The 72089-nt window shown below is 36.5% G+C and overlaps 1 long non-coding RNA gene and 2 pseudogenes across 1 annotated transcript; 1 reads left to right on the plus strand and 2 right to left on the minus strand.

The window, feature by feature from the left end:
• Nucleotides 1-22837: 22837 nt before the first annotated feature.
• On the minus strand, nucleotides 22838-42833 carry LOC108174778 (uncharacterized; annotated as a pseudogene).
• Nucleotides 29324-31072, plus strand: LOC103449876 (uncharacterized). Its single transcript, XR_531441.4, has 3 exons — nucleotides 29324-29636; nucleotides 30021-30094; nucleotides 30817-31072. It is a non-coding gene; the product is annotated as an uncharacterized lncRNA (long non-coding RNA).
• Nucleotides 42834-70532: 27699 nt separating the features above from the next.
• The window catches only part of LOC103449891 (U3 small nucleolar RNA-associated protein 5-like), a 3762-nt pseudogene continuing 2205 nt past the window's right edge, over nucleotides 70533-72089 (minus strand).

Genomic DNA, 72089 nt, shown 5'->3' on the forward strand with positions numbered 1-72089 from the left:
GACTGATCAGTATCACGCAATATAATAGGTTATGTTCCCAACTTTTCCTGTAACACATCATTCATACAATCTCTTCAAATCTGCACTTCACTCCCCCTCTTCCCCTGAAGTAGAGAGTCGAAAGAGGGCTTCACAAAATACGAAACTTCCTCGTGGAAGGTGACATCCATGGTAATATAAGTTTTTTGAGTCGGATGATGATAACACTTATAGCCTTTTTTATTGTTAACATACCCAATAAAGGCACATCAAAGAGCACATGCATCAAGTTTACTCCGCTGATGAGAGTAGACATGCACATACGCAATACACCTAAACAATTTAAGAGGAAGCTTTGATACAAAAACAAGAGAAACATGCTTTTGTAGCACATCAAGCGATGTCTGGAAATCAAGAACCCTACTTGGAACACGATTGATCAAATACACAGCAGCCAAAACAGCATGACCCCACAAATGATTAGGAACACATTTATCCAACATTAAGGAGTAAGCAACCTCCATTATTTGACTATTCTTCCGTTCCGACACACCATTTTGTTGGGGTGTAAACGGAGTAGTCGTCTGGTGAATAATACCATGATCACAAAAAAAGCATGCCAAAGTGTGATTCACATATTCTCCTTCATTATCAGACCTGAAGACCTTAACTTTGGTCTGAAACTGAGTAGACACCATTATACAAAATTCTTGAAGAAATAACGAAACATCACTCTTATTCTTCATCAAGAACACCCAAGTTAACCGAGTACAATCATCAATAAAAGTAACAAACCAATAGAATTCATTAAAAGTAACTTTTGCCGGACCCCACACATCAGAATGTATCAAATCAAATGGCAAAGTAACTTTAGAATCACTTATGGGAAAGGATGCACGATGACTCTTAACCATGACACATGTTTCACACTAGAACTCTGAATCACTACAAGTGCGAAACAAAGAAGGAAATAGATGCTTCATATAACTGAATGATGGATGTCCCAATCGTCGATGCCATAACCAAATTTGATGTCTGTCATCCACTTTAGCACATAAAACTTGATGATTATTTGAACCAAAAACAAGAGTATCCTCCATAGTCAAGATGTATAAACCCCCTATTCTTTTACCACGACCAATTATCTTCTGAGTTTGAATGTCTTGAAAATAATAATACATAGGGTAGAAGTGAGCATAACAATATAAGGTATCAAGAAGTTTTCCTACCGACAAAAGATTGCACTTAACATCAGGAACAAGTAAAGCACGGACCAGTGATAAGGTCGGAGTCAGAGAGAGTGCATTCACCCTTCACAGGGGAAGGTACTCCATTTGCACTAGTAATATACGGATCACGACCATAGTCACATAACTCATCAAACACTCTAATGTCACTAGTCACATGATCAGTGGCCCCAATATCAATTATCCATTTATTTATTCCACCAAGATGCATAACAACACTATAATTATATCGAGCCATTGAACTAAATCACGAACAATAAAGGCACAAAAGATATGCAGCGGAATGAAAACAATTTACTAGAACACTGTAGCAATCACTGTTCACGGCACTGTAGCAGACTATTCGCGATACTGTAGCAATCACTGTTTACGTCACTGTAGAGGATCACTGTTCACAAAGCACACCACTGTTCACGCACTGTAGCAAAGTGATGTACTGTAGTGCGACACTATTCACTTTTGTTTTTTTCTTTTCTTTTCTTTTCAACGAAGGAAATCACGAAAAAAGTGGGCACAAAATTAAAGCACATAGGTCACCAAGAGCGAACTGCTTTGATACCATATTAAACTAAACATGGTAAATACTAGGCCTGGAAAACAGGTCGTGTCTATCGTGTTCGTCTCGTTTTCGTGTAACACATGTTATCTTAACAGGCCGACCCGTTATGACCCGTTAAGAAATTTTTTTTTTTTCTTAAATTTGCACATACCACATATTGCCACATAAATATTACTTCAAAACATTAAAACACATTTGTTGCTTAAGTACTACATCTACACTCGAAAATAAGTGCCTAATAAAAAAATATACATACACTACTAATCTATTACAAATATTAAATGTGCAAGGATATGCAAAATGAAAAACTTTTTGTTTTCAAGGTTGTGAAGTCTTTCTCAAAAGTTTAAACCTCAATTTACAAAATCCTCGATTTACATCGATCATCATGAAATTGTATTGGAACTTTGGCTTGATCTCAGCAAATTCAATGGTCATCAAATTTTCAAATTTAATTTAATATATATAATTATATTATATAATTATTATAGTTTTTAGGGGTATAAAGTTGTTAAATTAATATATATAATTAATATAGTTTATTCATACTTTTATTAAGTATAACATAAGATTTTGTGATATCCACTAGTGTAAATATTTTAAATTGAAGATCGAATTCATTCTTCATATTCATATAGGGTCAAGGAGTGTAGTTGCAAAAAATCATCAAAATAGGAGTTAAAATAATCGTTAAATCGTGATTTTTCGTTTTATAACCGTCGAAAAGTTTTGTCCCGTTACTTGATCTCTGAATGTTTTTTTTTTGCAATTTTTGGTGTATACGATCTCGAAGTGTATACAAACATGTTTGACGGGTGGATCGTTGAAACTAGTTTCGTAGAATGCGTATCCTATCAAAACAATAGATTCACTAACATTTAAGAGTTTATTCATACTTTCATCAAGTGTAACATAAGATTTTGTGGTATCCACTAGTGTAAATATTTTAAATTGAAGATCGAATTCAATCATTGTATTCATATAGGGTCAAGGAGTGTAGCTGCAAAAAATCATCAAAATCGGAGTTAAAATGACCGTTAAATCGTGGGTTTTCTTTTTATAACCGTCGAAAAGTTTTGTCCCGTTACTTGATCTCTGAATGTTTGTTTTTTGCAATTTTTGGCGTATGCGATCTCGAAGTATATACAAACATGTTTGACGGTTGGATCATTGAAACTAGTTTCATAGAATGAGTATCCCATCAAAACAATAGATTCACTAAGACTTAAGAGTTTATTCATACTTTCATTAAGTATAACATAAGATTTTGTGGTATCCACTAGTGTAAATATTTTAAATTGAAGATCGAATTCATTCTTTGTATTCATATAGGATCAAGGAGTGTAGCTGCAAAAAATCATCAAAATCGGAGTTAAAATAATCGTTAAATCATGATTTTTCTTTTTCTAACCGTTGAAAAGTTTTGTCCCGTTACTTGATCTCTGAATGTTTGTTTTTGCAATTTTTGGCGTATGCGATCTCGAAGTATATACAAACATGTTGGACGGTTGGATCGTTGAAACTAGTTTCGTAGAATGCGTGTATCTCATCAAAACAATAGATTCACTAACATTTCAAAGTTTATTCATACTTTCATTAAGTATAACATAAGTTTTTTTGTATCCACTAGTGTAAATATTTTAAATTGAAGATCAAATTCAATCATTGTATTTAAAATAGGGTCAAGGAGTGTAGCTGCAAAAAATCATCAAAATCGGAGTTAAAATGACCGTTAAATCATGGATTTTCTTTTTATAACCGTCGAAAAGTTTTGTCCCGTTCCTTGATCTTTGAATGTTTGTTTTTTGCAATTTTTGGCGTATGCGATCTCGAAGTATATACAAACATGTCTGACGGTTGGATCATTGAAACTAGTTTCGTAGAATGAGTATCCCATCAAAACAATAGATTCACTAATACTTAAGAGTTTATTCATACTTTCCTTAAGTATAACATAAGATTTTGTGGTATCCACTAGTGTAAATATTTTAAATTGAAGATCGAATTCATTCATTGTATTCATATAGGGTCAAGGAGTGTAGTTGTAAAAAATCATCAAAATCGGAGTTAAAATAACCGTTAAATTGTGATTTTTGGTTTATAATCGTCGAAAAGTTTTGTCCCGTTACTTTATCTCTGAATGTTTGTTTTTTGCAATTTTTGGCTTATGCGATCTCAAAGTGTATACAAACATGTTTGACGGTTGGATCATGGAAACTAATTTCGTAGAATGAGTATCCCATCAAGTTCAATGGTGTATATATATATATATATTTATTTATTTATTTATTTATTAAGTAGATTTAAATCTATTTATTTTGTAAGTATAATTGACCGTTACACGAAGTAGTACATCACGTGTCATTATAAAAATAGTGGGATATGTCATATGTGTGATAAAAAGTTAATAACTTAAAAAAACTAAAATTTCTCACAACTTTTATTAATTTTCATTTTTCCCACTCTTTTTTGTTTCCTTTTCAGCTTTTCTTATAATTTTCATTTTTCCCTCCCTTCTTTTTTTTCGAAGGGCAGCAGCCTACCCATCTTTCCCTCTCTTTTTTTTGTTTCCTTTTCAGCTTTTCTTATAATTTTCATTTTCCCTTTTTCTTCAAAGGGTGCGGCAGGTATGGAATGGAATTATGGAATTAATGGATTCATATTAATTAATAATTATTATAGTTTTTATAAATTTTAATTTAAAATTTAATATATATATATATATGTATATAATTATTATAGTTAATATTTTGGGGGTATAATTATTATAGTATATATAATTATTATAATTATTATAGTTAATTTAATATATATATATATATATATATATATATATATTATAGTTTTTAGGGGTATAAAATTGTTAAATTAATATATATTATAATTATTATAGTAATTTTTTAGGGTTATAAAATTAATATTCTGCTTATCGTATATCGTGTTACCCACGTGTATATCCGAATCAACCCATTATCTTAACAGGTGCTTATCGGGTTACCCGATAATGACCTGATTCGTTATAGTGTCGACCCAAACACCTGTTAATTTCATGTTGTGTCGTGTCGGGTTATCAGGTCGTGTCAGGAATTGCCAGGCCTAGTAAATACCACAAATATACATGACAATATTTGAGAATTTCTTCAATATTCATTAATCTCCAAAGTATAGGAGTTACAATTGGTATTACATATGTACTTCACTAATGTAGGACAATAAACTACTATTTACACTTTAACTAATATATAACTCGCAACAAAAAAAACTTGTTTTTCTCTACAAGACCTATTAGTGTTTTAGCTAGAATGAGCGTAGGATAAACAAGAAGTGAGGGTATGGTTTAATGAGTTTATTGATAAATTTGAGTTTTATTATTAATTTCATTTTGTACTTAATAGTAATTATGAAATAGGGTAAAATAGATAATTAACAATTTAAATTTAAGTTGGGTGTAGAAAGAGGTTACATGGGTTCAAATAAAATTTCCCTAGTGTTATACAGCGTCCAAGATTCATTGATATTCAATTTATTCGATCTGATGACCAAAAATTGAATGAAATGTGTGAGAAGTAAAAATGGTATGTAGATAGCACTACCCAAGTAAATTTGTGCAAACTCACTCACTCTTGCCCTTTTGGTGCTCTATGTCTCGTCACTCCAAGATTCATAGACGGATGCAACGGATTACATTTACGGGGCGGGAGATTTGGCATTTTGTAGGCCAAAATTATGATGAGTATTGGACAAGGATAGCTTGCCATCTAACTTATTGCAATCTAGGGACAATTTTTTGTGGCGAGTTTGTTTTGGTTTGTGACATTAAAGATTGTAAGCTAAGCAAGCACATACATGAAAAGGAAATCCTTCATTATTTTGCTCCAAATGTGTATATTTGGTGGAATCTACAGGGTACATTGAAATACTTAATATAATCATACTATAGACAGTTGTAGATATGGTCATTAGATGTCATTACAACATATAACCATAGCCAAATTCTCAATTTTGATTTTTAGTTTTGATGCAGTGTACCATTTCGTAGTACACATTTCTTCCACATCTGTCCACCATCCTTCACTTTTCTTCATGTCTGACGAAAAATTGAAAATTAAAACTGAAAATCTGTTTTGCAACAATGTCATACATGATCTCAATGCACATCATACATACTAAAACTCAGTTTTCCTCGGCATTGTTCATCACCAGTGTTCGGACGCAAATGCCCCTGATTTTTTATTGCTTTGCCGTTTTGCACACTTAAATGCCTGTTTTGCCCCTTATTGCCATGCATCCATCATCCTTTGTTTGTGTGCTTCGATTCCGCTTTCTTCACTTTACATTTCTGTTTGCCTTTTGTTTCTCACAAGCTTTTGCTTCTCTCCGTCTTCATCTCGCTCTCTATGTGTTCGATCCTCTCTTTTTTTTGGGTAAAAAAATGGGTTACATTGTTTTATCCTCATTTTGCGATCATTGGGGGAAAGAATTTCAGAGTGTTGGTCTCTATTATCATCAGCGATCCCGGAGTTGGGACTGGCTTTCTGGCAAATTTTTATCGGTTTAGTGATAGGTTCAATTCCTCAGGTCCTTCACTCGAGACCTGCAAGTAGCCAAGTAATAGAGCAGGCAATGGAGGAGGGAGATAGAGAGACAGAGCTGCAATTGTTTTTGGTATATATTCCTTCAATAAAATGATCGTACCCTTTCTAAAGCCACAATTGGCCTTTATATTCTTTTCTCCCACACTAACAGCCAGCTGGCTTTTACACATAAAGCTAAAAACTAACTAGAAACAACTCATACATATTAGAATTACTATATTCCCCTTAATCGTGATCAAGCTAATCACAATCCTATCATTACCCTCTCCTTCCAAAACAACCTTGTCCTCAAGGTTACAATTCACAGCTTGAACTCTAGGAATCGAGTAGTGAAAGAGTCATAGTCTTCCCATGTGGCTTCTGCCACTGAACAGAACTTCCACTTGATTAGTAGTTGAACCCCAGCTACACTGCCCTTTTTGTACATTTTTCGTTGGTGCACTTCTTCTGGTTCTTGAGTGAGTAGGCCATCATCTGTCACCAAGGGCAGTAGGGGAATAGGTTCGACCTTGGCACCCAAGTGTTTCTTTAAACAGCTCACATGGAATATAGGATGTATTTTGGACTCAGGAGGAAGTTTAATTTTGTAAGCCATGGTCCCAACTTTCTCCAACACTTCAAAGGGTCCATAATACTTGGGATGCAGTTTGTGATAAGCATGCATAGCCAAGGACTGTAACTGATAGGGAATTAACTTCAAGTACACGAAATCCCCAACTTCAAATACCCTTTCACTCCTATGTTTGTTCGCCTGAACCCTCATTCGATTCTTTGCAACCAAGAGATTTGTTTTCAACATGGACATCATTTGATCCCGAGCTATCAATCCTTGTTCAACTGTTTCAAGTTGGGCAGTACCCCGTTCGTATGCAGCAATGTGGGGAGGAGGATATCCATAAACTATCTCAAAAGGAGTGAACTGTGCAGAAGAGTGAAAAGAGGTGTTATAGTTCCATTCAGCCCATGGGAGCCATTGGAGCCATTTTTTAGGCTGGCAGCTTGTGAAGCACCGTAAGTAAGTCTCCAGGCATCGATTAACCACTTCGCTTTGCCCATCACTCTGGGGATGATATCCGGAGCTCATGCAAAGTCGAGACCCTTGTAGCTTGAAGAACTCTTTCCAAAACATACTCAGAAAGATAGTATCCTGGTCACTGACAATGGTGGTAGGCATGCCATGCAATTTAAACACATTTTCCACAAATGCTTGAGCGACTATGCTAGCCGTGTACGGGTGCCCTAGTGCAATGAAATGGGAATATTTGGATAGGCGATCAACCACAACCATGATCACTGATTTACCTTTGCAAGTGGGTAGGCCAGTGATAAAGTCCATACTTATGTCACTCCACACCTTTTCAGGAATAGGAAGGGGCTGGATAAGTCCCGGAGGCGAGATGGTCTCGTATTTGTTTTGCTGGCAAATTCTACACTCGGCGACCCACTGCTTGATATCCTTCTTCATACCAATCCAGTAAAAACTCCTTTTCAGCATGTGATACGTTTTAAACACCCCTTCATGGCCTGCAATGGGAGTGCAATGATGCTCCTCAAATAATTTCTTCCTCCAACTCGAATCCGGTGCGACGACAATTCGGGAATTATACTTCAAAAAACCATTGTCGAGGTGGTATTTGGAGAAAGATTTGTCCATAGCACCTGAATTAGGGCGGTCCATGACTTCCTTGCTTTTCTGTATTATCCAAGGATCTTGCTCCAAATGTCTCCTGAGATCATCTAACCACCCAAAATAGGGATAGGTTATTGTTGTGCATTCAGGACCTTGCAAAGTGTCTTCAGGTAAAAGGTTGGAACCCAGAGCTCTCGACAAAGCATCAGCAACAACATTATCCGCCCCATGCTTATACTGGATTTCGTAGTCAAATCCTAAGAGCTTGGAGACCCACTTTTGCTGGAAAGGAGAGGTGGCTCGTTGACTGAGGAAATATTTTAGACTTTGGTGGTCCATTTTAATGACAAAATGATGCCCTTGGAGATAGTTCTGCCACTTTTGAGTAGCATGGATGATAGCTATCAGTTCCCTTTCATACGTAGACAAAGCTTGGTTTCGAGGCCCCAATGCCTTGCTAGTAAAGGCAATTGGCTTCCCTTTTTGTTGAAGGACAACCCCTATTCCGACACCGGAAGCATCACATTCTAACACAAAAGGGACTGAAAAATCTGGTAGTGCAAGCAGTTGAGGCGATGTCATGGCTGTTTTAAGCTGCTGGAAAGCCAACTCAGCATCTTGTGACCAATGAAACCCATCATTCTTAGTCAACTGATATAGAGGATGGAAAATCTTTCCATAAGCTGGAATAAACTTGCGGTAATATCCTGTCAAGCCTAAAAATCCTCTGAGTTCTTTGACATTACGAGGAGAAGGCCATTCAAGAATGGACTGAATCTTTGCTGGATCTGCAGATACCCCTTCTCTGGAAACTATATGGCCTAAGTACTCCACTTGATGTTGACCAAAAGAACATTTTTGCTTCTTAAAAAATAACTGATGTTGTTGCAAGATCTCCAAGGCCTTGGACAAGTGTAATAGGTGGTCCTCCCATGATTTACTATAAACGAGTATGTCATAAAAAAAAACAAGGATAAACTGCCTCAAATAAGGTCTGAATAGTGCATTCATAAGACTTTGAAAAGTAGCCGGAGCATTGGTTAAGCCGAAAGGAATAACCAAAAACTCATAGTGGCCCTCGTGGGTTCGGAATGCTGTCTTCTCAATATCGGCAGTGTTCATTCGAATCTGGTGGTACCCCGAGCGCAAGTCCAATTTAGAAAAATATCGGGCACCATGCAACTCATCCAACAAATCGTCAATCAAGGGAATAGGGTATTTGTCCTTGATGGTGATGTGGTTTAGCTCCCTATAGTCGATACACAACCGCCAGGATCCATCTTTCTTCTTGACTAACAAAACCGAAAACGAAAAGGGACTATGGCTAGGTCTGATAAAACCACAATCCAAGAGTTCTTGCACAGCTTTCTCGATTTCACTTTTCTATAGAGGGCCATAATGGTAAGGCCTAATGCTAGGTGGTTTTGACCCCGGAATCAAGGGAATTGGATGGTCATGCTCCCTTAGAGGTAGCAATGTGCTGGGAATCGAGAAGACTTCCTCAAAAGTACTTAAGACCCTTTGTAGCTCCTGTAACTGTTGGTTGCTCAAATCGGAGGCCTCTTGCTTGCTGCCCTCCAAAGAGTAAAGTAGGACGCCCAAAGTAGAATTGTATAACTCTTTGTCAAGATTGCATAAACTGATGTCACGTAACTGGGAAGAAGGAAGTGGGCCTGCAGACTGTGTCAGTTTGAAAGTGGCCTGATCCACCGAGAACTCCATAGTAAGTTGCTGAAAATCCAGAGCACGGGGCTTATTGATGATAGCCACTGTACCCCCAATACAACATCGCAACCACCTAAGGGTAAGGCAAACAAGTCTGTGTTGCACATGTACCCCCCAATCGCCATGTGCACATGTTGACAACACCCTTGACTGCGCACTTTTCCGCCATCAGCTATTGTCAACTCAAATGGTTTTGTGGGTTGAAGTTGCCAACCATATTTTTTCACGAGCTTGCAATCCACAAAATTATGGGTGCTTCTGGAATCCAAAAGGATGGTGACCGGCAAGTTGTTGATGATCCCATCAACTTTCATGGTCTGGACAGAGTGCTTAGCTTGAAGGGAAAATTATGAGATTCTAGAATGGGATTTCAAATAGACTATCATGCATATACAAATCATATTGAATATACGAAAGCAGCGGAAGCATTTATAACATATTATCAAAGCTATAGTCATGCAAATCCCCTTCAAGGTTCATAGGTCTATATATAATGCATCAAAACATTTTAAAGAACCAAGAACAAAGTGAAGGTTAGTCTTATACCTCTTGATCTAGACTTGAGACCAAGGATTGACCACCTCCAAGCCCTTTGCTCCTTGAAATCCTTGAGCCTAGCTTCCCTCCTTGCCTCCTCCACTTTGATAGAATGAGTGCTCCTAGGTTCTCTTCAAGTTTCCAAAGTAGGAAACCTCTAAAGATCCTCACCCACTAGTGTAGTGAGAAGGATGAAGGAATAACCAAAAGGGTGTAAGAGATGTTAGTAAAAACCCCCTTTGGTGGCGGGCCTTTGTGTAGTTTAGAGAGCTATTTTTCTTTTGCCTCTTTGTTGTTTTAACACACAAAAACCCTAATGAACAATATCTTATAAAGTTCCTTATATAGACAAAAGAAACCTAGTTAACACTTGACTAAATATCTCACCCTTTCCACCTTAAAGTGGCCGGCCTCTTTGTTGTTTGTTTGGGCTTTGGGCTTTTATTATTTCAAGTCATCCAATGCTTGAATAAAAGCCCAATGGGTTTAGGCCTAATGGGCCCAATTAAACCCGAACGTTTCTTAAGCCCAAAACGATCTTTATCGCTTTTATGATTTCTTTAGACTTTCTAAATTAATCACAACAATTAATTAATCCAATTAATTATTTCCATCATCCATTAGTTACTCACTACAATAGTGTTGTGGCGAACAATCTTTTAGGTTCTAATTAGCAAGGCAGTGAGGTGATTGGCATCAATCCAATTGCTTATATTTAATTCAATCACTTAGTGAATTAAAACTTCATTTTAATTCACCTTTCTTCTTTGACGACTACATTTAATCATCTAGAAGAACTCACAAGCTATGAGTGACATCTAACCATATGTCATAGCTACCCAAGCTAATGTAGAAGTTTATTCGAAGAACCTAGTCAGTTGGAATTATAATGTAATTCAATCCTTCTCTAATACATTACTCTCAATCACATCATTAGGGTATGGATATATCATGTCAAACCCCTAATGTGATTATTCCTTCTTATATGATCCAATTGAGTCGTATAGGAACGCTTTCCTTTATTACGCTTGATACTTCGGCCGAAGATTCCCGAATCATATATTAGAGTATTCTTCCTTTCTTATCGAGGATTAGAGATTCCTTGTTGCGCATACACTTGCCTTCATGACTAAGTGGCTTAACCCCAACTATGCCGTTGACATTCTGATAGAGTGACGTTGACATAATCAAAGATTAAGTACTTAACCACAAGACAACGACGATGCCTCAGGTCAAAGGACTACTTACATTATTCTAACCATTAGAGTTACTTGCTTGACATGTGAGTAGACCTCCATGCAAGTACTCTCTTTCGATTGTGTTCAGTGAACTCATTCCCTTAATGAGCACCTACATACTTGTCTTAGTGTCACAACACGAATGGGATGAGACTTTCCATCCTTCCAATTGAAGCGGACACAGTATGTACCAGTCTAAGCATTGTCAGTATCCCTCCGACAATCCAACGACCAGGAACCTTTTGGACATAATGGTTATGTGAAGAAGGTCTCTGTAGTCTAACTGCATTAGATTACTTCTTCAATCGATCCATTGTCCATGGATTCACTATTCAGGACATATATCGTTTATTGAGATAGTCCTAATTAGTATCTTTGCCATTTGATGTATAAGAATCATCCATACATCGATTCATTTGTCCTAAAAGATTTCTTCCAAAGATTGACTTTCAGGGCATATTTCCAACAATCTCCCACTTGCACTAAAGTCAATCACTAGTGTATCTTATACATCTTGTCGAGAGAGTTTATGCTCGTAGGTTAACTTGGTTATGTATTAACCTCTTTTATATTTAAAAGGGATTTACTTATCAAATGTTTCCAAGACATTTGATGATGTCTCTTTAATGAGTTCGAATACTTTGATGAGACCTTGATTCCATGGCTTGAGCTATCGCTCCATTACGTCGTAGTACTCTACTAACGACCTTATGGTTTGGATTTAATCATGGGTTCTAAAAGAACCCCTTTCATTCAAAACATCTTTTGAAGCAGTTTCTAAAACTTATATATCTACATATATTTCGTTTGTATACTTTATACAAATTTTGCTCCAAGCTTGAGACCATTGTAGTACAATACTAACAATTCATTCATATGATTAGTACTTCATCCATCATGAAGTTCCATTTGTTAAAATGGCTTATTTTCACCTTGGTTAACAACCTAAGTGAATGCACGCTTCCAGAGTCCCACTCTGATGTTTCTTTCTTAAAGGCAATAATACTCTATCAGTTGCTTTGGTTCTGATCCTGGGATATAGTAATATCTTAAAGTGATAAACTCAGTGGTTTCTTCACCTTTGGATATCTACTTCACAAGTCAACACATGTGTCCCTTTTGTGATTTTATGACACATTCATTATAAGTGTTATGAAAGTGATTTCCTATCACATAGGAAAATGCTTTCTTAAATCTTCAACATTTGAGATTTAATTCCCATATAACATTATTGAGATAGCCTTACTATATCAGTAAGTCCAATTTCAAGTCTATACTTCAAAAGTGACCGTGTCATGTTTTGTCATTTTTCGAGTAACTTCTATGTTTCATCAAGTCTATCAAATAGCCTTTATTCACATCTTGTTGCTCAAATTATGACATCACTCCCACTGGTCTTGTTGTAACTTAGCATTCATTCAAAAATAACACTTATATTCTCTTGATTTGAATGCATGTTGCTCCCACTAACTTGTCTTGGATTTATTGACAATCATTAGAATCCATTAGCTTATAGATGATGTCTCAACAATTTTGAGACTATCATCAATGCTAGCTAACACAAGTTATTTAAACGAACATACACAAAAGAATTTCTTCTAAAGTAACCTTTTTGAAATGTGTGACTTGCTTTATCAAGTCTATTCATTTAAATTATATGGTGTCGTACACCATACTTTAAGTTTTAGTCATACTAAGACCTTTTAATGTAGTCATATAAGAATTATCCAAGTCTTTAGTGAAGCATGGCTCCTACTAAGGATATGGAAACTCAACCATTCCTTCTAGGTGGTTGATATAATTCTTTATCAAAACTACATAAAGCAATATAGTTACATGAGATGTTGTATTTGGATTGTCTTGTTGTTAAACCATATGTTGTGACTCATTTTGAAACTAATTCCCTTTTGTTTCATCAACTTGTCCATATGCTTTGTTATTAGCATGTTCTCATAAAAGAGAATGATGGACAACTCCCAACATATAAACAATTTTGCTAGGTTGACGAAACCACCATTCAAAGACTATTCTTTAAATGTTACACAACATAGAATTTTAACGTTTAAAGAGCTTGAGTCCTTATAACAATTAAAATTACAAACTCTTAATAATAGTCAAAGTACTATTATTCTTTAGACAACTATAAACCAATCACATTCAAGTTTATATCCATTTTCACACCTCCCACTATTTCTCATGACTTTAATGAGAAATCATTTCATACATTCAAAATGTATAAAAGTGGATTATATTGGTAGAAGACATTGTGTAGTAGCTTTGAAATATTTCAAGCTTATTTGTTTCAATCTTCACTAAGTTTCTGTCTTGTTATTAAGTGAATAAATTCTTTAAACATTTTATAGATTTAGACACTTCTTTCTTGGTTTAATCACTAACACAATTGACATTTTAAAACCTTTTAAAGAATGTCCAATTAGTTGTTCAAAACTACTAATTGAATCAAGAGTGATCTTGATCATTGTGTTTGAAGTGATAACCATATAAGAAACGTTTTTCTTATTACTTATATCATTATAATGTGATCTTCCTTTTCTTCAAGAAAGGATTCTCTAGACTTTTGTCAATTCATATAGAACTCATAAGTAGACAAATGGAACCAAATCTAAAGATTCATTGTATCCTTTTATGTCCTACATGTGAGATCTATCCATAATTGATAAATCTAAAGTTTGGTTATCACATTATAATAAGTGATATAACTCTTGTATCTCATCTAGGATACAACAAGACAATTTTCAATTCATAACACTACTTTAAGGAAATAGTATATTTAAAAGGGCATACTTCACATTACATTAATATGATAGTTCAAACATTCATAATGTTTAATACATAAAGTATTAGCTCTATACATTTAGAGACTAATATAAATGCCTTTATACATTTAGGCACTAATAGTGGCCTTCCATCAAATGAAGCCATATAATTAGTTCTTAACAAAATAAGAAAGTTTAAAGACAATCTTTAAATGCCTAACAAAACTTCCTAAGTAGTAAGCAAAAAACATAGTGGCCGAACCCTTCTCCAAAGATTCTTTGCTTGTCTTTCTTCTACTTGGCTTCTCCACCTATATACAATTATACAAGTGATTAGCACTTTATATCAAATATAAATATTTAGAAGATCTAACATTTAGAATTGAAGATAAGAACATAAACCATACCTTGTGGCTTGTCCTTAAGACTTGCAAGGTATAACCTGCAATTCCTCCTCCAATGCCCGTCCTTTCCACAGTGGTGGCAAGTCCCTTTGGGCTCCTTTGCCTTCTTTTTCCTCACTCCTCCTTTCGGCTTAGGAGTGGGGGACTTATTCTCCTTCCCTTTGCCTTTGCCTTGCGGCTTGGCCTTGGAAGAGGATGGCTTGTTGTAGGCTACTGCAGCAGTCCCTACAACGTTCTCTTTCTTCATAGTCTTCTCGGCAGTTACTAACATGTTTAGTAACTCGGAAAGAGTACTATCCATCTTATTCATGTTGTAGTTCATTACGAACTGCGACAATGAATCAGAAAGAGAAGCCAATATGAAGTCCTGGGCCAATTCCCCGTCAAGTGGAGTACGAAGGTTCTCCAATTGTTCAATGAATCCTATCATCTTCAGTACATGTTGATGCACTGGAGCCCCCTTGACCATCTTGGTCTTCACAAGTTCACAGACAGTGCTAAAGCGACGGTTGCGCGTCCCTTCACCATATAACTCCGTAAGATGGAGTATTATGGAAGATGCACTGTCCATGCCCTCGTGCTGTCTCTGTAGCTCCTCATTCATGGAAGCCAACAGATAGCACTTGGCTTGTGTATCATCCTCAACGTGCTTGTCATACTTAGCACGTTCATCCTCAGTGGCGTCAGGGCCAAGAGGTATGTGAGGTGGAGCCTTGTCTAGTACGTAAACAATCTTCTCCAAGGTTAGGAGAATCTTGACATTACGATACCATGATGGGAAATTGTGCCCCTCTAGGCAATGTTTGTCGAGTATTTTCGCGAGTGTGCTTCCAACCATATCTATATACATAAACAAATAAAATAATTAGATTGATTGTTGATTAAGTCAAACGATTTGGGTCTTTAAACCGAATGACACCACCCACCATTTTTGGCAAATTCCATATCCCTCAAAATGGAATCCGGGAGATTTCAAAGAAAGCTCCTAGTGGGTTACGGGAGGCTCACTATTACCAAGCCCACCTCACGATGATACGATGTCGGCTAGCAACAATAATAATGAGAGGGTACAAGTACCCATTCACAACAACCTCTTGTGATTACCCATCTTTTTGGCCTCTAGAGAAAAATACCTCACGATGATACGATGTTGGCACCTTTTCTCTTAGTTAAGTTTTGTCCCACTATGCCGGTTTAGGAAGGGGTTCAAGCATGACCTCACGATGATACGATGTCGACCACACTCGTTGCCTACCTTAACCTCATCAAATGTTTTAAATAAACTCCTCCTGAATATAAGCATGCACTTTGTCACTTCCCCATGATAGGGTGAAGGCGGTGTACAAGTCATAAACGCTTGGAGCCTACCACGGTGGAAGGCCATGAAAAAGTGTTCTAAGCACTCTTACGCTTACAACTTAATATTGTTTGGTTGAGGGATTTTAAGGTCTCATCAATTTTATTTATTTAATCATATTCAAATAAATTGTCCTATTATAACTATTAGTCCAAAGTTAATGAAATTAGTAGCATATGATATCCCCACTATTCGTTTTCATAAAACAAATCAAAATCAAAACATCTTTCATAATATTGGAGATATATATAACTACTAATTGAATTCATTATAGTTTAGTAGCGTATGATACTTCCACTATTTGTTTTAAGAAAAACAAATCAATATCAAAAACGAATTTTTCAAATATTGGAAGTAACTACTACTACTACGGTTTTTGCATTCCTTTGAAATTGAACTTTATAGTTATCTTAGGCTCTTGGATAACCATGGACTTATTAGGTTATTGCAACAACGAGCCAACATTGTTGAATATAAACTCGGGGAGGTTATGTCAATTTAATTACGTGCTTATCAATCCAATTAAAACCATTTTCATTGAGCCATTAGAAATGAAAGACAATCATCCATTGCTAATTTGGGCATTGGACCCTTTTAATCTTTAATCTCATGTCAAAACCCTCTTTTAATTATGTCTCCTTACCAATAGTTAAAGAAACTCTAGTCTAGCACTAGAGGGAATCAACTAACGAATAGAGATTAAGAAGTAATAAGAATTACAAACCGATTTGTACAAATTCCTATAAATTACATGTACTAAAAGGGGAGAGATAGATTAACGTCAAACGTGACAAGGTCCAATTAAACAGTAATTAAAACACATTCCCAAGGTTCAAACAATTTGATTTTAGCGCCTTATCATATAGCTCAATTATCGTTTAAGGCATAAGTCCAAAATCATCCATTTCATAACTACTTAAACACATTTAAATAATCATAAAGAAATGCAACATAGACATTTAGATTTAGTGCATATGGGCATAATATAATTATGAGTTTAAACAACTAACAAAATTAAAATCAAATATTTTAACTTTCTAGTTAGTAAGGGCCTAAATGTAAATATGAAAAGTTAGGGGTAAAAATGTAAATACTCAAAAGTATAAAATATCAACTTTTCAAAGATTACAAAAGACCCCTCAAGTGGATAAATCCACTAGGGTGGCCGGCCATTAAAGGGGAAGGGGAAGTCTCATCCACATGCACAAATTTAATGCAAAGTAAAAGAAATCACAATTTTGCTTGTCACTTGGTTTTGGCATTGAATGGCTTTAATGAAAAAATTTGATGGAAATCTCCTAGACAAGTCTAGGGTTTTAATAAGTTTTAATATAGTTATGGATGGTAAGAACATCACCCAAAACCATAAAACCATGCATGAAAACCAAATAAAACCATTTTCACCCAAAACCCAATTATGAACACCAAGAACAAAACCATGAATTTTGTTCATGACTTATTCTTCATTCATGCATACAAAACAACTTTTACATGCATATCTTTTACAACTCTTGATTTATATTTTTCAACCATTGAAAAACAAAAGATAAACATACTTTCAAATGAAGAAATAATATGTCATACTAGTCTTAAACTCATTTTATGCATACAAAACACTTTTGCAAACATATCTTTCTCAACTTTTGACTAACATTTTTCAACTATTGAAAAACAAAAGATAAACATACTTTGAATGAAACAATAATTATGTCATGCATAATATTAATACCCATATGCATAAAATCCAAAAGGACACATTATACATAAACCATTGGCTCTGATACCACTTGAAGGGAAAATTATGAGATTCTAGAATGGGATTTCAAATAGACTATCATGCATATACAAATCATATTGAATATACGAAAGCAGCGGAAGCATTTATAACATATTATCAAAGCTATAGTCATGCAAATCCCCTTCAAGGTTCATAGGTCTATATATAATGCATCAAAGCATTTTAAAGAACCAAGAACAAAGTGAAGGTTAGTCTTATACCTCTTGATCTAGACTTGAGACCAAGGATGGACCACCTCCAGCCCTTTGCTCCTTGAAATCCTTGAGCCTAGCTTCCCTCCTTGCCTCCTCCACTTTGATAGAATGAGTGCTCCTAGGTTCTCTTCAAGTTTCCAAAGTAGGAAACCTCTAAAGATCCTCACCCACTAGTGTAGTGAGAAGGATGAAGGAATAACCGAAAGGGTGTAAGAGATGTTAGTAAAAACCCCCTTTGGTGGCGGGCCTTTGTGTAGTTTAGAGAGCTATTTTTCTTTTGCCTCTTTGTTGTTTTAACACACAAAAACCCTAATGAACAATATCTTATAAAGTTCCTTATATAGACAAAAGAAACCTAGTCAACACTTGACTAAATATCTCACCCTTTCCACCTTAAAGTGGCCGGCCTCTTTGTTGTTTGTTTGGGCTTTGGGCTTTTATTATTTCAAGTCATCCAATGCTTGAATAAAAGCCCAATGGGTTTAGGCCCAATGGGCCCAATTAAACCTGAACGTTTCTTAAGCCCAAAACGATCTTTATCGCTTTTATGATTTCTTTAGACTTTCTAAATTAATCACAACAATTAATTAATCCAATTAATTATTTCCATCATCCATTAGTTACTCACTACAATAGTGTTGTGGCGAACAATCTTTTAGGTTCTAATTAGCAAGGCAGTGAGGTGATTGGCATCAATCCAATTGCTTATATTTAATTCAATCACTTAGTGAATTAAAACTTCATTTTAATTCACCTTTCTTCTTTGACGACTACATTTAATCATCTAGAAGAACTCACAAGCTATGAGTGACATCTAACCATATGTCATAGCTACCCAAGCTAATGTAGAAGTTTATTCGAAGAACCTAGTCAGTTGGAATTATAATGTAATTCAATCATTCTCTAATACAATACTCTCAATCACATCATTAGGGTATGGATATATCATGTCAAACCCCTAATGTGATTATTCCTTCTTATATGATCCAATTGAGTCGTATAGGAACGCTTTCCTTTATTACGCTCGATACTTCGGCCGAAGATTCCCGAATCATATATTAGAGTATTCTTCCTCTCTTATCGAGGATTAGAGATTCCTTGTTGCGCATACACTTGCCTTCATGACTAAGTGGCTTAACCCCAACTATGCCGTTGACATTCTGATAGAGTGACGTTGACATAATCAAAGATTAAGTACTTAACCACAAGACAACGACGATGCCTCAGGTCAAAGGACTACTTACATTATTCTAACCATTAGAGTTACTTGCTTGACATGTGAGTAGACCTCCATGCAAGTACTCTCTTTCGATTGTGTTCAGTGAACTCATTCCCTTAATGAGCACCTACATACTTGTCTTAGTGTCACAACACGAATGGGATGAGACTTTCCATCCTTCCAATTGAAGCGGACACAGTATGTACCGGTCTAAGCATTGTCAGTATCCCTCCGACAATCCAACGACCAGGAACCTTTTGGACATAATGGTTATGTGAAGAAGGTCTCTGTAGTCTAACTGCATTAGATTACTTCTTCAATCGATCCATTGTCCATGGATTCACTATTCAGGACATATATCGTTTATTGAGATAGTCCTAATTAGTATCTTTGCCATTTGATGTATAAGAATCATCCATACATCGATTCATTTGTTCTGAAAGATTTCTTCCAAAGATTGACTTTCAGGGCATATTTCCAACATAGCTGTGGTACCATAGAAAGCACAAGCACTAAGAGACATACTATGCAACTCAGATGCCAGTAATTCCAATTGTTCCTCCTCAAGTTCCAAATCATCAGACACATCGAGCATCAAAAGTTGTTTATGCAAGCACTTATGCCCAGGAACCCATTTTTCGGCGCAAAACCAACACTCCCCCTTATCCTTCTTTCGTTGTACCTCATCGGGTGTGAGTTTCTTATAGGGAAGGGTGTGAGGACGAAGCCGAGCCGGGGATGGTGGAGGTAAGGCGAGCGTAGGTTTGGCTAGTGGAGGAGGTTTGGGAGGATACGGTTTCAAATCAGTGAGCTTAGCATCCAATTGGGCAGCAATTGAGATGGCTTCATGAACCGAATTAGGGCGAAGTAACTTCACATCATAACATAATTCTTTTTTGAGACCACCCAGAAAACAACTCTTCAACAATATAGGGCCGACATCCGAAGTACGATTGGCAAGGCGACGAAATTCAACAATATAATCTCGGAGGGTACCTGTTTGCCGTAGTTTAAACAATGATTCAGTGCAGTCCTCAAAATCCGGGGGCCCAAATTCCTGGCATAGGGCAGTGGTGAATTCACCCCAAGTTGGAGTGGAATGAATGCAATCGCGCCATCGAAACCACTGCAATGGCTCATGCTCGAAGTGAAAAGAAGCTGTCATGACTTTCTGGCGATCTGGAGTGTGATAGTAAGCAAAGTATTGCTCAGCCTTATAGATCCAAGCGGAAGGATCGTCGTCGTCAGAAAACGGGGAAAATCCAGGCGAGTCGGCCACGGAGGGCGCTGAACGAAACCCCCGCCGTCAAAAGAATCGCGGTGCTGGAAATGAGGAGTCTCGAGGCAACGAAAATCTCCCTCATCAGGTACGACCGGGGGAGGAACCGTTGGATCGGGTACCGGAGAAGGGTGAGTTGCAGAAGACCCAACACCGCCATGAGATCCGGGATCGCGATGGATATGCTCCAGGAGCAGGGCAAATTTCGTTTCCATGGATGTAAATCGGGCGTCCGAGGTTGCTGCGGAAGACTGGATCAGCTAAGGAAGAGCTTCCAGGGCAGTTTCCATGGTAGAGAGGCGCGAGTCCACGTCCGACATTCGAGAATTGAAGGTGTGGCGGGGCATACAAGAGGGAGATGCAGGATCGAAAGGATGATACCAAATGATAAGATCAATTCCTCAGGTCCTTCACTCGAGACCTGCAAGTAGCCAAGTAATAGAGCAGGGAATGGAGGAGGGAGATAGAGAGACAGAGCTGCAATTGTTTTTGGTATATATTCCTTCAATAAAATGATCGTACCCTTCCTAAAGCCACAATTGGCCTTTATATTCTTTTCTCCCACACTAACAGCCAGCTGGCTTTTACACATAAAGCTAAAAACTAACTAGAAACAACTCATACATATTAGAATTACTAAATTCCCCTTAATCGTGATCAAGCTAATCACAATCCTATCATTTAGCGGCAGCGGGGTTTGAGATTGTTGTCCAAGAAGTCGAATTCAACTCAGGTATGTTTTGAAACAGTTGTATGTAAGTTTTTGTTTCTGATTTGTGTTGTTTGGAGGAAACCCTAACAATTTCGTTTTGTGGTGAGTTGTAGTGTTTTGTTCAGAATTTGTGGGCTAGGGCGTAATTTGTGTTTCCCTTCCTCCATTGAGAAGTTTGTGAAATCGCAGGGGTTGGAACACCACTATTGGTTTGGGTATGCTCTCTATGGCTCCACTTTTGTTTGATTCTATTTTCCTTTCTTATTTAGATCAATGGAATTTTGAGTTTTCTTTTTTATGTTTAATTTTCTATAATTTTATTTGGTTCGGCTTAGGGTTTAGGGTCATTAGAAGAAAAACATGTATTCTCTAATCCATTACAAACCCAAATTGATCGAGGATGCACAGGAGATTCGATTCCCTTTTTTGCACTTCTAAAAGCATCTTTACTTTTGGTTGTATTGGACTCTTTGAGATTCTTAGGAGAAAAATGTTTAGTTTCAGAATTAACATTCTCTGATTTATTAGAACGCTACCTAAACCAAGAATGTAAAGGAGATTCACTTTCATTCTTTTCATACCCAAAACCATGCTTACTTTTGGTTCTATTGGACTCTCTGGGACCCCTAGGAGAAAAACTTTTAGTTTCTGATTGAGTGTTGCTCAATCCATTAGAACCCCACCTATAGCGAGGTCGAATTCAAGCGCCTTTGGTCATTTATTTACAAGAAAATTGTTAGAAAATAAATCTAAATTCAGTCTTTTGTTCAGTTGTTTAGATTGTTTCGTCCTATGTAGCCCATTTATAAAGATTTTATGCAGTGGACATATTTTGTGATTGGTATAGTCTGTCCAACATTTTCAAGTGAGGTGAAAATCAAGGTTGGAATTGGGCGGTCAATGATGGTTTTCGAATGAGGCAGAAAAATTAATTCGAATTTACAAAGATTTAATAAAAACTTTGGATGGGGAGGTAGTGATGACATTCAAGCCTTTTGTGGAATGAAATGTGTTGGTACATTCTGTGAGCTGCACTGTTTTAATAAGAATGTTTTCAATTTGCACTGGTTTGTTTCCATTTCTTATTTGAATCAGCGAAGTTTTTATTTTGGTTTTTTGTGTAATTTTATTTGATTGGCAGTTGGGTTTGATGGGGTACAGATGACGAAACAATGGTGGCTGAATTTGATGAGTACACAAATGATTGGCTGTATCTTTGAGAGGGAACAATCTTTCCAAAGTGAATGACTTTCCTGCTTATGAAATATTGTTCCTTCAGCTCATTAAGTTTTACAGCAGAAAGTCACCTTCAGAAAAGTGAGTAGACTTTCTTCTTATCTATCTTATATTTTCGCCATTTCCATTAATCAGTAACTATGTTTTATTCCTGATGGCTTCATTCCTCTTGATTCCCATGTATGGCTTGAATCCTATAAAATTGGCCTTGGGAAATGAAAAGTCGCTTCATTGCTGTATTTTTACCCTTTTTTGTCGTGTCATGTGAAATTAAGGGGGTTGTAGTCAAACTCGGATTTGAGAAGATTTTAAAAGACTTTAAAATCCTAGTAAAAATCTAATGGTAAGTCCACAAAATGAATTCCGCCATACCTTCTATTATTCATAAATCTTGAACTTGCCAGGGCTTCCATACGTATTCATCGTACGTTTATTTATTTCTCTACTCTTTTATGTTCCTCATGAATACAAATCTACATGAAACTTCAGAGGGAAGAGAAAATAGGAACACCCGGCAAGGTGGTTCCTGCATCAATAATGTAAATGTTGCCAGACACATATTCAGAATAGTCATGTGGCAAATATCTAACTAGCGATGTCAATGCTGGATCCGAAGTCCCAAACGTTCGTAAAGGGACAGTTTTCATAGCCACATTGTGTAGCCATTCTTTTTGCATAAGACCTTCTGTAATTTCTGACTAAAAAGTCCAGGTGATATTGCGTTCACTCTGATTTTGTGCACCCCCAACTCTATAGCCACAGTCTGGTTAAAATAATAAGATTCAGTATAGTTCCATCAAAGCCGTCACCCACACTACGATGTTCAGAGAACTACAGAACATTCTCAAAACGAAATACAAATAGTGAAACTTATGAGAGAAAAAGAAAACAACGAGGGAATACGCAAAGGTAGTGCCGGTGCTATGACAAAGTTGAGGATAAAATCTTATATTTCATTTACAGGCCAAAAGTAACAAACATAGAATGCCTTTAACTTACGGGATTAATACAATTTTGCCAATGAGCATGTTAGAGATAATACCTTTGTTAAGGTGTTTATGCTAGCCTTTGAACAATTGTATGTTGTAGCCCCAGACAAATATCTATGATTAATACAATCGATGGAAGATATATTGACGATTGATCCTCCCTGATCAGCATCTCGCATGTGTATAGCAACAAACTTTGACAACAACTAGGAACCCGTTAAATTTTTCCTGAAAACATGATTCCATTCCTCCTCAGACCATTCCAATGCAGGATTCACATTACCTAAGAAACACAGATGGTAGTAAGCATCTATGATACACCAATACTAAAGTATACGCTCATAGAAAATTGAGACTTGTACTACTAATAAAAAGAACATCATATTTAACTTTCACAAAATGATACTCGTCAATCAAAAACTTAGACCTTAAAATCAATATTTACGGAATAACTTTTCCGTGTAACTAACCTTAACAAAAGAGTGTCATTGGCTTTGAAATTTTATACGTACGAAGAGTATAAAATATCTATCATGTCTTGCAATAACAAGGTCCAACAATGAACTATTATGACTAGCTGATAATCTATACATAACAAGTGAATATGTGTAATTGTAGTTGGCTTATAATGAGGATAGGGACCGAGTCTAGTCCAGTCCGAATCCGATAAAGTCCCATCTAGAAATGGGCAACGGTTATGGTGGGCGGGTAACCGCGATTATTTACCCATAACCGTTTATGCTCATACTCGCATAACCGTTTACCCGTTGGGTAATTGCCTAAACGGTTATACCCATTCCCATAACCGTTGATAAACGGTTAATCATACCCATAACCTCATACCCATTTAACCTTAAAGGGCACATGCTTGTATACAATACTTGGGATAGTCAATCAAACCCGAATGAACAAAGTGTTGAATTGAATCGTACCAGTCTCTACTGGGGGTGTTCAATTCAGTAGTCAGTATTGTCATTGGTAAGTTCATTTTAGTTCATGAACTAAAACAATCAAACAAGCAATTTGGATTACTAAAATCTGTTATCTATTCTAAAGTTAGGGGGAATTGACACTGTTCATGGCTACAGTCAATTATTTACCACTTGATTTCAATTTATTTACAACAAACCCATGAGATTTTGGCTGGGTTTGAAGGGTAATTATTAGAACTTAGAAGGGTAATTTTGTCAGCAGGGTTTAGGACGGATTACTGTAACATCCCACATCGCCCAGGGGAGTGATCCTTAAATGTATATTCTCATCCCTACCTAGCATGAGGCCTTTTGGGAGCTCATTGGCTTCTGGTTCCGTAAGCGAGAAGGAGGCCAGAGCATTCCCAGGATGGGTGACCCACTGGGAAGTTGCTCGTGAGTTCCCAAAAACAAAATCGTGAGGGAATGGTAAGCCCAAAACGGACAATATCATGCTACAGTGGTGGAATGAGCCCGGGATGTGGTGGACCCGGGTCGGGATGTGACAATTACCCCTTGATTTCACCTTATTTACAAGAAACCCAACAGATTTGGGCTGGGTTGGAAGGGTATTTATTAGAACTTAGAAGGGTAATTTTGTCTGTAGGGTTCGTTGCCTTTGACTTTTTCTTTCTCTCTCTTCATTTCTCTCAACCTCTAGCCCCAGCGCCGCTCACCCCATTATTCTTCATCTTTTCTAAAAGAAAACCTTGCTACTCAATTTCTCTCAACCTCTCTCAACCCTAGCCGTCTCTCATCCAATTTCTCTCAACCACGGCCTCCATCTCATCTTCAGATCTCACGGTGAGGATGATGAGTTAGAAGGGTAGAATCGTGTTTTTATCAATAGGGCTTCAGATTGGGGTTAGGTTTCTTCCTTATCACTTCGTTCTTTCTTCGGCACAAGCAAGGCCATGCCGATCCTGGCATGGGTGAGTGGAAGGGAGACAATGAGAGAGAGAGAGTTGTTGTCCGGATAACAGGGAGAGGAACAGAGAGGGAGGGGTTGGGATGGTGAACAGAGCCGAGTAAGGTCCCTTAGTCCATGAATCACTCTGGATCGTCCGTTACCTTTTGCGTGTCGGATGAGAGGTTGGATTTCGAAAGCTAAGTTCCATTTTTTATTGGATTCTTTACTGTTAGCATAGATTGTCATCATTTCAGCCTTTTGGCTGTGAATTATTTCCCGATTTTGTTGCATTGTTAGGTCAGGTTTTGGGGGTTCCTATATTTGTTTCGTTTTCTGTCAGTTTCTCTCTGTTCTGTGTATTGTTCATTGTTTTAAGGTCAGTTTTCTTTTCTTTTTTTGGGTTTTTTTTTGTGGGTTTTCAGTTCGTTGATCTATGACTCTGTGTTTAGATTTTTCGTTCGTGTATGATAAAATATGTATTGGGTTTGGTGGTTGAAAATATGTTTTTTTTTTCTGCGTATGCTTCTTGCTCATTTTCCTGGGATTTTTTGTTTTCAGTTGCAAGGGTAAAGAGAAAACTAAAATCTTAGGTTAGATGGGTATTGGGTTTTGGTGGTTGAAAATATGATTTTTTTTGCTTAAGCTTCTTGCTCATTTTTCTGGGATTCTGGTTTTCAGTTGCAAGGGTAAAGAGAATACTAAAATCTTAGAAATCGGTATTGGCATTTGTAGATCTTTGATAAAACTACCAGGGAAGGAAGAGACTGCCAGGAAAGTAAAACCCAGACCGGAGAAGACAAGCAATGGCGGAGGAACCAAGGCTATAGAACTTTGATAAAAGGTATAATCCTTTTCGTTTCTGGTAGTTTGCCCTCGCCTAAAAATGTGAAATTTAATATAGATTTGATGAGTGTGTTTGAAGGCGGAAGAGCTGATCCTGTAATTTGATTGCTTTGTCACACTCGAAATCATTTATCAATTTTGTTAAGTAATGTTTATATCTGCACCGTCTTCTAACTTTTTATAAATGTTTTAACCCTGATCTATTGTTTGATGATCGTTTTGTAGCACTGCCAATATCATTGCTCTTTCCATTCCTTTATTTTTTGGTGAGTGCTCACGTATTAATACTGATGTTGCTTTTAGTTATTAAATTTTATGAAATATTCAACCTTCAAACCTTGTTGAAGTCTGTTTGGTATCTCAAGATTCCAAATTATCGTTTGCAGATTAGGGATTTGCATATTGCTAAAAGAGAGGAAGACATTGGCTACTATGCTGGATATGTAGGTGAGTTGATGATTGTCACTACTTACCTTCCGTATTCTTCATCATTTTGTTCCTTAACAAGTGTCTTTACAAACTTTCGTACTTTGAAGGGGCTTCATAGATTCTTGGCAGAGTCCTGACATAATTTTTTTTTGGGGAATTGTGGCTGATGTTGACTTAAATGAAGCCCCTATTTATATATCCTATTCATTTTTGTGTTCTATCTTTTTTGACTTGGATGATATTGATCAAAGGAATGAGTTAGAAACTGAAAGTTACATTTGTTGCTTCATAGATGCTTGACAGAGTCCTGACATCAATTTTTTTGGGAATGGTGGCTGATATTGACTCAGATGAAGCCCTTATTTATATATCCTAATCATTTTTGTGTTCTATCTTTTCTGACTTGGATGATATTGATCAAATGAATGAGTTAGAAACTGAAAGTTACATTTGTTCCATCAATTTGTTGATCAAATGGACGAGTTAGAAGCTGAAAATTACATTAGTTTCTTGCTGCTTTTTATATTGAGCAAATTTTGTGTATGTGTAGTGCTTTATTTTTAAGGTTATTTCTCTTAATAGCATGTGAATGTACAAATGGTTCTTTCCCAATTCAACCAATTTAAAAATTGGGATTTTAAATGATGTTCGTCCATGGTTCCTTACTTTCCAGATATTGAAACATCCATAAATTCACCTGGAAATTATTCATGTCAATGTCTCAAAGGATACAAACATGAAGACATGGATGAATAGAGTTGTATCAAAGACAACAAACGGTCAAAGGCCATTCTCATTATTTCATTAGGTATGCATGTTTTTTTTCACATGTTAATATATTGCATATACGAGCCTAAATTTATTTTATTGGAGAAACTTTTGGATCCAAGATTCTCATAAAGTATGTCATTGATGAAAGTTATATGCTGGTGTCTTATAGTGATCTTCATGTTTTACGTACGAAATGAGATTGTTAGCTTATATGGTAAACAATATTAACTATCACGGATTTGTTTTCATATTGCATGAAATTTGCACTTTTTTCATCTTTGAATAGTCTCAAGCACGGTAAATGTAATAGCACTAGAAAGTGAGGAAATCCATTTTCTTTGGTTAGGTTGGATTCTCTACTATTACTACCATTTTTATCTCTAAACAAATTTTTAATGGTATGTATGATATACAAAGGTAAATTTAACTATTTTGGTTTCTTTGTTCTCACACTCTGGTGCCTCGAGTTTTAATTTTTCATAGTTGTGTCTGAGTTGTTTTCCAGTTACAATTCGGGTGCCATTGGCAACTTCTAGGGGACCAAAATTGTTTTCAGGTCAAAATATAGGAACCAAATCGTAACTAGACTGGGAGATTACATTACCAAAGTAGGAAAGTTCGGTCTTGATTCATAGTTTGGCAACATAATATGTATGTAGGATGTTGTTTTGGAATCACTTGGAAAGTGTTAAATACATCCTATAACATGATTGACTAACAAGTATGGTCGTTCAGATATACATGCAATTGAGATCACTGACTAAATCAAATTTCTTTTATATTGAAGCAAATCTTGCCTATTAGGTGTTTGTGAAAATTCCCCAGAGAGTTAGAAACAAGGATATGATGCAAATCTGAATGTAGGCTGTTTAGGTATGTGTGTGTACGTATAGGGGTGTTATATTGATATGACATGCTGCCTAATTTATCTATTTTTCGATTGTTAGATTAAAGAAGGAAGTTCAATTTATCAAGGATCAAGGTTTGGACTACTAGACAGCACGCCGCCTTCGGTTTGAGGTAAGTCTTGAGCTTGCAATTTGGCCGCTTGTGTCAAGATTTGGTTAGCAGGTAATTATGCGAACAAATCAAAGTTCCTTTAAGAATCTGGTTGGTAGTCTTGGTGCCCTCCAGATTTGTATAAAAATCTAGAGTCATCTGCATAGTCCTATGCTAATTTCAATTTTCCCAATTGAAATTTGACAAAATCAATGTCATTGTAACAGAGAGAAGTGAGACAAATAAAGAGTAGAGAATATATCCATTAGCTTCCTTCGGTTCTGTTTGTTGGTACTTTTCCAACTTTTCATTCTATTTTTACTAACAAATACCTGGCTATCATTCTTATATACAAGCAGAAAAAATGTGTGTATTTTGTGCATCACCATTTCCTTTGTATGGTCTTGATGCCTTACTATTTAGATGATGAATGAATTCCTTGCATATTTTTCTGTTTCACTGGACTCTAGCATTTTTCTATTTTCGTGAAAATTGGACTCTAGCGTTAGTTGTAAGAAAACAACTCTTTCTTTTCTTCCTACCCAAATTGTGAGACCAATGCATGTCCAATCTACACAACACAAAACTTATAATTCTAAGAAAGTTCAAGGCTTTCATCAACAATTCGTACGTCTTTCTGTAGAAATTATTTGTGCATGTCTTGCATTATGGTTTCAAAACCCGCAGCAGCGCGCGGGCAATTTTTCTAGTATATACTAAAAGTTAAAACCCAAGTGAAAAACATCGTTCACTAACAGTGCACGGGTGGAATGCCCTTTGCTTCTTTTGTGTTCTAATTTTGTTTTTTACAGTTTTATCCTTCCACTAACTGTTTATAGCCGGAAATGCCTTTTCATTCCTTTGTGTTCTGATTTTTTTTTCCTATTTTAACCTTTCGATCTTCTTTTTCTGTTCCTCACTTGGCATGCGTCCATCATCGCTGCCGTTTCTGTTTCAGTTCTCTGTTTTTTCTTTCTTTGCTTTCCATTTCTCTTCCCTCTCTCGCCCTCTTGTCAGTGTTTTGCAAGCTTCTCCCTTTCTCTTTGTCGCCATGGTCTCCGTCGCTCTCAAGCTTTTTTCCCTTTCTTTTTGTCGCCATGGTCTCCATCGCTCTCAAACTTTCGTTTCTATCCCTGTCAAATCTTGGCTTGCTGGAAAAAACCAAAGCAGTTTAAGCTTCTTAAGCTTTTTGATTTGGATTGAAGATGATTTTAAGCAAAAAAGGTTAACGTTTTATGGTAAGTTCTTTGAATCCTACATCTCGGAGTTTTTTTTTTCTTTTTTCTTTTCAATTCTATGGGTTGTGTTTTCTTCAATTTTAAAATATTAAAAATTGAATCTTTTTTTTTTGGGTATTATTTTTAATTAGATTATGCTATGGGTTCTGATGAGGCTTTGAATTGGGTTTGAGAGTTTTGATTTAATGAGAGAGATAAGGAGTATGCACGGAGATAGGGAGGTAGGTCATTTGAAGAAATGGAGATTAGGGTGAGTGAAAAACGGGAGAGAAGGGGTAGCAGATTAAATTTTGATTTTATAATTTTGGGGGTTTGTGTTTAAATTTTGCGTTTGTAATTCTGGGGTTTTGTGTGTGCGCTTGGATATGAAGTTTTCAATTTCAGGAAACGGTGGTGTTGCAATTTTGGGGCTTTCGTGTGCAACCTTGGAACCACTTTGTGCTCAAGGTATATAAAAGGTATGAAACCCCTAGCGTTTGCTGATGAGTTTTTTTTTACTTTCTTAGTATGGCCTTTAAATTTTTTTGGTAGTTTCTGTATATTGAAACCGGTTTGTATGGACGGGTTGTATGTATGAGTTGTCATCCTCACTATAGCTTGTCATTCACCAGTCACTTTCCATAGCTTGTCATTCACCTTACATAAACCTTTCTCCATAGCTTGTCATTCGCCAATCACTTTCCATAGCTTGTCATTCACCTTACATCAACCTTTCTTAGTTGCTTGTAAAAGCTTCTTTACTTGTAATTTGGTTTTTACTTTTCCTCTTGTTAGGGCAAATTTTAGGGATTGTGTTTGTATAGTTATCCCACAATCTATTGTAGCTTTCTTTTGGCTCTCTATAAGAGTTGTCTTCAATCTCTTGTAATCTTCATAATGAAATATACAACAAATATTGAAACAAAAACTCAACACTGTAGATATAGTCTACAAATGTTGACCTAAAGGTTGGACATAATCATTACTTCCTATTACAATTCATTAACGTTAATTCAATTAACTAAAGTTGATTGGAATCTGACGATGATCGAGATATTTGCATAGGTGAGAGAATCCTGTTGACAGTTTTCGATATTCAGATGGGATTTGTGTATGAATTTTGTTTTTGTAATTTTGGGTTTTGTTTATATCGTTAGATTCGTTGTCTGGGCATATGATTTGCTTCTGTTTTTCGTTTCAGGAGACGTTACTCTTCATTTTTTGTGGAACAAATTTTTTTGTTTTTTGTTTTTGTAATATTGTGATAGTTTAATTTTGTATATTGTGAAAGTTGATAGTTTGAGAAACTGAGTAACTGTGTATTTTTTTGTAGTTATGGTATGAGACGTGATATAAATTGAATAGGGTGAGATAAGGTATTTTAGGTATCACAACGATTGATCGTGAAAAACTATTAACAAACTAAATTTGAAACATTCATTCATTTATGTTATATGTGGTGGTTCCAAGCTTTAGTTCTTTTTCCATGCAACCTTCTGTTAACCAATACGGGTCTATTCATTCTGGTAATGCTACAAATGGATAAATCACATCAGAGCGTCTGCTACCCTTTTGTTACCTGATTTCATGGATTCATCTGTGCTATCTCTGTAACTATTATATGTCTGCTGCCTATTATTATGGAGGTAAAACTTATGGGTCAACTTTTTGCTTTAGATTGGTTTGTTTATGGATTGTCAGATTCTTTTTTAAATTCATGTATATATTTTTATATCAAAATTCATGTGTGATATGAATGGTTTTGTGAATTTCTTTTAGGCTATGATGAGACTAGCAACAACTGGGATGACTATAATAGGAACCTTGTTCTAACCTTCAACGCATGACACACATAAGTCTGTTGTATTATTCTTCACAATATACTTTTCTTCACATAACCTACTTTGCACACTTAGTCTGCTATATATATCCATTTCAGACTTGCAAGCTAAGTTTCCATGATCTAATGACAAATGTCCAACATCTAATAAGGATCCCTGAACTAACAGATCATACACATACCACACTTAATTTGGCTATCCCTTCTTAGTATCCTAACATTACCCCGCCCATAGAAACAAACCTTGTCCTCAAGGTTGAAAACAGGGAAACCAACGTTTGAATTCTTCATATTCTTCCCAAGTGGCATCCTCCTTGCAATGATTTTTCCAGTGCACAAGTACTTCAGGAACCTGAGAGTTGGCCTTGGTGACCACACGATGTTGAAGAATGGTTAATGGGGTAGCCTGTAACAAACCATCATCAGTGACATCGGGAAGCATAGTAGTAGGAGCCACACCCACTCCTAACTGTTTTTTTTCAAACACGACACATGAAAAACATGATGTAATTTGGAGTGAGAAGGAAGTTTGATTTTGTAAGCTATTGTCCCAATCCTTTCCATTACTTCAAAAGGCCCATAAAACTTGGGTTATAGCTTGTGAAATGGATGAGAAGCCAAGGACTGATGTTGGTAAGGAACAAGTCTAAGATAGAACATGTCACCAACTGCAAAAGTGCATTTAGTACGATGTTTATTCGCCTGTTGCTTCATTTGTACTTGAACAGCTTCCAAATTGGTTTTGAGTTGTGATAAAATCTATGATTGAGTTTGCAAACACCTATCGATCATATCCAGCTTGGTGGTACCAGATTCATATGTTAGAACTGTAGGAAGGAGTTGGCCATACACAATTTCGTATGGTGTGAGCTTTGAAGAAGAGTGGTAAGAGGTATTGTAACTCCATTCAGCCCACGATAACCACTGGAGCCACTTCTTTGGTTGAAGGTTGCAAAAACAACGTAGGTATGTTTCCAGACATCGGTTGACTACCTCGGTTTGCCCATCAGATTGGGGATGGTATCCAGAGCTTAGACACAGTTTAGACCCTTGTAAAGCAAAGAATTCCTTCCAAAATGCACTGAGAAACACCGGGTCCCGGTCACTAACGATCGTGGCAGGCGTACCATGTAGCTTGAAAATGTGATCCACAAAAATCTGAGCAATGGAATGGGCTGTATAAGGGTGAGATAGTGCCACAAAATGTTTAGAGAACCGATCAACAACCACAAAAATAATAGTCTTCCCTTTGCAAGGTGGCAACCCAACAATAAAATCCATGGAAATATATGTCCAAATAGTTTGAGGTACTGGCAATGGATTCAAGACGTGGGGAAGCCAAGGTTTCATATTTGTTTTGTTGACACACTTGACATTCGGCAACCATTCGTCTAATATCCCCCTTCATGCCTTGCCAGTAAAAAGAGCGAGAGATCCTTTTGTAAGTCTTCAGAAAACATGAGTGCCCCACCATCAAGGTACTATGATGTTCATGAAATATCTTATCCCTCCAATTAGTAGTAGGACTTAACACAATCCGACCCTTATGCTTGAGAAAACCATTATCATAGTGGTAGTTAGAGGAACATGTTTCAATAGCCCCTTGAGCAATAGAGGGATCTTTGAGTTTAGAAATAACCCAAGGCTCCTGCTTTAAATGTCTGCGCAAGTCATCCAACCATCCCATGTAGGGGTAGGAAATAGCACATAATTGAGCCTCTGAATGCAGCCGAGATAATGCATTAGCAACCTGATTTTCAGTACCTTGTTTGTACTAGATTTCGTAATCAAATCCCAACAATTTAAAGATCCATTTCTATTGGAATGGGGTATAGGCCCTATTTTGCAAAAAATACTTCAGACTATGATGGTCTATGCGTATAACAAAATGGTTACCATGAAGGTAAGTCTGCCATTTTTTAATAGCATGTACAATTGCAAGCATTTCCCTCTCATATGCCGACATAGCTTGAGATCGAGGACCAAGAGCTTTGCTTGTAAAGGCTATAGGTCTGTCTTCTTGCTGTAGGACAACACCAATGCCTATGTTAGAGGCATCTGTCTTAATAACAAATGTCTTTGAAAAATCTGGGAGGGCGAGAACTGTCGGAGATAACATCACTTCTTAAGCTTATTGAAAGCAGTCGTAGCCTCAGAATTCCAATGGAAGGCATCTTTTTTAGTCAAGGAAGTTAATGGGCCACAAATTTTGCCATAACCTGGTATAAACTTTCGGTAATACCCCGTCAAACCCAAGAATCCCCGCAAAGCTTTAATTGAAGTAGGTAAGGGCCAATCTTGAATGACTCGGAGTTTTGAAGGGTACGCTGCCACTCCATTTCGAGATACTACATGCCCCAAGTACTCGATATGTGATTTGCCAAAATCACATTTTGACCACTTGGCAAACAATTGATGCTGCTGTAGTACTTGAAAAACTGTAGTGAGATGTAGCAGATGATCCTCCCAAGTAGAACTGTAAATCAAAATGTCATCAAAGAATACGAGAACAAATTGACGTAGAAAGGGTCGAAAGAGCTCATTCATTAAACTTTGAAAGGTTGTTGGAGCATTTGTTAGACCAAACGACATCACAAGGAACTCATAATGTCCATTATGAGTTCGAAATGCTATTTTTTCTATATCTGCAGGGTGGACACAAATCTGATGATAACCAGCCTTTAAATCTAGCTTGGAAAAAAATTGGGCACCCCACAATTCATCCAACAATTCATCGATTAAAGGAATGGGATATTTATCCTTAATAGTTAACAAATTCAAAGCTCGATAATCCATACACATCCTCCAACTGTTATCCTTCTTCCGAACCAACAAATCAGGGGAAGAAAAAGGGCTATTACTGGCACGAATGAACCTATAATCTAACAACTCCTGGACACATTTCTCAATCTCCGACTTTTGCATTGGATTGTACCGATAAGGTTTTACACTCGGTGGTTTACTACCTTTTAGAAGTGGAATCTTATGGTCATGAGATCGTGATGGAGGCGAAGTGGTGGGTGATTGGAAAACTGATTCAAACTGAGACAACAACTCATCTAATTCAGATTGTTGAATGCCAGATAAATCTCCCAATATCATCACATAATTATCCGGAGTGATAAGAAACAAGACTACTCCAAAGGACCCTTGATTCAATAGCCTTTCTACTTGACAAGCTGTTAATGAACTTGGTGCAGGGGGAGGAGAACTATATAAGCAATAATGATTTTGGCCCAATGTAAATTCCATCTTTAACTTCTAAAAAACCTAGAGAATGGGTCCCAAAGTACGCAGCCATTGAGCTCCCGAAACAACGTCACAACCCCCTAACTGCAACACATATAAATCTGAGATGTATTCATAATCTTGAATATTAATTTTGACTTGAGAACAACACCCCATACTAGCAATTGTACCCCCATTGGCAATCATCACATCAAATTTCTTGAGTGGATCTATTCTCTAACCCATCTTCTTGGCCAAAGCAAGGTTAATAAAATTGTGAGAGCTGCCAGAGTAAAAAAGAATCACTGCAGAACAATTTTTAATGGATCATACGACTTTCATAGTTGGAATGTTATCAGGAGCAGAAACCCCATACACTGCACAAGCAGTAATGCGAGCATTCAACAATTCATCATCCTCTTCTACCACATTATTAACATCAAGACTCTCTTCTGATCTATCAGACAAATCAAGTAATAAAAGTTGCTGGTTTTGGCGAACATGTCCTTTAAACCATTTCATAGGGCAGTAATCACAAAGACCCTTTTTTTCCGCGTTCTCTAATTTCCTCAAATGTCATCTTCTTATCATTGTTCTGCTTAGGAAAATTAACAGAAGAATTAGGGCTACCTGGATTCGTAAAACCTAGTGTAGTTTTACTGCCCACTGCATTATGCCAAGAGAAATTTGGGGTATTCGAGAAGGATCGGGACTTAGAATTAGCAAGTTTGGCATCGAGTTGTAAAGTAATAGCATGCGCCTCATAAACATCCAATGGCCGCAGAAGCTTGACATCGTGACAGAGCTCCGGTTTCAATCCCCCAATGAAACATCTTTTAAGCATCGACGGAGCAATCTCGTGGGTTCGATTAGCCAAATGCCTGAACTTTGCGATGAAATCTCTAACCAACCTAGTCTACCATAATTGAATCAAAGCTTCAGAAAAAGTCCTCAAACTCCGAAGGGTCGAACTCATGATAGAAAATCTTAACAAAATCCGGCCAGCGGGGAAAATTCTTGAGACAATTCTGCCATTGAAACCATTGAAGGGCTTCTCAATCAAAATGAAAAGATGCCAGTTGAACTTTTCGATCAACTGCGACCAAGAAATAGTCAAAGAAATGTTCCGTCTTATACACCCAAGGTAAGGGATCATCATCTTCAACAAATCTAGGAAAGTCAAGCTTAATCAGTGGTTGATGACACTGAATTTGATAATCTTGATAACGGAATTGAGGATCTTGATGCTGGAATTGCAGATTGGGATCAAGATTTTGATCGCTTAAGGTTTCTTCTGAATCCATGCGATTGTCCCCCAATTTCGATGGACCCACACGATTAGCACAATCATGGCATTGCTTATCCATGGAAACAGAACGCGATTCAACCAACGAGAGATGAGTATCGATTGACGCCATGAATCTTGGTCATTTGGGCTGCAAGGTTCTGAACGGATTCTTCGATCCTAGAGTTCGAAGCTTCAAAGGCGGTGACATAAGCATCCATCTTTGTGGCGCGAGTGGTTGCTCTCGGCATACGCAAGGGAAATGTGGGATCTTAGAATTGGCTGATACCAATAATAGGAACCTTGTTCTAACCTTCAACGCATGACACACATAAGTCTGTTGTATTATTATTCACAATATACTTTTCTTCACATAACCTGCCTTGCACACTTAGTCTGCTATATATATCCATTTCAGACTTGCAAGCTAAGTTTCCATCACAATAACCACCCAACTAACCATCCAATCTAATGACAAATGTCCAACATCTAATAAGGGTTCCCTGAACTAACAGATCATACACATACCACACTTAATTTGGCTATCCCTTCTTAGTATCCTAACAGACTACTTGAGATACGTAAATCCTGAGGGAGTATAAATGGCTTCTGTAATCATTTTCTTTTCTATCTAAAATCGGTGGTCAATATTTTGTAGTTTTGTTTTAACATTTGGCCTAATGGATTTGCTTGCACCTAATTGCAAACCTTTCATTTCCTCATGATTTAGCAATCCACTAGATTTAACTTTGGTAGTCTTTCAAACTTAATTATTCATGCAATTTGTAATACCGCAGCAATGCGCATGCATTACTATCTAGTACAATTCTAAAGTGAAATAACATACATAAAGCAATAAATGCTTGCACAACAGGATTCCTATTGCATTCTATGTACCGTTTTGTTTACAAATTCGAGTTTCCGGGTTTTCCTCTCGAGTCCAAACTCTATGAATTTAGCATGGAATGAATTCTAAGAGCCTACATGCAGCTTAAATTTGGTCGTTGGTTTCTCTATAATAATTCAACCCCAAACGAGAAAGCAAATTCAAAACAAATAACATATAAAGGCAGGGAAGCTAACCAAAACAACCTCTAATATTGGCATTGTTAACAAGGGCATCAATGCGCCCAAACGCGTCCCAAGCCTTGTTCACAAACTTCTCAATAGCTGGGCCATTGACGCTGGGCAAAATACCCGCAGTTATGGGTAACCACGATTACCCGTCCATTTAAACTTCACGATTATGGTTATGGGTAACCGTTTAGATAAATAAACGGTTATGGGTATAACCGTTTACACGTGAAATTTAGATAGGTGGTTATGGGTATTAACCGCGGTTATAAATGGGTAACCGTTTACCCATTTATTTTATATATGTAAAATTTGGTGAGGAAGGGGAACTGGGGAAGACTTTCATATGGAGAACATTTTTCCTACCTGGTTTAAACTTTGGTGTACATAACTCCCTAGTTTGTTTTGTGTAGAATTTTGAATTACCGATTTATAACATAAAGTTAACATAAACTGACACACCCCGACCGAAGTCGAGACGTATTGGCCGTCACGTGAGCGTGACGTAGTCTTGTGCTCAAAGCGGAAGCGATAAAGAATAAGGAAAAACGAACAATTTAAAACCAAGCAACTAGCAGTTCCAGTTAGGAAAGGATGCTAGTGAGGATCTAAGTGTATAAATACAATTTCAGAGCAATAAGAAGATCTAGTTGCAGTCAAGTAGGACAATTACTATGATACAACACCCTAAGGTGAATCCTACTTTTTGGATTCTGTCAAAACACCGTTGGATTCCTCGTGGCCACCAAACTTTGCTACCTAAAACCCGGAGGGGCAAAAAACGAAGTTGAGTGGGTCAGTAAAACACATTTACACAAAAACCTTATTTTCTTTTGAATATACTAACCCCTCGCCATTATTTGCCTTTGAATATACTAACTCCTCGCTGTAAAACAAGTATATAGATACTTTCCCAGAAAATAGAATACATAAATATGTATATATCTCAAATCATGCTCAAAAATCAAGATTCTTATTTGTATGTATGCCATGCCTATATATAACAGAATAAGCAATTCAAGTAAGAATAGTTTCATAGAAATATAACATGTTAGCTGGAACCCCTGTGGTAGTCTGTACGGCTGAATTCATAGCTTAAAAGTCAATCTAACCGGAGTCACTACAATGACCTATATGGCAATATACCGCACAAGAGTAGGAACCAAATGCAAAGGTATGTACGACGATAATGGGTGTAATATAATTATGCTCAATACTACTCTCACATAATAGCCGGGCGATAAATCGCTAGTCACCTACGAGTCGGAACCATAAATAAGGTCTGTACGACAAGATTGTGCACCTAAATTCGATCCAATGTGAGCATATGGTGCGGGAGGTGATATAATAAACAAGCCTGTGTCATATCTCTGGCTAAATCACAATCAGCCTAAGTGCAGTTTTATGAGCTCAACAATATTCAATCACATATCACATCATCGACAATTCACATAACCAAACATAACTTACCTAAGCTTACCTGAGCCTCCACAGCACCATGCAACAATATGCATAATTATGATAATGCAGATACTAAAATAAAATATAGGCATAACATGGCATTTCAATCACATTTCCTTAAATATGTTTTCTGGGAAAAAAGTCAAATATATATATATATATATACTGAAAATAACTGTCCACTCACTGATATGAAGCCAGGTTGTAACCCCCATGCCTAGCCTGGCTACGCTCGTCCTCCGGATAGGTCTCGCCTATAGGAGAAGCAACTATATAAACGTTACTTTAATGCACATATACCAAACTATGTAATAACTTCTCATACATAGCTCAAATTGGGTATATGAATATACCACAGTGACCTACACAACGTCACGATCACCCAGGAATTTTTAAAATAATTTTTTGACCCCGCACGCGCCACCATGCGCCGGCGAGTGCACGGCAATACGCGCGGCCATGCGCAAGGAATCTTGACAGATTCTCTAACCCCGTTAGGAATATTCTGTTAAAAGCTAACGGATTCTGTTATGTTTACCTGACGGCGTCCGAATATTCCGTTAACCCTGACGAAATATCCGCTCGTCTTCTCCGATTGCTCGCCGGACTTCTCGCCATCGTCGGAAAACTAGAAAATCGAAAAACCTTCATATCTCAGCCAATTCAACACCATTTTCCAAGAAATTTTCACCAAAATGAAGCCCTAATCATGAAGAACACAACCTTACCAATTTGAAGCTCCAAAAGTCACGGGATCTCACTGGAGAAATTCCACAAAATCCGGCCAAGCTTGAAACTCACGATCCTGATGTCCAAAACACATCAACGAACTACTCCGAGCTTCTTGGAGACGTCTAGAAGCTCCCTATGATCTCCAAAATCACTGAAACCTTCGTTTTTATGTGTGCATGAACATTGCATATTTTTGGGTTCTCGGGGAAAATGGAGGTTCTAATCCTAGAGAATAGTACCATTCAACCCGGAACAAGATGGTTGAAGGAAGATTTTGTGAAAACAAGTTCATTTAAGCAACATCAATAAGCATGCAATTAACAATTAAAGGCGGAATCATGCTTGCATGCACTTAAAAACAAAACTATAACCATGAAATTCAAAGCCTAGTAGATTGGTGAACCAAAACTCAACTCAAAACATAGTGAGTTGAAATTTATACCTTTGTAGATTCCTCTTTGCATAAGCAAAGGCTAATCACCCAAAGAGAGGCCCTTCATTCCTTGCATAATAAATCTATGGATTTGGATGGATGAATAGGTTTCTCCAAGTTCCCAAAATAGGGAACCTCTAAGTCTCTTCACCAAGGAGAGATTGGAGAAGAAATGAGTGACCTTGGAGTAGTGGGATTGCAAGATGCACCCCCCAAGGTGGCCGGCCTCTTTAGAGAGAAATGGAGAGACAAGTTCTCACCACTTTTCTCCAAAACAAACCCCTAAATGAATTTTGGCTATAAAGTCATATTTATACCTTTATTCATTTGAGTGGCAAACTTGTAAATAAGTCCAAGTTCACTACCCTAAACAATATGGCCGGCCATTAGGATATTTTGGACTAATTGGGCCTTTGTGAATCATTATTCATTAAGTTGTCATACAACTTAAGTTAATGGGCTTGACGTTCGAAGCCCATTGGGCCTTAAGGTCCAAATCTATCCCGAGGTCTTTTAACGAACTTATTCGTTTGATTAATTAACATATTAATTAATCCTTGCCATAAATAAATGATTAAACCATTTAATCATTCTTACTCATCTCCGTTTAATCTCCAATCTCCACCTCTTATGGTGTGCGATCCATTAGGTTCCTTTTAGCGAGGCAGTGGGCGATTAAAACCATTTCAAATCGATTGTGAATTGAAACTTACTTTCAATTCTCCCTTTAGTGATTATACACGTTTAGGGCTTCCACAAACCATGAGTGACACCTTGAAGCATATCATGGTTACCCAAGCTAATCAGAAGAGGTAGAGAAAACCTATTCAGTTTGGGATTACAAATGCAATACGGTCTTTCTCTAATACAATACTCTTGACCACATTGTTTGGTTTGATAGTTTATTTATTCATGTCTACTATCCAATATGATTCGTGTGCTTATATGATTACCTTGAATGTGATTTAGAACGACTTTTCTAAATCTCATTCATACTCTGGCCAGAGATTCTAAATCATATCATAGAGTATTCTCCCTCAAACAGTTTGAAGGTTAGAGATCCCTTGTTGCGCATTCACTTGCCTCCATGGCTAAGTGGCTTGACCCCAACGATGTTGTGGGCACCCCGATGGGGTGACTTTGACATAATCAAAGATCAAGGACTTAACCACAAGACAACTGTGATGCCTCAGGTCAAAGGACTAATTTGCATTATCCCAAACATGAGTTCTCATGTGACATGAGTATGAGAACTCTTCGTTGATCACGTTCAGTGAACTCATTCTTTACTGAGCACCTACGTACTTGTCTTGATGTCATACACACCAATGACTCGAGACTAGTCACTCTCCCTGAGAGAAGACATAGTACGTACTGATCTTAACGGACTGTCAATGCCCAATTGGCAATCCTATGATCAGGAACGTTTAGGATGTGTCAACGAAAGAATGGTCTCATGAATCTAACTTCATTAGATTGCATTCTCCCAATCACATATTTCTTGGACTTTATCGTTTAAGCATATAACATTTATATGAGACGGCTCAAACAATAATCTTTGCCCTTTATAGTTAAACTAGATTAGTTTAACATGTAAAATGTCTGTAAAGTATCATCATATGATTGGCTTTAGGGCACATTTCCAACAATGGTGACCTTGAATCCCTCGATCTGTGAAGATTTGGCTTGGTTTAGGTGTAGTCCGTACGGAGAAGGAAGAGAGAGAGAGAGTCTGAGAGAGAGGGCACAAGAGTGAGAGAGAGAGAAAGTGGTACTTTTGTGTGTGTGTGGTTTACAAACAACTAACCAATCACCATTAATTTCCTTTAGTTCCAATTGGTCCCAAAAACTTAGGAATTTAACATATTAGTCCACTTCTAATAGCATGTCACACACAACACATCTCAACACCTACGGGCATTTTAGTCTTTTCACATCGTCGATAATTAAATAATATACTTTTCCGGGACAGGCTGTGACATAAACGGTGTACGTAACTTCCTGGAATAAATGGGTAGCCGTTTAACCATTTATTTTATATATGTAAGTAACTCCCTAGTTTGTTTTGTTTAGAATTAGGGAATGCTTTCGTGTGGGGAACATTTTTCTTACCCGGTCTAAACTTTGGTGTAAGTAACTCCCTAGTTTGTTTTGTTTAGAATTTTCATTATTGATTTATAATAATATAAGGTTAACATAAATGGTGTACTAACTTCCTGGGAAATGAGAAGGGTATCATGAATATATTACCGATTTAGTTGTTTAGAATTTTGAAGATATATTGCATATAGAAACATTTCAACATTACAACAAGCCATATAAGACATTCATCCAAATATTTGACAAATGCTACTCGAATTCGCACAAATATCTGTCTGCTTCCACCACATATTCCAGGAATTTACTTTTAAGGTTAGAAAATCAATGATAGCCTCAAGATGCCAATCAAAATTCTAAATCGGTATCATGAATATATTACAACATTTCAACTAAATTGGTAATATATTCATGATACCTTTCTCATAATCGGTATCATGAATATAAACTTTGGTGTACTTAACTCCTTAGTTTGTTTTGGATGAATGTCTTATGTGGGGAACTCTTTGTTATTATAACCGGTTTAAACTTTATGAATATATTACCGATTTGGTTGATCCTTCGGTTTTGTTTTTTCTCTGAGAAAAAAGATAAATAGGTTAAAAAGGATAAATGGATAAACGAGTATTAAACGGTTACGGTTAAATGAGTATGGTTAACCGGTATGAGTATAACCGTTAAGGCAATTACCCAAAGGGTAAACGGTTATGCGGGTATAAGCATAAACGGTTATGGGTAAATAACCGCGGTTATCCGCCCGCCATAACCGTTGCCCATCCCTACATCCAGCTCAACAGCCACAACCTGCGGGCCTCCTCCAGGAATATTATTAGCAGCAGAAGAAGAAGAAAAAGACAGAGCCGTGATGGAGAGCTAGTTGATTTGATCGCAAACGGACTGAAGGAGGTCGATGCGGTGAGTGGTGGTTACGATTCTGCATCCGGCTTTAGTCAAGTCTAAGCAAAAGTTTCGGCTAAAGCCAGAGGAAGCGCCGGTGACCATGACGACCTTACCGTGGAGGTGGCGCCATTGCTCTAGGTGGTCCGATACTTGATGAGAATTCTCCATATTTGATAATCGACACTCAACTATGAGCTCTGAATTATAGATGTGAAGAAGACATAGATGTGCAGGTGTTACTGCTAACTCTTGATATTCACATGTGCAAGTGTAGCATCACATTCACATGTGCAAGTGTAGCGTCACATTCACATGTGCAAGTGTAGCGTCACATTCACATGTATGTCAAGATATTTTTATTGACAACAGTAACACTTTGATGCATAGGGACCAGAGAAAGTGAAATCTGGAGAGCGGTTAAATAACTGTCTTATTAAATCAATTAAACAAAAATAACCGATATAATTAAATAAGATGTGTAAAAATAAATGGTCATTTATTATAGTGGTGAAAAGAAGTTGAGCCGTTACATGACGGTGTAGTTTCGAACCCTATTAGTGGTTAATTTAACAAAAGCTATTGTTTGATTGGAAAAAAAAAATGTGTGTAAAAAAGCTAAAAAGAGTGCATTTTATCATTTTCCTAAACAATATTATGAATGATTTTTATTTTAAACAAGCGATATTTTCTACACTAAGGGGAGTGATGAGTTTAGCCTTATAATGAGCTAGCAATAATGTGGTTCAAATTCACTTTTGGCGACAATTCTCGCTTCCAAGTGAAGAGTAGTACCACTAGACCGTAGTATTAAATGGCAATATTATGATAATTTAAAAGGGTTTCAGCAAATTGTTTTTAGGCTTATTTTAAGCTACGTCGCCTGGAACTTGATTTTAGTCTCACTTTATTCCTTGTAACTCAAAAGTTGCCACTTTACTCCCTAAGACCAATTTCAACCCTTGGAGTAAGTTCTAAATTTTCGCTTCTATTCCCCCTCAAATTCATTCCAACTCTTGTTCTAAAATGGGGTTAAGTCTTAAAACTATATAAAAAAGCCAGATTCTAACCAAGATTTGGGCCAAGGTTAATGGTGGAGCCCACATGTTAAAGTGAGAAACAACAAGTGAAATTCACTTGCCCGGCAAGGACGCGTGCACGCCCCGCACGCGCCAAGCCCAGCAGGTTACCCAACACACCCTTGTGGGCTTGCTGCCCACTTGTTGCCATGCAAACATGTGCTTAATGGCTCTATTTTTTATTGTGCGGTCCGATTTAAATGGGCCATTGGTTCATCCAATGGTCCATGTTCATACTTTTTTTTAGTTTTATATTTATCTATTTATTGAATCCAACGATTGATATCGAATATGATCAAATCTAACGGTAAAAAAAAAAGATCTAATAGTCCAAATTTAAATGCAAAGGCTAAAATGATTAAAAAATATTATTTAACTCAAAATTCACCCAAAAACTATATAAATACCTAATATTTGTTCAAACATCCACACAAAATCACCTTTTTCTTACAATTCTTTCAATTTTTCTTTCTACCATCTTCCAAAACCATTTCTATTAATCATGGTTTATTAATGATCCGATTGAGTGATTTTTCCATAGTGTTTCATGAGTTTCATGTGTTGATTTAGTGATTTTTCAATATTTATCGGAATTTAAATATTTTTTGGTTAAAATGTTCCTAAAATTAATTTAGGATAGTCTACATAATTTTTTTTAAAGTTAATTTAAAAAATAGCTTAAATTCATTCTTTAATAATCTGGGGCTAAAGTTTTAGGCTAGAAGGGTTGAAGCAGAAAAACTGTTTCTGGGTTAAAACCTAAATTTTATGGGCTAAAAGTTTTAGGTTTTACTCCAAGGGTTGGAGATGGTCTAAAAGTCAAAATTTGCTTCACTTTTCTCCCTGAAAACTCGATTGTGACCCCATTTTGCCTCTTGAAACTTCAAAGACATCTCTGTAAAATCCAAAATTCCTCCACATTGCCTTAGATCTGTTCATTTATTATGTAGGTTTGATTTGGGTGCGCCAGGCTCCTCAATTTCTTTTTAATTTTTTTCATCTCTTCAGTTCCCTTAAACTTTTTACTTTTGGATTGTTGAATGTTATCGCATAATGGACATTTCAAATTTATTGCACACGTGTCATAGTCTTATTGGATGTTGCATCCCACATATGTTTAACGAGGCTACTTATAAGTTTGAGGGAGAAGAGAAAGTCCACAAGTTAAAGTGTAACGAATTTTGAGTTTCAGATAATAAAGTGATGACTTCTGAATTAAAAGGGGCAAGGTGATATCAAAATGAAGCTCCATGGGGCATAGCTAAAAATAAGCATTGGTTTTAATCAAAAGCACTCAAAAACCTTTATTTGATAGAAGTGACACAAATTATAAGGATAAAAAATTAATAAAAAATTAAAAAGACTAGAGTTGACACGTAAACCAACCATGTGTGAGATCGCGCTCTTTTTTGGAGGCAGATTGTCTGCCCTCCCATTACCATGCACTTCCCATCCCCTCCTACATTGTGTGGTCACGGTTAAGCCACGTCAACATTTTATATTGATTTTTTTATAAAGATAATAAGACATGTTGACCTAGCTTAACCGTGATTGCACAAATAGGAGGGGATAAGAAGGGCATGGTAAAAGGAGGGCAGACAATCTGCCTCCCTCTTTTTTTTACTCGTCTTATCGTTTCTCTCTTCCCCTCTCCCCGTCGTATGAGTGTTGTTTCTCTCTCACTCACCCACCCACATGTCCCAGCCTCTATTCCATGTTTTCTTGCTTTTTGTTTTGTCTCATCCAAGCTTTCTTTCTTATGTCACTCTTTCCCTCTTTATCTCAATCATGTGCTTTTTCTGACCCATTTAAAAAATAGTCACTATTTTAAAAATACTAATATGTTAAGAAATTGAGGTATGTGTGTAATGGAACATAAAGTAAATAAGACACATTATTTACGAATTTTGGCAAGTGTGCCTACGTCCTCGGGGTAGCAGTAGTACTTTCTTTCATTATTTGAAAGTACATGTTGATGCACTGGAGCCCCCTTGACCATCTTGGTCTTCACAAGTTCACAGACAGTGCTAAAGCGACGGTTGCGCGTCCCTTCACCATATAACTCCGTAAGATGGAGTATTATGGAAAATGCACTGTCCATACCCTCGTGCTGTCTCTGTAGCTCCTCATTCATGGAAGCCAACAGATAGCACTTGGCTTGTGTATCATCCTCAACGTGCTTGTCATACTTAGCACGTTCATCCTCAGTGGCGTCAGGGCCAAGAGGTATGTGAGGTGGAGCCTTGTCTAGTACGTAAACAATCTTCTCCAAGGTTAGGAGAATCTTGATATTACGATACCATGATGGGAAATTGTGCCCCTCTAGGCAATGTTTGTCGAGTATTTTCGCGAGTGTGCTTCCAACCATATCTATATACATAAACAAATAAAATAATTAGATTGATTGTTGATTAAGTCAAACGATTTGGGTCTTTAAACCGAATGACACCACCCACCATTTTTGGCAAATTCCATATCCCTCAAGATGGAATTCGGGAGATTTCAAAGAAAGCTCCTAGTGGGTTACGGGAGGCTCACTATTACCAAGCCCACCTCACGATGATACGATGTCGGCTAGCAACAATAATAATGAGAGGGTACAAGTACCCATTCACAACAACCTCTTGTGATTACCCATCTTTTTGGCCTCTAGAGAAAAATACCTCACGATGATACGATGTTGGCACCTTTTCTCTTAGTTAAGTTTTGTCCCACCATGCCGGTTTAGGAAGGGGTTCAAGCATGACCTCACGATGATACGATGTCGGCCACACTCGTTGCCTACCTTAACCTCATCAAATGTTTTAAATAAACTCCTCCTGAATATAAGCATGCACTTTGTCACTTCCCCATGATAGGGTGAAGGCGGTGTACAAGTCATAAACGCTTGGAGCCTACCACGGTGGAAGGCCACGAAAAAGTGTTCTAAGCACTCTTACGCTTACAACTTAATATTGTTTGGTTGAGGGATTTTAAGGTCTCATCAATTTTATTTATTTAATCATATTCAAATAAATTGTCCTATTATAACTATTAGTCCAAAGTTAATGAAATTAGTAGCATATGATATCCCCACTATTTGTTTTCATAAAACAAATCAAAATCAAAACATCTTTCATAATATTGGAGATATATATAACTACTAATTGAATTCATTATAGTTTAGTAGCGTATGATACTCCCACTATTTGTTTTAAGAAAAACAAATCAATATCAAAAACGAATTTTTCAAATATTGGAAGTAACTACTACTACTACGGTTTTTGCATTCCTTTGAAATTGAACTTTATAGTTATCTTAGGCTCTTGGATGACCATGGACTTATTAGGTTATTGCAACAACGAGCCAACATTGTTGAATATAAACTCGGGGAGGTTGTGTCAATTTAATTACGTGCTTATCAATCCAATTAAAACCATTTTCATTGAGCCATTAGAAATGAAAGACAATCATCCATTGCTAATTTGGGCATTGGACCCTTTTAATCTTTAATCTCATGTCAAAACCCTCTTTTAATTATGTCTCCTTACCAATAGTTAAAGAAACTCTAGTCTAGCACTAGAGGGAATCAACTAACGAATAGAGATTAAGAAGTAATAAGAATTACAAACCGATTTGTACAAATTCCTATAAATTTCATGTACTAAAAGGGGAGAGATAGATTAACGTCAAACGTGACAAGGTCCAATTAAACAGTAATTAAAACACATTCCCAAGGTTCAAACAATTTGATTTTAGCGCCTTATCATATAGCTCAATTATCGTTTAAGGCATAAGTCCAAAATCATCCATTTCATAACTACTTAAACACATTTAAATAATCATAAAGAAATGCAACATAGACATTTAGATTTAGTGCATATGGGCATAATATAATTATGAGTTTAAACAACTAACAAAATTAAAATCAAATATTTTAACTTTCTAGTTAGTAAGGGCCTAAATGTAAATATGAAAAGTTAGGGGTAAAAACGTAAATACTCAAAAGTATAAAATATCAACTTTTCAAAGATTACAAAAGACCCCTCAAGTGGATAAATCCACTAGGGTGGCTGGCCATTAAAGGGGAAGGGGAAGTCTCATCCACATGCACAAATTTAATGCAAAGTAGACAAAATCACAATTTTGCTTGTCACTTGGTTTTGGCATTGAATGGCTTTAATGAAAAAGTTTGATGGAAATCTCCTAGACAAGTCTAGGGTTTTAATAAGTTTTAACATAGTTATGGATGGTAAGAACATCAACCAAAACCATAAAACCATGCATGAAAACCAAATAAAACCATTTTCACCCAAAACCCAATTATGAACACCAAGAACAAAACCATGAACACTTTTTCAAGATTTGTGTATTCTTGGTGATTTTTCAAACCCAAAAACAAAAGTGACAAGGTTTCTACTTTCTAGCTTTAAAATGATGTGTGAGTGTCTTACAATAAAACACAAACACATGCTCAAAACCACCCTAAAACCGTGCCTACCCTAAGTAACAAAACCACAAATTTTGTTCATGACTTATTCTTCATTCATGCATACAAAACAACTTTTACATGCATATCTTTTACAACTCTTGATTTATATTTTTCAACCATTGAAAAACAAAAGATAAACATACTTTCAAATGAAGAAATAATATGTCATACTAGTCTTAAACTCATTTTTCATTCATGCATACAAAACACTTTTGCAAACATATCTTTCTCAACTTTTGACTAACATTTTTCAACTATTGAAAAACAAAAGATAAACATACTTTGAATGAAACAATAATTATGTCATGCATAATATTAATACCCATATGCATAAAATCCAAAAGGACACATTATACATAAACCATTGGCTCTGATACCACTTGAAGGGAAAATTTATGAGATTCTAGAATGGGATTTCAAATAGACTATCATGCATATACAAATCATATTGAATATACGAAAGCAGCGGAAGCATTTATAACATATTATCAAAGCTATAGTCATGCAAATCCCCTTCAAGGTTCATAGGTCTATATATAATGCATCAAAACATTTTAAAGAACCAAGAACAAAGTGAAGGTTAGTCTTATACCTCTTGATCTAGACTTGAGACCAAGGATGGACCACCTCCAAGCCCTTTGCTCCTTGAAATCCTTGAGCCTAGCTTCCCTCCTTGCCTCCTCCACTTTGATAGAATGAGTGCTCCTAGGTTCTCTTCAAGTTTCCAAAGTAGGAAACCTCTAAAGATCCTCACCCACTAGTGTAGTGAGAAGGATGAAGGAATAACCAAAAGGGTGAAAGAGATGTTAGTAAAAACCCCCTTTGGTGGCCGGCTTTTGTGTAGTTTAGAGAGCTATTTTTCTTTTGCCTCTTTGTTGTTTTAACACACAAAAACCCTAATGAACAATATCATATAAAGTTCCTTATATATAGACAAAAGAAACCTAGTCAACACTTGACTAAATATCTCACCCTTTCCACCTTAAAGTGGCCGGCCTCTTTGTTGTTTGTTTGGGCTTTGGGCTTTTATTATTTCAAGTCATCCAATGCTTGAATAAAAGCCCAATGGGTTTAGGCCCAATGGGCCCAATTAAACCCGAACGTTTCTTAAGCCCAAAACGATCTTTATCGCTTTTATGATTTCTTTAGACTTTCTAAATTAATCACAACAATTAATTAATCCAATTAATTATTTCCATCATCCATTAGTTACTCACTACAATAGTGTTGTGGCGAACAATCTTTTAGGTTCTAATTAGCAAGGCAGTGAGGTGATTGGCATCAATCCAATTGCTTATATTTAATTCAATCACTTAGTGAATTAAAACTTCATTTTAATTCACCTTTCTTCTTTGACGACTACATTTAATCATCTAGAAGAACTCACAAGCTATGAGTGACATCTAACCATATGTCATAGCTACCCAAACTAATGTAGAAGTTTATTCGAAGAACCTAGTCAGTTGGAATTATAATGTAATTCAATCCTTCTCTAATACAATACTCTCAATCACATCATTAGGGTATGGATATATCATGTCAAACCCCTAATGTGATTATTCCTTCTTATATGATCCAATTGAGTCGTATATGAACGCTTTCCTTTATTACGCTCGATACTTTGGCCGAAGATTCCCGAATCATATCTTAGAGTATTCTTCCTCTCTTATCGAGGATTAGAGATTCCTTGTTGCGCATACACTTGCCTTCATGACTAAGTGGCTTAACCCCAACTATGTCGTTGACATTCTGATAGAGTGACGTTGACATAATCAAAGATTAAGTACTTAACCACAAGACAACGACGATGCCTCAGGTCAAAGGACTACTTACATTATTCCAACCATTAGAGTTACTTGCTTGACATGTGAGTAGACCTCCATGCAAGTACTCTCTTTCGATTGTGTTTAGTGAACTCATTCCCTTAATGAGCACCTACATACTTGTCTTAGTGTCACAACACGAATGGGATGAGACTTTCCATCCTTCCAATTGAAGCGGACACAGTATGTACCGGTCTAAGCATTGTCAGTATCCCTCCGACAATCCAACGACCAGGAACCTTTTGGACATAATGGTTATGTGAAGAAGGTCTCTGTAGTCTAACTGCATTAGATTACTTCTTCAATCGATCCATTGTCCATGGATTCACTATTCAGGACATATATCGTTTATTGAGATAGTCCTAATTAGTATCTTTGCCATTTGATGTATAAGAATCATCCATACATTGATTCATTTGTCCTGAAAGATTTCTTCCGAAGATTGACTTTCAGGGCATATTTCCAACATCTTATACATCAAATGGCAAAGATACTATTTAGGACTATCTCTATAAACGATATATGTCCTAAATGGTGAATCCATGGACAATGGATCGATTGAAGAAGTAATCTAATGAAGTTAGACTACAGAGACCTTCTTCACATAACCAACATGTCCAAAAGGTTCCTGGTCATAGGATTGTCGGAGGGATACTGACAATGCATAGACCGGTACATACTATGTCTGCTTCAATTAGAAGGATGGAAAGTCTCATCCCATTCGTGTAGTGACACTAAGACAAGTATATAGGTGCTCATTAAGGGAATGAGTTCATTGAACACAATCGAACGAGAGTACTTGCATGGAGGTCTACTCACATGTCAAGCAAGTAACTCTAATAGTTGGAATAATGTAAGTAGTCCTTTGACCTGAGGCATCATCATTGTCTTGTGGTTAAGTACTTGATATTTGATTATGTCAAAGTCACTCCATCCGCGGGTGTCCACGGCATAGTCGGGGTTAAGCCACTTAGTCATGAAGGCAAGTGAATGCGCAACAAGGAATCTCTAATCCTCGTTAAGAGAGGATGAATACTCTAAGATATGATTCTGGAATCTTCGGCCGAAGTATCGAGCGTAATAAAGGAAAGCGTTCCTATACGACTCAATTGAATCATATAAGAAGGAATAATCACATTAAGGGTTTGACATAATATATCCATACCCTAGTGAGGTGATTGAGAGTATTGTTTTAGAGAAGGATCGAATTGCATTGTAATTCCAACTGAATAGGTTCTCCGAACAACTTCTACATTAGCTTGGGTAGCCATGATATATGGTTAGATGTCACTCATGGCTTGTGAGTTCTTCTAGATGATTAAATGTAGTCGTCAAAGAAGAAGGTGAATTAAAAGTAAGTTTTAATTCACTAAGTGATTGGATTAAATATAATCAATTGGATTGGTGCCAATCACCTCACTGCCTTGCTAATTAGAACCTAAAACGATTGTTCACCAATACACTCTTGTAGTGAGTAACTAATGGATGATGGAAATAATTAATTGGATTAATTAAGTGTTATGATTAATTAGAAAGTCTAAAGAAATCATAAAAGCGATATAAGATCGTTTTGGGCTTAAAGAAACGTTTGGGTTTAATTGGGCCCATTGGGCCTAAACCCATTGGGCTTTTATTCAAGCATTGGATGACTTGAAATAAATAAAAGCCCAAAGCCCAAACAACACAAAAGGAGCCGGCCAAAGGAGGGAGAGAAAGGTCAAATGTTGACTTGTTTCTTTTTGGCTATAAAAGGAACTTTATAGCAAATGTTTCATTAGGGTTTTTTTTTGAAGTGTTAAAAGAACAAAAGAGAAAAGATAAATATCTCTCTAACACTCAAAGGCCCGGCCACCTTAGGGGGATTTAGCTAATCATCTTTTCACCCCTTTGGTTATTCCTTCATCCTTCTCACCACACTAGTGGGTGAAGATTTTTAGAGGTTTTCAATTTTGGAAACTTGAAGAGAACCTAGGAGCACTCATACTAAACAAAGTGGAGGAGGCAAGGAAGGAGGCTAGGCTCAAGGAGTTCAAGGAGCAAAGGGCTTGGAGGTGGTCCATCCTTGGTCTAAGATCTAGATCAAGAGGTATAAAACTACTCCTAAACTTTGTTCTAATATAAATTTGTTTTTGATGCATCTTACATAAACCTATGCATCTTGAAGGGGATTTACATGACTAGAGCTTTGATATTATTTGATAACATGCTTCCGTTGCTTTCGTATATAATTTTTGAATTGTATATGCATGCTAGTCACTAGAAATCCCACATGAATCTCATAGAATTCCCTTCAACAAGGGCTTTAATTTAGAATCATTCATATAAATATCAAAACTTAAAGATAATAATTGTTATTATAAGAAGGGTGACAGTGTCGCGCCATTCACTTATATAATGAATCAAGGTGATTATTCCACACCAATCACATTAATAACAAGATTAATAATGATAAGGAAAAAATAAATATTAACTTACTATGCTTCCATTTCTTTCTCTTTTGTCAACACTTTAGTACGTCAAAATTTTCTTTCTTTTTCCTCAAATTCATGGCACCATGATTTCCACCTTTTGAATTTTGAGTAAATGAGACCTGGTGAGATTTTTGTACAAGCCTTAAGCCACTGACTTTTGTGTAGACCCGCACCACCTAACTTTGAATCAATTATTTTCTTTTCACATGCCATTCTTTTTTCACATGCCATTCACTGCCAATAATAATAGTTATATAATCAGATGTATATTTACTTTAAGAAAATTAGTCGTACAGAAGTATGAAGATAAAGTAGAAGGATCTTCTTATTTGTGAGATTCTAGCCAACCAAGGTGAGAGGTAGGTAGTGCTTCGCTGGATTTATGACATTGTGCTTTCCATCGACACGAAAGCTTTTCGTGTTGATAACATGTTGTAAAATTGAGAATATATGTGCAGTGGAACATAAAGTAAATAAGACACAACATTTACGAGGTTCAGTAAGTGTGTCTATGTCATTGAGACAGCAGTAGTACTTTCTTTCATTATCTGAAATAATAGGAGTACAGTGATAACTCTCACTATTTTCTCTCTCTAGCCCAACTCATAAGTAATTTCTTTCGATCTCTCTTCTTTCCTCTTCTTTTCTCTCTCTCTTTGTTATTGAATTTTCTGTTTACAATGAACGAATGAACCTCCTTTATAGAGTTTTTCATCCGACAGAATAATGTAGCAACACTATTCACTTTACAAAATTTCTTCAAATGAATGGTATATAAAAAGTAACAGGCCCTTTAAGGGAAGGGATCCCCATTTTTTTTTTAAATAGGGACACCCTGTTGACTGTTAGATTTGACTTTAATAAAATTTTGTGGGTGAAATTAAATCACAGGCCACAAAATCTCAACCACAGAATTTCATTAAAGCCAAATCTAACGGTCAAGAGGGTGTTCCCATTTTTTTTTTAAAAATGGGGATCCCTTCCCTTAAAGGTTCCTAAATAGTAATCCATTTGATTTTTCTTCAGATGAATAGTAAGAACTATTCATGTGGGCGATGCATATATCACATTACAACATAATAGAAAAATAGTCCTATTTTAAAAATATTTATTGAGAAACAATTATTATTTTAAAATATTTATTAAGAAATAATCACTATTTCAAATATTAATTTTTAAAAACAGTAGGTAATGAAGAAAAACCTGTAGTACTAAGTGTTTTGTTTTTATATTACTATGTACTAAATATATGTTTCTCTGTATGTGAAATATTTGTTGACTGATCAATTAATGACACTTTGTAATCATTGTTTTGAAGAGTGTAGAGTAGGGTTCTAAGTATGAACCTCAAAGTCCATTAATGGAGGTTTTGCTTTTTTTTGTAAAAAGATAGAAGCTGGAAAAGAAAAATGAGTGAAGGGGGACGGGGAAGCGAGAGAGGAATGTGGGGCCCATAATTTTTAAGGTATTCCACTACGAATTTTAATTCTTTATGTGCAAGTAAATGCAGTAAAGTCATGGTTTGAACACAATTTATTTCCTTTAGATTCTCATTACTGATAAGGAAATGAGTTATGAACCCCGAGTTGTGGAGTAATCAAGGCCCATATTATGGTAGATTTTTGGGTGAAAAATGACATTGTAGCAGAAGCTAGTACGAGGGCACGGGCAAAGCCACATAGGCTCACAATGGTCAACTGACCCTTGTGGGCTTCTTGTATTTTTTTCATTAGGTTATATTATATTTCATAAAAATTTATTAATTATGCACAATATGCTTGACCATCTCCAATTCTTGGGTTAAAACCTAAAATTTCTGACCCAAAAAATTTAAGTTTTAACCTAGAAATAGTTTTTTTTGCTTCAACCCTTCTGGATTAAATTTTTAGCCCGAGATTACTAAAGAACGAATTTAGGATAATTTTTTTTCTTAAAGTAATTTTTTTTAAATAAAAATTATGTAGACTATTCTAATTTAATTTTATGAACATTTTAACCTAAACATATTTAGATTCCAATAAATATTGAAAAATCACTAAAGTGACATTATAAAACTCGTGGAACACTACGAAAGAATATGAAGCACATGAACAAATTTTTTTCAATTATTTTAGCTATTGGATTTAAATTTGGACTGTTAGATTTTTTTATTTTTATTTTTTACCTTTGGATTTGATTATATTAGATCTTAGCTATTGGATTCAATGAATTTATAAATATAAAATTAAAACAAATACACATATATGGTGGGCCAACCTACTAACTCGGGTGTAATCCTGGCCTCAATTTGCCCCAGAAATGAGTTTTGGGTAAAAACTCATATTTGACCTAAGGGTTGGAGCAAGGTGGGATGAGTTTAGAACCTAAATTTGAGTTTTACTCTAAGGGTTGGAGTAAGTCCAATGACCACTAAAAATTGCTAAACCCTATTTTATATTCAGATTGTCCCCAGTTTGCCCACTGTTTTTGGCATGTCCAAGACAACCACGCTCCCTCTTTTTAATTCTTCTTTGAATCAAATGAATGATATAATTAAGTAATCATTTAACCTTATCTTTGCAATTTTCTTGGGATAAAATACAATGAATTAGCTTATATCATTTTTCTTTTTCTTTTTTTTTTTTGTTTATATTTTCTTTAGTGGGGTGGGGTGAGATTGCTTACTGTTGAAGGATTTGTATTTTTATATGAGTTTTTGTTATTATAGCCCTTCCTTATACTTATTTAAGATTGACCCTCTTTGAAATAATTTTTGGCTCTACCACTGTGTTTATTTACAATGAATTTAGCTATGGTGTTGCTACCAAATACCTACTTACAAACATATTTCAACAACTTTTTGATAAGATTGTGATATAGTGATGGTGGTGTTGGAAGTATGCCCACAAAGCCACTCATTTGATGTAATAGCTTTTGGAATACTTAATGTATTAAACTATTAAATGTTTAATGAAGGGCAAAGCTTATTGTTAATCACTATTTATTGTATCATGTGTTTAAGCAATAAGGGAATCCAAGGAATGTATTTGATCTAAGAGAGAAGTGATTTAAGTAAGTTAGATTAACGAGACCCTTCTCTTATATTCATTCCTAAAACGTTCCTAGCCATAGGATTGCCAATTGGGCATTGACAATCCGCTAAGGTTAGTATGTGTTATGTCAACTCAAGCACGAGTATGACTAGTCTCAAGTCATTTAGTGTTTGACACTAAGACAAACACATAGGTGCTCAAAAGAGTAATCGAGTACGCTGAACAACGATCAAAAGAGAGTACGAACATACATGTCATGTAAGAACTCGTAAGTTGCAATATGCAAAGTAGTCCTTTGACCTGAGGCATCATAGATGTCTAATGGTTAGGTCATTGATCTTTGATCATGTCAAAGGCATTCCATTAAGAGTGTCCACGACATTGTTGGGGTCAAGCTATCTAGTCATGTAGGCATATGAATGCACAACAAGGGATCTCTAACCTTCCATGGTGGAAAGAGAATACTCTAAGATATGATTTGAGAGTCTTTGGCCAAAGCATATGATTATGACTTAGGAAATTTGTTCCAAATCATATTCAATTGAATCATATATAGAAGTATCACATTGGATAGTAGACATGAAACAAACTATCATTCAAACAATGTGATTAAGAGTATTGTATTAGAGAAGGACCGTATTGCGTTGTAGTTGTAACTGGATAGGTTCTCCAACCAATTCTACTTAGCTTGGGTAACCATGACATGCTGCTAGGTGTCACTCATGGTTTGTGGAAGCCCTGAAGATTAACAAACACTAATCTTAATCAAAGGGAGAATTGAAATGTAGTTTCAATTCATAATCGATCGTTAAGAGTAACAATCGCCCACTGCCTTGCTAATTGGAACCTAATGGATCGTACACCGAGTAAGGATGAAAGTGAAGAAATATAAATGAAATGGATATGCAATTAAATGGTTTAATTGAAAAATGGTCAAGATTAATTAATTAGTTAATTAATTTAACGAAAGGTTCGTATTGGGCTTTTAAGTTGGTTTTGGGTTTCGGGGCCCAAAAGTGTTTTGGTCCACAAGGCCCATTATGTTCAAGTTGTATGACAACTAAAACAAAATGGGCAATAAGCCCAATCATTTAAGTAAGGCCGGCCATAAGGGTGATGGTTGCAAACTTGGATTAATTACAAGTTTGCCACTCACTTGAAATGAAGTATAAAATCAACTTTATAGCTTTATTTCTCATTAGGGTTTTCTTGAGGCAAAGAGGTGAAACACTTTCTCTCTTTTTCTCTACAAGGAGGCTGGCCACTTAGAGAGGATTTAGCTAGCAATCTTTTCTTATCTAAGTCATCCATTTCATCTTCACACCTCATCCTTGGTGTGGAGACTTAGAGACACCAAACCTTTGGTGTTTTTGGAGATCCTTTCCTTACATCCTCAAGGAGCAAAGGAGCACAAAAAGGGAAGGAAATCACAAGGAAGATCCAAGGAACTAGGAGGTGACTTGAAGGCCCTCCACTTGGGTGAATCCCTTGTGTAAACAAGGATGTGCTTCAAGGGTAATAAATCTCTAAATCTTACCTTCTCTTTAATGTTGTTAAAGAGTCTTATGGTTCACCATTCACTAGGCTTTGAAAGTCATGGGTTTTAGAATTGTTTTTGAATGCATGCCTACTTTAATGTGTTAATAGTTTGCATATGTGTTCAAATATTCTCACATGTTCTAAGCTAGGACAAAATTTTTCCTTCAAGTGGTATCAGAGCCTAGGTCTAGTTTATGGTGAATCCTTTTGGGTTTTGTGATTTTCATGATTTGTGATTTAAATGTTGTAAATGTTACAAGCTTTGTTCTTGCTTTTGAATATAAATTTTGCTTGAAAATTTAGCATCTCAAATGTTGTAGATGTAGTTCATTTAAGCATGAATATTGGAACTAAAATTTGGTGCCATGTATGTTGGGAAATTCGGCCAAATCCAAAGGGTGGATTTTTGGGTTCATGTTTGTCTTGTTAAAATGGTTTTAAAGTGACTTTTGGAACCCCTAAGTACCCTAGGATATTAACCCTCTTTTGTGTTGTGAAAATTTGAGTTTTAATGAGTGAAAACATTCATGGAGCTCTTATGAGTTTTCATGTGTGTTCTTCAATGTTCTTGAGTTTCTTACCAAGAACAAAAAGGTTTGGAATTTTGATTCAAAGTGTTTGGTGTTTTTCATAAAGTTTTGGTTTAATTTTGATGGGTGATGGATTATTGGTGAGGATGATAAATGCTATTAATGTTTCACAAAACATTTTTCTTACAACCCATCCCATTCACCTTTATCCTCACCCACCTATTCCACTTGCATATTGCACATGCATGCACCACTTGCATAAAACCCTTTCACACTCCTTTTTCACCTCTAAAACCGGCCAACCCCAAGTGGGGATGATTTTGGGCCTTTATGCAATTACATAAAGTTTTGATACTTTTGTGTTTTTGTATCTTGGCCCAAAAGTTTACGTTTTTACGTTAAGGCCCAAAAACTCTAAAGGACAAATTGTTTTGCTCCTTTAATGATGTTTTTACATTGTTAAAATTTTGGGTTCTAGTTGTAATTACATGAAGTTGTGGACTCTTGTGTTTTTACAAAGTGACCCCAAAAGTTTTTGTTTATTAAATAATGGCCCAATTGTTGAGGTCATTGTTTTTGGCCCAAATAAGATGAGAACAAAATGGTTTTGTCTCTTTAATGAGAATTGGATTTTCATTTCAATTAGTTCCATTTAAATCAATTCTATGAATCCGAAAACCAATTGTTTAAGTTGCTTTCTTAGTTAATGTGATTGATTAAGAAAAGGGTGATTATGAACCAAAGGCTTCGATAATTGAGCTATGTGATTGGCCGCTTTACATTATGAATGCTTGGGTTTAGTAGTTTAGATTTGAATGTAATTTGATTAGTTCAATTTGTTGTAAGTGGACATAAGTCCATCAAATGTGTTGTAAAAGGGCAAAAGCCCTTCTCTTTATTTCAAGTATTCCTTTTTTGTTTATATATATGCAAATTGGAATAGTTGGGTCCAACGCCCAATAGGAAATAACGGTTTAATTAGATTAAACGTGTAACTAAAATCAACAACTATCTACCTTAAACCCAAGGTCTAACACAAGGCTCGTGTTGGATCAAATCAAACGGTTCATAATCATCCTAAGACCTAATATGACTATATAGTCCATATGAGGATGCAAAGCATTCGTTAGTAGTTTCATATAGTCTCGCTTATTTCATCGAAATAGTGGGAGTATTATAAACTACTAATTCATATTAACTTGGACCAATGGTTGTGATAGGCCTAAGTTCTTTTAATAAGATTAAAATAATTTTGATGTAGCCCAACACTACTCCATCAACAAAACGAATATTAAGTTGATAAGCGAGAGATGTTTTGAACATCTCTTCGTAGGCCTTCCACCGTGGTGGGCTCCAATCGTTTGTGACTCCTACACCGGCTTCACCCTATCATGGGGAAGTTCAAAGTATATGCTTACATCCAGGAGGAGTCCATAAACATATGATGAGGTGAGTGTAGGCAACGAGGATGGCCGATATCATATCATTGTGAGGCTATTCTTGAACCCCTTCACGAACTAAGCATGGTGGGAATGACTTAACTAAGTGCAATGGTGCCGATATCGTATCATCGTGAGGCATCATTCTCTAGAGGCCAAACGAGATGGGAAATTACAAAAGTTGTAAATGAATAAAGCGTTATTTTCTCATCATTATTTTTGCAAACCAATATCGTATCATCGTGAGGTGGGCTTGGTAATGGTGAGCCTCCCATACCCCGCTAAGAGTTCAATATAACTCTCGAATTCCATTGAGGGATGTGGAATTTGCCAAAAATAGTGGGTGGTACTATTTGATTTAAGACCCAATCAAGTAGTTTTAAAACAAACAATCTAATACGATTTCTGTTATGTTATGTAGTTAAATACATGCCTAAAATAATACCCACCATTATACTTGACAAAAGGGGCTTTAGGGGCCAACGTTTCCTTGCTTGGTATCGCCACATTGAGAATGTCTCAAAGGTGAAAGACATATTGTATGTGCTTAAGCAATCCCCTCCTCATGTACCTCCTACGAAACTAGCTTCAAAGGAGGAGTGTCAAAAATTATGTTAGACACTATGAGGATGACTTACAAGCCAAATGCTTAATCCTCACTTCACTTAGTGAGGAGCTTATGAAGCTACACAAGCACATGGACACTTCATGTGCCATGGTTGAAAGTTTGCATAAGATGCATGACAATGAGACTAGTAATGTACGATTCTCAAATGTTTGTAGTCTAATGAATGCGAAAATGGCAAAGGGGACATCGGTCCATAAACATGGACAAAAGATGGAAAGGATCTTTCAAGATCTTCAAAGTTTAGGAACTTCCATCGATGGGAAAATGGCCCAAGACTTTTTCCTAGCATCTCTCTCGGATGATTTCACTAAGTTTATTGTAAACTATAAAGTGAATAGATTCGATCATACTTTAAACGAGATGATTGACATGTGCTGTAAATTTGAAAAAGGTTTCAAAAAGGACAGTGGGAGTGAGGATGTAATCACAAGGAAAAGGTTGAATAAGAAGAAGGTAAAGAAATCCAAAGGAACAAGCTTTCATTGTGGAAATGATGAACGTTGAAGAAGAAATACAGGGTGCGCATTGCAAGCCTTATGACACGAACTTTTGAAGAGACTATTTCCGTCATAGAGAGTGCTTTTACAGTGAGCTTCAGTTCCTGGATATTTGATTCAGACGCTAGTCAACATATCTGTAATACGATGCAGGGACTAGCGGGGAGCAAGTCACTGCGCAATGGGGAGATGGTTGTGCGAGTTGGGAACGACACTAAAATCTCTGCAAAAGCAATAGGCACCTACATGCTTAAACTACCCTCTGGGGAAGTCCTGGAACTTAAAAATTGTTTATATTTTCCTTCATGTATAAAGAATTTGATTTCTATCTCTAAGCTTTTACGAGATGGGCACTCAGTATTGTTTGACAAAATGAGTTGAACTTTATACTTGAACGATCGTATTATCTCTCATGGTAATATGATAGAGGGACTTTTTCACCTAGAGACGAATAGTGGGATGCACTGTATTGAAAGCGGGAATACCTCAAAACCCAAAAGGGCTAGAGAAGAAGTTAACCAAGAAAAGATGTGGCATCTTAAACTTGGACATGTGAACCTTGATAAGATTCACAAGATGTCGAAAGACGGATATTTCTGCCCATTAGGTAATGACCGGATGGGTACTTGTGAATGTTGCTTGAAAGGGAAGATGACCAAATCTCCATTTAAAAGAAAAAGAGAGTGTGCCACTGAAATTCTAGGGATAATCCACACTGACGTATGTGGACCTATGTCTACTATGTCGAGAGGAGGCTTCTCCTACTATATATCATATTCACCGACGATCACTCTCGGTTTGGCTATGTGTATCTTATGAAGTACAAGTCAGAATCCTTTGAAAGGTTCAAAGAATTCAAGAATGAAGTTGAGAAGCAAACTGCGAAACAGATAAAGATCCTAAGATCGGATCGAGGGGGTGAATATCTAAGTAATGAGTTCCTAGATTATCTCAAAGAGTGTGGAATAATATCACAGTGGACTCCACCAGGAACTCCACAACTTAATGGAGTTTATGAAAGGAGAAATCGAACCTTGATGAACATGGTTCGTTCTATGATGAGTTCCGCTGATCTACCAGTAACATTCTGGGGATACGCTCTATATACAGCAGCGTACTTCCTTAATAGAGTACCTTCTGTTGGAAGTATGCCCACAAAGCCACTCATTTGATGTAATAGCTTTTGGAATACTTATTGTATTAAACTTTTATATGTTTAATGAAGGGCAAAGCTTATTGTTAATCACTATTTATTGTATCATGTGTTTAAGCAATAAGGGAATCCAAGGAATGTATTTGTTCTAAGAGAGAAGTGATCTAATGAGTTAGATTATTGAGACCTCTCTCTTATGATCATTCCTAAAACGTTCCTAGCCATAGGATTGCCAATTGGGCATTGACAATCCGCTAAGGTTAGTATGTGTTATGTTGACTCAAACGTGAGTATGAACTAGTCTCAAGTCATTTGGTGTTGGACACTGAGACAAACACATAGGTGCTCGAAAGAGTAATCGAGTACACTGAACGTCGATCAAAAGAGAGTTCGAACATACATGTCATGTATGAACTCTAAAGTTGCAATATGCAAAGTAGTCCTTTGACCTAAGGCATCATAGATGTCTAATGGTTAGGTCCTTGATCTTTGATCATGTCAATGGCATTCCTTCGGATTGTCCACGGCATTGTTGGGGTCAAGCTATCTAGTCATGTAGGCATATGAATGCACAACAAGGGATCTCTAACCTTCCATGGTGGAAGGAGAATACTCTAAGATATGATTCAAAAGTCTTTGGCCAAAGCATATGAATATGACTTAGGAAGTTTGTTCCAAATCATATTCAAAGGAATCATATAGGAAAGTATCACATTGGATAGTAGACATGAAACAAACTATCACTTAAACAATGTGATTAAGAGTATTGTATTAGAGAAGGACCGTATTGCATTGTAGTTGTAACTGGATAGGTTCTCCAACCAATTGTACTTAGCTTGGGTAACCATGATATGCTGCTAGGTGTCACTCATGGTTTGTGGAAGCCCTGAAGATTAGCAAGCACTAATCTTAAGGGAGAATTGAAATGTGGTTTCAATTCACAATCGATCGTTAAGAGTAACATCGCCCACTGCCTCGCTAATTGGAACCTAATGGATCGCACACCACATAAGGATGTTAGTGAAGAAATTATATGAAATGGATAAGCAATTAAATGGTTTAATTGAAGAATGGTCAAGATTAATTAATTAGTTAATTAATTATACGAAAGGTTCGTATTGGGCTTATATGTTGGTTTTGGGTTTCGGGGCCCAAAAGTGTTTTGGTCCACAAGACCCATTATGTTTAAGTTATATGACAACTAAAACAAAATGGGCAAATTAGCCCAATAACAAGGAGAGGCCGGCCATTAGGGTGAATGGGCAAGCTTGCTCAATTGCAAGTTTGCCACTCACCAAAGAAAATGTTATAAAAGCAACTTTATAGCAATTTTCTCATTAGGGTTTTCTAATAGAAATTGGGTGAAACATTTTTTGTCTCTTTTTCTACATAGAGGCCGGCCACTTAGAGGATTTTTACTAGCATCTAAAATCTCTCTAAGTCATCCATATCATCTTCACAATATACAACCTTGGTGAAGAGACTTAGAGACATCAAGCTTTTGATGTTTTTGGAGAACAAATCCTTTTTCCTCTAATCATCAAAGGAGCACTAAAGGGAGGAAAACACAAGGAGGATTCAAGGAGCTTGGAGGTGACTTGAAGGCCCTCCACTTGGGTGAATCCCTTGTGTAAACAAGGATGAGCTTCAAGGGTAAAGAATCACTAAATCTTTACTTCTCTTTAATTTTGTTAAAGAGTTTATTTTGGTTCACCATATACTAGGCTTTGAAAGTCATGGGTTTTATGAATTGTTTTTTGGATGCATGCCTACTTTAAAGTGTTGATAGCTTGCATGTGTATTCAAATGTTCATACTTGTTCTTAGCTAGGACAAAATTTTTCCTTCACCTTCCAAGTCAGTTTCACAAACGCCCTATGAGATATGGCATGGAAGAAAGCCAAGTCTTAATCACATTAAGATTTGGGGTTGTGAAGCATATGTCAAGAAGCTTGAAGCGAGATTAGTAAGGTGCTATTTTGTGGGATATCCTAGAAAAACTATGGGATATGAGTTCTACCATCCTGACGATCAGAAAGTCTTTGTCACCAGAACTGCTATGTTTCTAGAGGAACAATTTGTTCTCAAAGGAACTAGAAGTAAAACGATGGAAATTAATGAGATTAATGATGAACCACAAACAAGCACTCGACAAGTTGACAACCTTGTTCCTGAACCCCTAGCTCCACGTAGATCTGAACGGGTTAGTAAGCCACCTAAGAGGTATGGCTTAGACAATGACTTTGAGGAATTGTACCTTCTAGGTGACAATGACACAAATGAAGACCCTAGAGACTACACTGAAGCAATGTCCGACATTGATTCAAAGAGATGGCAAGAGGCCATGAAATCCGAGATGGATTCCATGTATCAAAATCAGGTCTGGACTCTTGTAGACCCTCCAGAAGGTATAGTACCTGTTGGAAACAAATGGGTCTTCAAGAGGAAGATAGGCATTGATAGGAACGTGGAGACTTATAAGGCTAGACTAGTAGCCAAGGGTTACAGGCAACGAGAAGGGATTGACTATGAAGAAACCTTCTCTCCTGTAGCCATGATTAAGTCCATTCGGATTTTGCTTGCTATAGCTGCGTACCATGATTATGAGATATGGAAAATGGACGTGAAGACGGCCTTTCTGAACGGCTACCTAGAGGAAGAGCTCTATATGACTCAACCCGAAGGTTTCGTGTCCAAGTCTGAAAAGACTAAGGTATGCAAGCTTCAAAGGTCCATTTATGGACTTAAGCAAGCCTCCAGGAGCTGGAACATTCGTTTCGATACTGAAATCAAAACGTTTGGTTTTACTCAAAACGAAGACGACAATTGTGTTTATCAAAAAGTCGTTGGGGATGCAGTTGTATTCCTAGTGTTATATGTAGATGACATAATACTATTCGGGAATGACACTGCAGTACTTTCTTCTGTAAAAGTGTGGTTGTCCAAAACCTTCCACATGAAAGATTTGGGAGATGCATCTTATGTACTTGGGATAAAGCTCTATCGTGATAGATCCAGAAAATTAATTGGATTATCCCAATCTATGTACATTGATAAAGTGCTAAGTAGGTTCCAGATGGAACAATCTAAGAAAGGTTTTCTTCCTGTGAGACATGGAATTCACCTTTCTAAGTCCATGGAACCTAAGACATCTGAAGAGATACGGCAAATGAGAGTTATTCCTTATGCTTCCGCTATAGGAAGTCTCATGTATGCCATGATATGCACAATACCTGATATCGCATATGCTGTGAGCATTACTAGTCGATATCAATCTAACCCAGGATCAGAACACTGCACAGCTGTCAAGACGGTCCTTAAGTACTTAAGAAGAACTAATGACATGTTCCTCGTTTACGGAGGAGCGACAGAGTTGCGAGTGGAAGCCTATACAGACGCAGATTTCCAATCTGACGTTGATGATAGAAGTTCCAACTTTGGATATGTATTCACTCTAAATGGTGGGACTGTCAATTGGAAAAGCAAGAAACAAAGTGTAATTGCTAATTCCACGACAGAGGCTGAATATGTCGCTGCAGCTGAAGCCGGCAAAGAAGCGTTCTGGATGAAGAAGTTCATTACATAACTTGGAGTGGTTCCAACCATTACATCACCAGTAACTTTGTACTGTGATAATAGTGGGGCGATAGCTCAAGCCAAGGAACCCAGGGCACATCAAAAGAACAACCATTTTGACAGGCGCTTTAATATCATTAGAAGATATGCTGCCGAGGGGAAAGTCAACATCCTCAAAGTTGCCTCAACCAATAATGTAGCAGATCCACTAACAAAGCCAATGTCTCAAATCCAAATTGACCGCCATATGGAAAGGATGGGTATTAGATACATGGGAGGATGGCTTTCAGTGCAAGTGGGAGATTGTTGGAAGTATGCCCACAAAGCCACTCATTTGATGTAACAGCTTTTGGAATACTTAATGTATTAAACTATTAAATGTTTAATGAAGGGCAAAGCTTATTGTTAATCACTATTTATTGTATCATGTGTTTAAGCAATAAGGGAATCCAAGGAATGTATTTGATCTAAGAGAGAAGTGATTTAAGTAAGTTAGATTAACGAGACATTTCTCTTATGTTCATTCCTAAAATGTTCCTAGCCATAGGATTGCCAATTGGGCATTGACAATCCGCTAAGGTTAGTATATGTTATGTCAACTCAAGCACGAGTATGACTAGTCTCAAGTCATTTAGTGTTTGACACTAAGACAAACACATAGGTGCTCAAAAGAGTAATCGAGTATGCTGAACAACGATCAAAAGAGAGTTCAAACATACATGTCATGTAAGAACTCGTAAGTTGCAATATGCAAAGTAGTCCTTTAACCTGAGGCATCATAGATGTCTAATAGTTAGGTCCTTGATCTTTGATCATGTCAAAGGCATTCCATTGAGAGTGTCCACGGCATTGTTGGGGTCAAGCTATCTAGTCATGTAGGCATATGAATGCACAACAAAGGATCTATAACCTTCCATGGTGGAAGGAGAATACTCTAAGATATGATTTGAGAGTCATTGACCAAAGCATATGAATATGACTTAGGAAATTTGTTCCAAATCATATTCAATTGAATTATATAGAGAAGTATCACATTGGATAGTAGACATGAAACAAACTATCATTCAAACAATGTGATTAAGAGTATTGTATTAGAGAAGGACCGTATTGCGTTGTAGTTGTAACTGGATAGGTTCTCCAACCAATTCTACTTAGCTTGGGTAACCATGACATGCTGCTAGGTGTCACTCATGATTTGTGGAAGCCCTGAAGATTAACAAACACTAATCTTAATCAAAGGGAGAATTGAAATGTAGTTTCAATTCATAATCGATCGTTAAGAGTAACAATCGCCCACTGCCTCGCTAATTGGAACCTAATGGATCGTACACCGAGTAAGGATGAAAGTGAAGAAATATAAATGAAATGGATATGCAATTAAATGGTTTAATTGAAAAATGGTCAAGATTAATTAATTCGTTAATTAATTTAACGAAAGGTTCGTATAGGGCTTTTAAGTTGGTTTTGGGTTTCGGGGCCCAAAAGTGTTTTGGTCCACAAGGCCCATTATGTTCAAGTTGTATGACAACTAAAACAAAATGGGCAATAAGCCCAATCATTTAAGTAAGGCCGGCCATAAGGGTGATGGTTGCAAACTTGGATTAATTACAAGTTTGCCACTCACTTGAAATGAAGTATAAAATCAACTTTATAGCCTTATTTCTCATTAGGGTTTTCTTGAGGCAAAGAGGTGAAATACTTTCTCTCTTTTTCTCTACAAGGAGGCCGGCCACTTAGAGAGGATTTAGCTAGCAATCTTTTCTTCTCTAAGTCATCCATTTCATCTTCACACCTCATCCTTGGTGTGGAGACTTAGAGACACCAAACCTTTGGTGTTTTTGGAGATCCTTTCCTTACATCCTCAAGGAGCAAAGGAGCACAAAAAGGGAAGGAAATCACAAGGAAGATCCAAGGAACTAGGAGGTGACTTGAAGGCCCTCCACTTGGGTGAATCCCTTGTGTAAACAAGGATGAGCTTCAAGGGTAATAAATCTCTAAATCTTACCTTCTCTTTAATGTTGTTAAAGAGTCTTATGGTTCACCATTCACTAGGCTTTGAAAGTCATGGGTTTTAGAATTGTTTTTTAATGCATGCCTACTTTAATGTGTTAATAGTTTGCATATGTGTTCAAATATTCTCACATGTTGTAAGTTAGGACAAAATTTTTCCTTCAGGTGGCCCATATCACTTTTTAATAAAATGAACACATTTCCTTTTTAGTCTCACACACACATGTTTAATTTAGACTAATACTTTTGTTTGATTTATTCAATTTGACTGCAAAAATAATAAGGAGCATATAAGAGACTATAAGAAATGTGCGAAAATCATCTTCCTTCTGTGAGTTTTAATTACTATAACGAATCTAAAATTTGCAAAAGAAAAGAAATGGGACTTGGCCCCAAACCAAACCGGCCCAAATTAGATTGGTTTGATTTTTTTAATGACTTTTGTTAAAATTAAATCAAATAAACTTTTAATTGTTCTTTGGATTGATTTTTTCTTTTTTTCTTCTTTCAAATAAATGATATTATCTTCACTAAAGGATTGGGAAGTAGGCTAAAACCTCACAATGGACTATCAATAATGTGGTTCAAATTTGTCTTTAACGAGAATTGAACATAAGACCTCACTTACAAGTGAAAAAGAACAACACTAGACTGTAGTACTAAGTGTCTTACTATTCCTTCAAGTGTCATTCTTTGGATTGAATTAGAACAAAAGCGACAACATGAAGAGTCTTACTATTCCTTTTTAGACTTGACGCCACCCAATTACGCATATCTCTGAAGCTTACTTAACCTAAACATATTTAGATTCCGATAAATATTGAAAAATCACTGAAGTGACACTATAAAACTTGGGGAACACTACGAAAGAATATGAAGCACATGAACAAAAAAAAATTGAATTATTTTAGCTATTGGATTGAAATTTGAGCCATTAGATGATTTCTTTTATTTTTTTTTACCTTTGGATTTGATTATATTAGATATTAGCCATTGGATTCAATGAATTATAAATATAAAACTAAAAAAATACACATATACGATGGGCCAGCCTACTAACTTGGGTGGAATCTTGGCCTCAATTTGCCCCAGAAAAGAGTTTTTAGTTAAAACTCATATTTGGCCCAAGGGTTGAAGCAAGGTGGGATGAGTTTAGAACCTAAATTTGAGTTTTATTCTAAAGGTTGGAGTAGGTCATATGACCACTAAAGATTCCTAAACCCTATTTTATATTCAGATTGTCCCCAGTTTGCCCACTATTTTTGGCATGTCCATGACAACAAGGCTCCCTCTTTTTAATTCTTCTTTGAATCGAATAAATGATGTAATTAAGTAATCACTTAACTCTAACTTTGCAATTTTCTTTGGACAAAATACAATGAATTAGCTTATATCATTTTTTTTGTTTATATTTTCTTTAATGGGGTAAGATTGTTTACTGTTGAAGGATTTGTATTTTTATATGAGTTTTTGTTATTATAGTCTATCCTTATATTTCTGCAAGATTGACCCTCTTTGAGATAATTTATGACTCTGCTGCCACTGTGTTTATTTACAATGAATTTAGCTATGTGTTGCTACCAAATAGCTACTTACAAGCAAATATTTCAACAACTTTTTAATAAGATTGTGATACAATGATGGTGGCCCGTATCACTTTTTAATAAAATGAACACATTTCCTTTTTAACCTCATACACACATGTTTAATTGAAACTGATATTTTTGTTTGATTTATTCAATTTGATGGCAAAAATAATAAAGAACGTGTAAGAGACTATAAAAAATGTGCGAAAATCATCTTCCTTCTGTGAGTTTTTAATTACTATAACAAATCTAAAATTTGCAAAAGAAAAGAAATTAGACTTGGCCTCAAACCAAACCGGCCCAAATTAGAGTGGTTTGATTTCTTTAATGACTTTTGTTAAAATTAAATCGAATAAACTTTTAATTGTTCTTTGGATTGATTTTTTTTTTCTTTCAAACAAATAATATTATCCTCACTAAAGAATGGGAAAGTGAGCTAAAACCTCACAATGGACTACCAATAATATGGTTCAAATTTGCCTTTAATGAGATCGAACCTAAAACCTCTCACTTACAAGTAAATTAGAATACCACTAAACTGTAATACTAAGTATCTTACCATTCCATCAAGTGTCATTCTTTGGATTGAATTAGAACAAAAGCGACAACGTGAAGTGTCTTACTATTCCTTCTAGCGTCTTTCTACTCTCCATTTATTTACTATTCCCTCGCCATGACCTCTCCCGCATCCTTATCAGTCGGAAGGCAGTGGAGGACAGCCCACAACCAAGGGAGCAATTCCGTCGAAAATCCCTAAAGCCATCACCTGTACAAGTTGGACTTATTTTCATCATAAGTTTAAACATTTTAAACTGGAAATATAGGCAGGCATGTAACAAAATTTCATTCGTATGGAATGCTCATGGGGTTCGTTCAATTAGTAATATGTTTGGTTCGGGGGAATATCAGCCACCTATGAATACAAAACAACCAAAACAAATCTCAAAACTTGCATCACTCACTCATGTCCTCAATTCCTTCAAAATCACTACCACCATCAAGGGTGCCATCGGATTCCTCTTCCTCTTCATTCTCTTGATCAGTTTCCATGGCTTCCTCAGATCCCTCTCCATCACTTGTATTGGACTCATAAATAAATGGAGTGATTGTCTCGTTCTCATTGATGCGAAAATTAACTTAACACACAAATTAAACCCTCTTTTGACAATTGTAGTATATGTATAAGTAGGGATCATTCTAAACCGGGGATTAGGAGGGCTTGCTAAAACCTTTAAATTGACTCAAAAACATAAAATCAAAGTTAAAAACGTTTGAATAGACTCAAAGGACTCAGAACAGGTTAACAAGACTCAAAACAACTTAAAAACACTCAAAACTGCCTAAAAACACCAACTAGGCAGTTTCTGACTCTAAAAACAACTTTGGACGAATTTGGGGTTTTGGCTTGACTCAAAACACTAAAAAACACAAACAAAACAGATTTTGAACACTTCAAGACAAGAAAGTAAAGAGGGGGTTTGTTTTGAATGAAATTAAAATAACAAAATGGATTGCAACTTAAAAACAGATTAAGAAACGATTTTGGGAAATTAGATGGATGATAGGCTAGCTAGAGGCTCTTTATCCACACATGACATGTATGCAAACGAATTAATTTCCAGTAACTCCTTCATTGAATTATGAACGACAATACTTCAAATTAACCATGACATCACTAGTTAACCCTCAGATTTTCCTTGTATTATTGGATTGGATGACATCATTCGACAACCCAAAGCATTCTTCAAAAGTTCCCTACATGACATCATAATAGAGATACCATAAAAAATCATTATGTTCAATGAAAATTATAAACATTGACAAAGCACTTGTAACTATGACATCATGTCACTCATGCTAGGAATTAAACTTAACACGATTGTGACCAGCGACCTTCACTATATATGAATATAAGTTTGTAATGATTATATGAAACTTCCTTATACTCTAGCACCAGATTTATGCATGCCAATTAACTGTCGACCCTCAACCAACAAACACAAATAAGTTATCAATCAAACAGTTAAGCCAATTGCATTCACGACTCAATAATTCATAACTGGAATTTATTAACTCATATTGCACACATAATCATGACTTTGAAATTACTCCTAGCCAAGAGGGGTAGTTCCTCATGTTCACAAAATAAAGATACATAAACTTAAACATTGAAAACAAAAGATAGATTACACCTAAGAATGATCCAGCAATCCAAACTTGAATAGCAAGCATTCCAAGGGTCCTCATTCTTCTCTTTGTTGCGGCACAAGGTTTAGGGTAAGGTTAAGGTGGTGATTTATATGGAAGAAGGCTAAGAAGATGAATGGATGTGTATGGATGAAGGTTGGCTGCGGCAAGGAGTGTTTGAATGTGTTTAGGGTATGATGAATGGTGGTGAATGGTGTGAGTAGTGTAGAATGGTCCACGGGTGATAGAGGATGGATCAATAGATAAGTAGATGGAATGGCTGATTTATGGTGAAGGGTGGATAGGTGGTCTTGCGGCAGAAAGTGTTTTATTTATAAGGATGAGAAAGTCCTAACCCTAATTAATTTTGGGAAACATAATTTCAGCCCAAATCCACAAGGAAAAGGAGTAATTAAGGTCAGAATCCAAAAGGAAAAGGAATGTGGGGTGCGGCAAAGCAAGGGAGAAAGGGAAAGAGGGTACACGGCAAGGACTTTGACTTTCTAGAAAGAATTGGTGCGGCTCCCTTGTTTGAATAGGAGAATCAGATACTTAAGTGTCCTAAAATATTTAGAACACCTCTTTGAAGCTGGAACATAGGTGAATTAGGATTAGGAAAGGTTAGGACCAAATAAGGTAACTTGGCTAACATTCCTTCTTTCTTGATTGCATCTTTAACTTCATTTTCTTTGAATTAATTTCTTCATAACTTCAGCATAATCATAGTCTTTTTTGGTCTTCAATTTCGTCCATCCTCTTGCTCCATGCATGTGATATTCATTCCAAGCCCAAAACTGCTCCAAAAGGCACCAAAATGCACTTTCTTGCCACTTTAGCCCTTTAAACCTACAAACACACGAAAATAGCTTGAAATACTAAATTAACTAAGAAATAACAACATAAAGACACAAGAACAAGCTAACTAAGTCGCATAAATACGCTCCTATCACTCATCAACATCATCAATTACCAAAAGCTTGCATTAACTAGGTATTGAAGAATATTTCACTTGCCATAAATTTCACTAACACTGGCACCCTTACCCCTGTATAATGCACGTCTAAGACACTCGATAGCTGAAGAGCCGACTGGAAAGTTGAAACTCTGGACTCAATGAGCTACATAGTCAATAAAAAATTCAATGAAAGGAAAAGAACTATCAGGATTTCTTACGACAAAGAGATAAAACAATCCATACTTGCAACTATCTCTTAAACAAATGAGGAAATGAAAATTCCAAAAACTAACTAGTGATACAAGTAGCGCATGAACATGTTGCTCCCGCAGGTTTAAATTTTATATTCTATGGAGTAATTCTAAAATTCTAGATGGCTCTTTCTTGAACGAAAATTTTACTTTGGGATACGGGATATCATCTTATATTAAAAGTTTCTTACTTAATATAAG

The sequence above is a fragment of the Malus domestica genome, chromosome 12, assembly GCF_042453785.1.
Source record: "Malus domestica chromosome 12, GDT2T_hap1".
Taxonomy (NCBI): domain Eukaryota; kingdom Viridiplantae; phylum Streptophyta; class Magnoliopsida; order Rosales; family Rosaceae; genus Malus; species Malus domestica.